Raw genomic sequence first — 63,063 nt, 5'->3', positions numbered from 1 at the left:
CAAATTGAGAACATATTGAAACATTCCAAATTACATGCTTAAATTTATACACACCTTAAATAATTAGTTAATTTTTCTTTTCTTTTCTTTTCTTCTTGGATCTTGATATAACAAACCACATGTGTTTTCCCAACTTGACAATGAAATTGAAAAAAAAAACTGTGGAAAGGTAGTCACCTATTAATTTGCATCTTTGGTCTTAGAAGGTAACACTCCATCTCTAATCATGTTTTTCCAACCTACACATGAGGGATTGAAACACCCTAAAAAGTTTTCCATCATGCTCGATGAGTTGGAATTTGGCTTTGGAATCATTCCATGATCTAATACAAGGATTAAACACATCAAACAAAAAAAAAAAACTCTCTGGCCCAATATAATCCAGTTTGTTGTACCTCTATTATTCTTTCCAAAACAAGAGTTTGTCCCATACCTCATAATCCAAAATAAGATATTTTTTAAGTGCGAAAAATCTACCCCATTAATCCATAATTTTCCCAATCCTATTCAAGTTGTTTGAACAAGCACCCCATTTTATTATTATTATTATTTTTTTTAGTGGCATCCAACATGTGTTGCAAACACATTTGAGGGAAATAATAATTAATTAATAAAAACGAGTGGGTTACTGAAAACCACTTGGTTGCCATTTTCTAAGATCCCGGAAACAGAGAAGGATGAGATGGGGCAGCGTTGTCAGCAATGAAGTAATCATGGATGAATGTACATTCTTCGACACGTCCTTTCTGGCGGGGGGGAGGCAAGGGCAGGGCTGGGTCGGGCCGGGCCGGGTGGGTTGCTGACCCGTTATTACCTCGCCCCCTCGGAGTGCGTGATTGAGGTCCCCAAAGGGGGGCAGGCAAGGCCCGGGAGTCCTTCCCTCCTCCGTCCGATCTGTCCCCATGATTGGGCGCTTCAGTGCCGTTCGATGAAGGGCTGGGTCCGGGCCGGGCCCGGGCTCGGCCATGAGCCAGCCAGCCAGCCCCCTCCTTTTCTTCATGGGCTACAAATTCTTCGCCCTTCATGGCCAACGTGGAAAATATGCTTCCTGTTCTTGTGCTCCACTACCTCTATTTATCTTTCCATGTATGGGTCCTACATTTTCTAAAAATAAAAATAAAAATAGAAAATAAAAATACCCGTTTTAGCAAAACATTCTAAAGAAAAATATGGTTTTATGCATTGTAACAAAACTATGGTTTTCCTCTTTCTATTGACAATTTCTTGAAGCTATTTGAATATTGAATCACTTTGAACCAAAACATGTACTACAGTGTATATTTTATGTATATTTTTTTATTATTATTATTATATTTGTGCCTATGTATACACCACCAAATGAGATGCATTTATTTCTATGACTGTAACCATTTCATTCTGTTAATATTGTATCCCTTTTTGGCTTTTGTTTGTTTACAGAAACATACTCTCCTGCACATTACAATTGACTTATATATTTTTTGATTATACATAATATTTATTAACATATTAGAAGCTTAAATTTGATTGATAATAGTTATGTTTAACAAATTGTGTTGGAAATATAAGAATACAAGTAGTTGAATTATATATATAGTTGACATGTTTTGCATGGAAGACACACAACAACAATATAACAAAAGGGTGCAAGAATTTTTGTTCATTATTATTATTTTTGTATCTGGATTCATATTTACATTTTTACACCTATCAAGTATATTGATAACTTAGATTCACAATTAATGTGGAAGTAAATTGAGAATGAATTATCAAATATTCCATGAATTCCATGTGAAATGTCTTCATAGTAAAAAAATAAAAAAAAAAAAAAAAAAAAAAGAGAGAAAGAAAGAAAAAGAATATGGCAAATGGCTTCTCCATGGCAAAATAATTTAAAAGAATTGTGCATGAAGAATACAAATACAACTGTCAGTGCAAGTATTCTTTCAACAGGTACTCATACAAACAAATAAACCAAGCCACATCCACACACACACACATGAGGCAATGACATGGCTGCATATCTTGAAAACAATTTATTTATTTCTTTCTTTATCTTGTGATGAGAATAATATCTTTGCCACAAGGCACTGTCACCATTGGGTTTGTTCAGCCAAAAAGCAAGGTCTAGAAAACCATAAGGACTTGATCAATATCAGGATCAAGGACCAGATATTTGAATCCTAAACCCTAATATACTATGGAAACAGAGAGTTGGGGTGATACTGCAACATCAAGTTAAGGTCTTTCTAAATGAGTATTGAATGAGATCTTGTGTCCATACCCTTTTTTTTTCCCATTATTTACGAGTTAGTTACAGCCCAGCTTCTCATGTGGGTGGTATCCTTAGGAAAGGACACACAGCCCAAGCTTCCTCAAAACAAACAGGCCTGGAATTAGTTAAGAAACTGGCAATGCCAGGATTAACCCACAACCCTAATGGGGGCAACACATGCAGAGGCATGTAACAGTAGGAGCCATGGAGACAAGAGGCTAAAAACAGCAGATAAAATGGCAAGTGAAACAAAGCAGGAATGCTAAAACAAGGGGAGAGAGAAATTGAAGGGGAATTGTGTTATAACCAGCAGCAGCGTGGGTGGAAACAAGGCTATTTGTAGGCCTAGATATGCCCTCCTTAGGGAAAGCCTATTTTGGGGACCAAATGCAACGACATTCCTCTATCCAGTGAGTGTGGGAACGTGAGCGGAACGAATGGAACAGAGAGGTAACGAACCGGGAACGAGACATGGGGTGATGGTGCAAGACGGGCAGCGGAGAAGAAATCGCCCCGCGGGCTGCCCGGAGGATGGGGCAGTAGGGGGGTTTCGGACGGGCAGATGGGGGAGGCACCAGCGGGCAGAAAAACAGCAGCCCCGGCCACAGTGTCTCGACATTCGACACCATCGCCGCCTCTTCTGCATCTGCATCATCTTCATCATCCCCCGCTCTTCGTGTTTTTGTTTAATTTCCCACTCGCCCCCGCCCTTTCTCTCTATCTCCAATAGAGCCTCGCTCTCTGTGTTTTATAGCTGTGGTGAAATTGCGTTGTTGCGCAATACAAGGATGCGGTGGTAGTTCAATTGGTCTCAGTTTCTGTTTTGGTGAATTGGCTCGCTCGCGCTTGCAGGGAGGGAGCTAGAGTTGCTGGAGAGAGTTGCAGTGCTGTTTTCGTCGCCTTTCGTCTTATCTCTACTTAGTTTCTTTCTCCTTTTTTCTTTTTTTTCTATTTTCTTTTTTTGGTGTGTGTTTGTGTCTGTGTGTTTGTTTGTGCTTTTGATCGGCTTTGCAGTGAGCGTGCTGTGTCGTGATCATGTCTTGTGGATGTGGGTGCTGCCCCAAGTGCGGCTGCCAGGCTACCTGCACGTAAGTTGAGGATGGTGATTTGGTCGATAACAGGTTTTAGGCTTCGGTTCTCCGAGTTTTTGGTGCTGTTGAGGAAGTATCTTTAATTTTTTTTTCCCGTGTGTTTTTGGGTTTGAGGTTGTGAATTTTGGGTTGGATCGGTGCTGAAGGAAAGAGATAGTTTAGGGTAATTGGGGCAGATCGAAAGGTCTAAGGGAAGGAGATATTAGAGAGTGGAGCTAAGTGATGTGAGTGATCTGGGTTTTGAATGGAATTCTCATGATATTTTTGTGTTGTTGTTTTGTCTTTTTGGTTGCTGGTAACAGTTGCAATCACAGTATGACGTGGTGCGACCATACCATGAGTGACTTCAGGTGCACTACCAACTCAACTGTCATGAATATGATTGATGGGTGCGATGGATGTCGATGTTCTGTGTCGAAAGGACAGGTGACCTTCAGTTGGTTGTTTGTGTTGGTGATTTTGGCGCTTTGGCAAGACAACTCACGTACCACGCATGTTACAAGCTATGCAGTTATATCGGCATGGAGATCGTACCCCAGGAGAACGCAAAGTGCGGTGCCAGCTGGGACTGCCCAGCCGAAATCCGTGCCAATGGAAACTCTAGCGAGTGTCTCTTCTTCGAGGTTGCCGAGAGCGGCAACGATACCTGCCTGGATGGTACACCATTTCCCACAAACGCTTACAATGCTCTTTGCAATAACGTTGTTGGTTGGTTTGTTCGAACGGATGCAGTCGTCAACGACGCATGATGGAAGGCCTGTTTTAGAACAACTGAACAGGAATCTATGAGTTCCCTCGTTGTTTGGAAGTTTGGTTTTTATCTGCTACCCGAATTTGCAGTCCGATTGGGTTTGTTTGTTTGTAGTTCCTCAAAATCGATACGAGTACCTTAATGTCAAAAGGTGTGCAAAATGATTGGCCCCTAGCTAGTTTGTGGATTGAGATCTTGGCTACTGCCCGAGCAAAGTTGACCAGTGCCCAGTTGCCGACAAACTTGCGGAGAAAGCAGCTTTGCAATGCTTTGTCCCGCTGGTAGTCAGCAGTGAGCCTAATTGTCCCAGAGAGTATAACCAGGGTGTTTGAATTGGGTTGATGCAGGGACTTGCGCCAAGAAAGGAGGGATATATTTCGAGTAGATTGGCATGCCAGTCAAATGCGACTGGTGACTGGCACCTGCATCTGTCCAGCGGGCTCCTGTACCATGTTACAGTGTCAATATGAGGAATGTGCGGGAGGGGTGTAAAAGAATAGGTAGAGTTGTTTCTTTTGGAAAATAATCACATCAGTAGTCAGCGGAACACACCACCACTGCTTGGATCACCAGGACTAGCAGGAGCCAGTCATTAGATCCTCAGTTTCTGGACTTTTAGTATTACGGGCCAGCCGGTCTGCCGACGGCATGGGTTGATCGACTATATTACTGTGTGCTTAGTCACATTAAAGGATTACATCTTCGCCTATTTGGAACGTTTGTGTGGTTGGTTTTTGTGCTACCGGGAATGACATACAATGCACTCTGCGCCGCGTCCAAGCCCTTGATTGCTACCACGCTTGCTTAGGATGCTATAATCAATGGTGATAGATTCTGGGCCTTTGTGTAAAGGACATGGCCTTGCAGCTGTATGCTTTTTTGTTGCAGCGTTCAATGCAGTCAACATGAGAATATACTGATTTCCAATGGTCTATGAACGAGGCAATGTGATGGTTGTACTTCGTATCTGTCTGAAATATCTGATGATCTGTCCATCGGTTGGCATTTCTGATCACGTGAACAAAGCCATTAATTTTTAGCTAGATACTCATTGTGCAACTGTGTTCATTCCTTGCACATTAATAGAATCAACGACGGCGTTGCTTGGGTTGAATGGCCCCTTCTTTCATCAACTTCGATGCTTCATGGCACTGTATTCCTGACGTGGGAACGATCTGAAGTCCCTTACTAAACATAAGCTTTCAGACGACCCACTTCATGATCCCAATGCTGAATGTTCACTCGTTTTTGTTGAGATGGTAGGGGGTAGGGTCACCACCGTGGGAGTCGTGGGTGCCAGTATCGAACCTTCTCTACTTCCTAGATGCTCTCTGGATCCACAGAAGCAGGTCCCAAGTGACCCAGTGGCCTCTATATCCAGTTTTGCGACAGATCCACGGCCAGCTTCTGAAAATATGCCACCCGCACACGCTTCTCGGGTCGAATCTCTAACTAATTTCAATCAATCTCGCTGACTCCTTGTTTGTAATTTTGTGCTCTGCCCCGGCTTTTGTCTTGTCACCTGGCCCGGTTCTCTCCATGCCTCACATCAAGTTTCCAGTCTCACTTCTTATAACTAGTGTGCATTCAAACCCTTTGCAAAACAACAGACTCAGTTCTCTTGCGTCGGAATCCCTCCTTTTCCTTCATTCTTTGCGTTTCTCATGTATTTCATGCTAATGGTTCTCTTTGTTTGTTTGTTTGTTTGTTTGTTTGTTTTTTTAACTTACTGCTTCATTCAGATGTTTTTCTGAAGTGTGATGAATTATATTGTGTGTGTTTTTGTGTCTATATATCTGTTTACATATACTCTATATACACTTGTTCAAGGTTTTGGAATACTTCAAAATCGTTCAAATCTATCTCAAAGCAGCAGTAGCGTCAGCCTAAAATGGTTGAAAGGATTGTTGAAAGTGTTGTTGTTGTTGTTGTTGTTGTTTTGTTTGTTTTGTTTTGTTTTGTTTTTGTTTTGTTTTGTTTTGTTTTTTTTGTTTTTGTTTTTTTTTTGTCTTAATTTATGCAATATACTGTGTAATTCAATGATAGAGTCTTTGCTATTAAAGAGCATTTCATTACAAAATGTATTAGTAAGTAGGTTCATAGTGTATTAACACAGTTTCAATATTATTTATTTATTTATTTATTTTGAAAATAGCTAAAGCCAATTATACACATGCGTGTATTTATGTATGTCTATCAATGTGTATATACACACATAAAAAATCTAAACATCATATTCTATAGTGCACTTAATTACATTCAAAATAATATAAATATTTAATTTTCTTACAGCTAAAAAATCATGCAAATAATTACTCTTTTTGGTGAAATAAAAAGAATATTTAATTATATCTGATGTTCTCAGTATTTCAGTTTGATTTTACACTTTAAAAAAATCATACAAGTGTAACTTCAAAATTATGATGACAATGCATCAAGAAATTAAACTAAAAAATAAGTATTTTATTTAACAATAGAGGATTTGTCTTAATTTTGTAATTGTATATAAGATATCATGATAGAACATAAATTTTATTAAATTTTATATCTATAAAGATTCATAAAAAACCAATTAATTAAATTTTAATTTATAAAAAATATTTAAGAATAATTTATTGAATAATTAAAAAAATTGGTACCTATAGTCCAATAACTTGTGTGAACAAAAAATATATACTTATAAAACCACCACACATATATGAGTATATATAAATATACACATATATGTGTGGTGGTTTCTTTTATTTATATTTATATTCTTTTATATATATATATATATATATATATATATATATAAGCAAGCTCATTATAAGAATATAAATAAAAGAAACAAATAAGACCTTTCATTAGTTGCTTGAAATATTACTAAAAAAAATATCACAAAAATAAATAAAAGAATATTAAGATAAGCTAAACAACTTAAAGGATTCTTTATAGATTTTGATTTTAGTCGATACTACTCTCAAAAATCAATAGTATCTTTAAAAACCATAGTTAATAGAAGATCTCAATATTATAATCTAAGTTCTAGCATTAATCACTAAAAGCAACCAAATTACAAAATAATTGATCATAGAGAGTGAAGAAAACATGAATAACTTGAGCAAAGAAGATTTCAAAGAAGAATTGGACGTACTATAGATTAAAAGATATGTAAAAAAGATTTATAATAAGCTAATTTAGAAAATTGTCCAACAACAATGATAGATACAAGAATCAAAGGTAGCTAAAATGATAGAACAATTTACTATTGATTGTAGAATAATTTTTCAACAAGAGTATTAGACAAGAGAGATAATAGCTTTAAAGAAGTGGAAAAGAAATATGATTAAGCACTAGAATTTAAATTATTTAGCTTAATTATAGAACAATTGTTCAATAATAATAATAAGCACAAAAAGCACTAGGGATTAGACATTAGATACAACAAATAAATATTAGTCAAATATATATATATATATATATATATATATATATATATCAAAGAGTGGCATAAATAATTCGTGGAATATAAAATATCTTAATCTAATTGTAGAGCAATTGACGACTAATTACAATGAGCACAAGAAGAAGCAACAATTCAATAACAAATGTGACACATAAATATTAGTAAAGATGATGAAAAGGAATGTATAAAAGATCAAGATTGTCTTAGAAATTCTAGTGTGTCCATTGTGGTGTACTCTATTAGATTGAAGATTAATTTGTACGATTATTATAGAATATGATAACATTTGATATATGTTGTTTGTATAAAAAGATTGAGTTTCTAATTTTTTAACCTCCACTATTAGTAATTAAAGAACCTCTTGATGAAAAATTTGAATAAAAAAAAGAGTTTTTAAAAATTATTTTTGTTAGTATAATTCTATATATGCATTTTTCTTGGTCAAAGTCAAAATCAATGACATTTTTTTTGCAAGATTATGGTTTATATATTTCTTAAATAATTATTAAGCTTTTTTTTTTATTAAATTAATATATTTTTACCAAAATAAAGAATGCATACAAGTTATATACAATTTTATGTACATGATTCTAAAGTTGCATATGAAACAAAAATAGAATATAACAATAATTTATTATATTAAATAATATTATTGGAAAAAGTAAGAAATTTTAGAGACTTAATTGATGATATTTGTGTATACTTTTATTTCAGCAATAAGGTTGATAAGAGAAGTAACAATCTTTAAGCATTTAAAGAAGTTGTAGTTATTTTATTTGCAATGAAATAAAATCACAAGAAATGCAAGATATAGATATTAGATTGTGTGGTGGACCTTTGCAAAGAGCCTACAAATGCCATCATGCTTATTTGGTATTGCATTATGTTTTATTTTTATGTTTTATTTATTTATTTATTTATTTATTTTTGTGTATAGTGAACTTAATTAATATGAACAATCATATTAATGGAATGCTAATATTAAATATGATGGTGAAGAATAAGATAAACTATATGCTTAAATTGATCAAATAATTTTTATATTTTTATTAGAATTACAAAATAAAACAATATTTTAACATTTTTCACAGTAGAAAGTTGTTATAAGAATTTAGTTGATGATTGGGCCTAAAAAAACAGAATTTACTAAAATATCTGAAAATAAACCAAGATATGCTGCATGCTAATATCTATCAAGGAATAATTAATGTTGTTGAGGATATGAAAAAAATCAAGGAATAGAAATATAGAACTCGGAAAGATAGAAAATTATTTCATTGACATATATTGGAAGTACACAAAGTATGTTTGAAATATTTTAATATTCAATGGCAATCTCCTGATGTGTTTGAGACAATGACTATAAATTTTAGATACTCTAAAATTATTAGTACATTGCTTTTAAAGCAGAGAGCTAAGAATAAGCGTAATTTGGTTACAAGGGTTTGTGAACTCAAATGTGATGCATTAGTAGAAGATGTATAAAAGCACAAAATATTAAAAAATATTATTTTAAGTCTTCATACCCTCAAGTTCTAAAAACATGGTCTTTTGCATATGCTCTTTTTTCTATTTTTTGATCAAGAAAAGAAGAAAAAATAACCGATTGACATTAATAGGATTATTTGTGTATAGATTTGACTTGAAGAAGAATATCAACTATTATTTGAGTCCATTACCACTTGCATAATTTAAGGCCCATATGAACCTTAGAATCTACATATTCTATGCATGGTAGATGAAAAAAGTCAAACAAGATGTTTAAAGCAATATTAAGATGTAACATTGATAGATCAAGATGGATATCTTTTATAACACAAAAAAATCAACAAAATATCTTTCAATGTTAATGGTAGTAACCTTGTTGATAATCAAGATGTGATTCAATACAATCCTATATTAAAAAACATATAATTGCCATATTAATGTTAAAATTTGTGCTTCAATTTGCATAGTGAAATATGTTTAAAAATATATTTATTAAGGACATAATTATAATAAAATAAAAATAGAAAGTAAAGAAGATGAAATTAAGTGCTACATTGATTTACAATAAATTGGAGCTTCCAAAGTTTCATTATATTGTAATATGACTATTGAGGGTATGAAGCCTTATAATAACATTTCTTAGTACTTTGTGATTTTATTTAATAGACCTTTAAGACTATAAAATGAAAGAAAAAAATAAATAGTATATTATAGGGGAGTTTATTTGAAAAACATAGTATTAAATTACTTAAAAAAAATATGAGTAAAAGAACAGGAGGTAATAAAAACTTTAGTGTTAATATTGGACTTTTATAAAATGGATTCTACTTATTTTTAGGGCCATAAAATAGATAAATAAATATTGATTATCAAAAATAATATTATAGGTATCTTTAAATAAAAATAAATAATAAATTTTAGCAAAAATAACATAAAAATTCTTATGATAATAATAAACAAAGACTTGTTGTGAACCATGGTCAAAATCAAATTCCAAGGTATTAAATTGAGTATCCAAAGTAATTTTAGATTCTTTTTATTAATCAAAAAGTGAAAATGATATAGAAAAATTAATGAGGTTTTTTTGAGTATTGATTCAAAAGAATTTAAGTAGATAATAACTTTGTGAAAGCATTGCAAAGTTAAGATTGTTTTGAATGACTTTGAATTTTATAAAATAAAAAAGATATAAATTTTGGAGAGTTATATAAAATTTGTTGCAAATCAAAAAATTAAAATTTTTAGATTTATAAAATGTCTTCACTAAATTTTTATTATAAAATTTAACTTAATTAAATATTTTATTTAAATAATATTAAAATCCAAGTAGATTTGAAAGTTAAATGACAATTTCTATGATTTCAAGTAATCTTGCTATTGGATTAAAATTAATTTTTGTGAACTAATAGTTAATTTATTTCTTAGTATTTATACGAACATTAAATTAAAAAAATATCCAATAATTGGCTACAAATTTCATTTACCACAAGGAGCTACAAATTTTGTGGTACATATGATGAATGGAATGCATAAGGTATTAAGAGATTTTATTTTAAGAATAAAAATTCTTTTTTAAGATATTTTTCTAATTAAAGAATGTGAAGAAAAAAAAAGATGAAACATTGGATTCAAAGGGATGTAAGAAATTTGTAGTGGATTATATTGATGATTGTCATAAGATTTTGATAAGGTTAAAAAAAGTTTATTTAGCCTTATTGGAGACAAAATTGATGTTTGGAATAAAGAAAGTTTTGGTAGTAAGACATATGTGTGGATTATATAGATGCAAACCAACTATATAAAAGATTAATAGTATTAAAAAAATAAAAGAATGTGAAAATACAAGAAAAGTTAGAAGGTTTTTAAGAGCATGTATTTTCTATCATATATGGATGCCTCATTTTGCACATGTAAAAAATCCATTATATGAGCTATTAAGAAAGAATCAAAAATTTCAATAGAAAGAAGAATAAAAAAAACTATAGAAAAATTGAAAGTACTTCTTTCTTTACCTCCAACTTTGAAGAAAGTAAATTATAAATGTGGAAGGCTAGTGATATTAACAGTTGATGCAAATCCAATTGAAATAGATTGAAAAATTGGATAAGATGATGAATAAAAGAATAAATATGTAATAAGGTTTGGATCAAAGGTTTTGAATGTTAAATAAAGGATATATGTACAAATCAAAAGAAAATTATGAGGTGTAGTAATAGCTATGAAAATTAAAAAAGAATACTTAATTGGAACATTGATAGTTATAGAAATAGATTGTCTACCTTTATTGGACATGATTACAAGTTGTTCAACTCATGATATTACTATATTAAGCTAGATAGTATATATCAAATCTATAAATCCATAATTTAAAAATATTGCATAGAAAAATAATTCAGTGATATGTATATTATCAAGAATAAGGTATTACAATGAAGAAGATATGATTGATTTGGAAGATGATGTGGATACAAATTTTTATTCTAATATATTATGAAAGGAAAAGATATATGTTTGAATACACCATTGGAAATATTTTTAAGAGATTTATATGAAAGAAAATGAAAAGATGTTAGAAAGTATTTAAGCATATTAAAAAAATAAGAGAATTTAAGGAAATTTATAAGAAATCTTATGGATATTTTTTATGTAGTAGATATTTATAGAAACATCCAAAAAAGAGAAGAAAAGGACCATAAAAAGTTACATGTGGCTTAAAAGCTCAACAAAAGATTATTAAGAAATTTTATGAAAGTTTATGAGGAAGGCATTGGAATATTTGGGCAACATTTATTAAGTTAAAAAAAAAAACATTGGTAGAAAGGCATGTACAAAGATTTGGCAGATTTTATAGGATCATGTGAAATTTTTCAATTTTATTTTAGCATTTGACATAGAGATGGATTACATCCAACACATCATTTAGCTTTATATTATAAGTTTATAGTGGATTTAATAGCAATGTCTATAGAACTTAAACAAATGAAGTATTTGATACTTATACAAGAAGATTTATCAAATATAGTTGAAGGACGCACATTAAAAATAAATGGTATTGAAGATGTATGCCAATTTTTATTGGAAGATGTTATTTGTTGCTATAATTGTATTGGAAAGATTATAGAAAATAGAAGTGAATTGGATATTAAAAAAGTACAAGAATTCTTTAGTAGAATAGGAATTAAATTTTCTTTAATAACAGTGCATAATCCAAAAAGTAATGGTAAGAGTGAGTGTAGACATTCATTTATTGTTAAGGCATTAATAAAAGCATGCAATGGCCTAGATTACTACAATTTGTACTATGCACAAATCATATGATTCATTATTCAATAACAAGTTATATGCCTTTTGAATTAATACATGGACAAAAAATCAATAATGCCAATAGAAAAAGTAGTGTTTACATGGAGTATATTATCCTCGAAGGATGATCTTAATAGAGAAGAAATTTTAGCATTATAGATTTAAAAATTAGAAAAAAAATCTTAATAATATTGAAGCGCCAATAGAAAGGTTGAAAAAAGCAAGGAAATAGAATAAAGAAAGATTTGATAAAAAAAACATTGATTATGACCTAAGGCAATTGAAGATAATAATTGGATATTATTTTATGATAGTAGCTTAGACAATCAACAAAGCTCAATAAAGAAGTTTGAAAAGAGACGGTTTGGACCTTATATTATCAAATAAGTGTATGAAAATAGAACATATTTGTTATGAAAACTTGATGGCATAGGATTGAAGATACTTATAGTAGGCAAGTAAATTAAGTTATTTAAAAAAAGAGGTGAAGAAATTTGTTTTAATGAAGAAAAAAATCCATTATAAGACATTGAGATGGGAGTAGATGATCAAATTAAAAATCAAGAATTTAACAAAGATAAAAAAAATTCTATATCAATGTGATAAATAAAATAAAAAATAGATTAGAAAATTAAATAATATAAGAATATGAAGAAGATAATTAAGAATAGATTTTAGCAAAATTTACCTCAAAAAATCAAGAATTGATATCTAGAGAGGATTCATTATCAACTTAGATCTAAATCAGACCTTAAGGCACAAAACCATGCTTCTATGGTGACTTTGAGGTTCTTTTGTAAATTGGAGTAAAGGATTTGACAACAAACTTGTAGAAAAGATTTTTAGGCATAAATTTCATATCATTTGAATTAATATTGAGATTTTTAGGGATTTTCAAAGTTAATAATATTCTTGGTGAGATTAGGATTTGAAAAATAAAAATATATTTATAAATTTGAAGGTTTCTTGAGTTTTGTAGTGTGTGTATAAGTGAAATTTGGATAGTATATTGGTGTGCTAGTTGCAAATATGCATGCAAATTTTGAGGTCAATCAAATGATTAGATTGAAGTATATGAAGATTTTGTAGATTGAGATCTCACAGATTGGAGTTTGAGGGTGAGTGATTATTTCTAAGATCTTCAACAATGTGTCAATTGGATTGAAGTGATTTTTTTTTTTTTTTTTTTTTTTTTATGGATACTAAAATCAATTTTTAATGTTTGGATGAAATTTGAGAGAAATTCAATGATTTAAAAAAGAGATATTGGTACTAGAAGTTCAACATTTACGTTGGAATAGAAGGCTATCCAACACTTAATTGGATTAACTTGTATTTCTTTCAACTGATTAAAATTTGATTGCATTTATCAATAACTACTTGAAGTTTATTTTAGGCTCTATTAAACTTGGTAGAATTTTTTTGCAACTTTTCTTACCTTCCATAAGTAGGTGCTTGGTGTATTTTCAAGCAAGAATACATATAATATGACAATGTGACCCTTTTGAATACCTCTTAGCTATGCAACTAATACCTCCACAACCACCTGATTAAAAATATATGATGCTCAATGTTGCTCACAAGCCACTAATAATGTTGACAATGATAGAAGAAGAAAACAGAAGTAGCTAACAACAATTGAGATACCAACCGCTGCTTATGCTTCGCACTGTGCAAAACCAAAAAAAACATAGTTGTTCTTGATGCTTGCATTTAAGCCCAAAATACAAGGTATCATTGTCTATTGTAAAAATCAAAAGAAGAAGATTTCCACATGTCTTTTTATTCCACTTTCATAGCACAACAACCTTCACCACATACATTATCTACAATGATTGCTTCAGTATTTTGACAGAATAAATAAACAAATGCAGCCACACATCCACATGGAGAAAAATATGGCATGAAGATTAGAGCTTCTAAAATACATCATATAAACCAAAAAAAAAAAAAACAAACAAACAAACAAACAAACAAATAAATAAACAAACAAAAGAAGGAAGAATCCAAGCAGCTAGATCCCTATCAACAAAGAAGTTGCCACCATACAGGAGCAACTTCTTGTCCCACCTTGATCGCTTTTTATTTTTATTTTTTCTCTTTTTTTCCATCTTTTTTTTCTTTCTTTCTTTATTTTTTTATAAATATATATATATATATTTTATTATATATATATATATATATATGGATATTTTATAAATTATAAATAAAATAAAATATTCTTTTTTCTTTTGACAATGAGGGATACTCCCATTGGCCATCATCTAATGTTAATTACAAAAAACCTATTAATCATGAAAATTTATTTCAATAAATTTTTAACTTAGGCTGCATATCTACTATTGGTAATTTATTTTCTATTTTTTCCTAAAAATTCTACTATTCACTCACAAAATTTGTGATTTTAAGCACAAGAAGTGTATTTTTTACATTAAATATTCAAGTGAATAAATTTAGTCAAAGCTATATGCAATAATGAAAGAACAATTAAAAGAAGTTCAATAACAAAAATAAAAGATTCTATTATAAGGAATAATTTTAATTCCATATTGGTGACAAGATATGAATATTTCATTATAATATCAAGATTATTTATCATTGTAACAAGTTAAATTACTATAGAATATGACAATTTTTTATTTGTGAACAAATCAATCTAGTTGCTTATTGTATACACATATTGGAGTCAATGAAGATCTATCACATATTCCATATATTTCTTCTTAAGCTTTAGAAGATAGTGGATATATTGGAAAGAAGACAAATGCCATGTCTTTCTATAGAAGTAGATAATAATCAAGATTTTGTAGTCAAAGAAATCTTAAATTTAAGGTAGCACCAAAATAGGTTGGAATATCTTGTACATTGGTGTGGATATGATATTAGTAAATGTATATGGAAGCTACTTAAGAATCTTGCAAATGCAATAAAAAGAATTGATTTTTTTTTTTTATTGAAGACATGAATTGAAATGAAGATAAAGAATTAAGAAATTTCTTATTATAATAGAAACAATGATTAATAAAAATTACATTCTATCCTTTATCTTTTTGATTTCTATGTACTTGTGGTGCTAAAGAGATAGATAATTAACAACCAATAAATTAAACTCAAGAGCAATTGTTTATTGAATTATCTCATAATATTGAGATTATTATAGCCTTAAAGATATTGTAGTCAAAATAAAGGTTGTCAAGAATAATATGTTTTTTTTAAAATAAATAGCAAGTTACAATAAAAGTAATATCACAACCTTATATGAGACTCTTAATGTTTCGTAAAATTTATTAGAGGAAAGAATCATCCTTCATGGTGTTTCATATGTTTTATTTGAAAGAAGCTATAAAAGACTCAATAATGATGAATTATTAGATTGGTCTTCCTATCTTAATATGAAATATTATTGATAGTTAAGATAACATATCAACTATCTTTAGAGAGAACAAAGAACAAAATATGTAGCAAATATAATTTAATGCATCTTGTACTTCTTCAACATTTGATTATCGATTTTCATGGGACTTGTCTCTAAAAGCAAGGATAATATAATGGATATGCATATTTACCAAGATTTAGAAGAATTAGGTAGAATAAGAAGAAGTAAGTAAATTTAATAATATCTTAAAGAGAAGCTTTTTAGAAGCTTTATAGACATGGATTTGACTTTATATATATCTATAAGTGATTAATAGGTTGAAAATTTAGCCAATGAATTGGCCATATATAGTACATATTAGCCACTTGTGGTAGAAATTTGTTATATGGTACACATGTGAAATTTGTCTTGAAAATTAGACACGTGTCTAGCAAGTTTGACAAGTATTATAGTTCTTATAAAACATTATTATGCAGCTTTTAGTTAGATACAATATATAGAGACAAGAGTGAAGCCTTTTCAATAACTTTTAACAAATTTTGTCAACAACTTTCTTATTCTTAGTCTTGTTTGAAGAGTCTCTAGTCTTCTTGTCTTTGGTCATAGTCATTTTAATTTTAATATTATACTATCTTTGAGTAAATATCACAAGACTATCTTTAATGAATGATTCAAGAATATAAGGACGTTTTTATTATTTGTGATTCATATCCTTAACAATTATACTTTATAAAAGATGTAAAATATATTACTTTATATTTAGATTAGAGCCCATGGTTTAAATTTTTAAATTAAAAATAAAATAGATTGTTCTAAGGTTAGTACTCCTCTTTCTTGTCTTAGCATGAGTCTCAATCTTAGCGTTGTTTCTAGCTACCATCTTTGTCCCTAATCTCAATATTATTTTTAGTTCTTGACTTTAGTTCCTACACAAGTCTTAGTTCTTGTCTTCAATCGTAGCACCATTTCCAATTCTTGTCCTTAGTCTTAATGCAAGTCTTAGTCCCACCATCCTAACTCTTTACAATTGTTAATTACTTTAATAAACAAACCAATTAGATATCTCTATTTTTTTTGATGTGTATATAGTAATTTGAGATGTACATATAGCAATTTGAGGTGTGTTTGTAACGAGCCTAATAAATTAAGATGCATAAAGAAATTTTATAAAGATATTTAAAAAAATATGTTTATAATATCATGAATTTTAAATTTTAGTTTTTTTTCTATAATTAATAGTCTCTACAAGTCAAGAAATTCTTATCTTCTAAGAATTAATAATTAAATATAAATAACTTTATTAAATACTTTAGTATTTTTAAAATTCTTATCATAAAAAATATATTATGCTACCATATTTTTGATAAAATATTAATAATTAAAATAATAATCATTTTAAAATTTACTTAAATTTTATATTTAATACTTATTAACCTTTATTATTCTAATAATCTTTAAAATACTTATATTAATTTTTTTATAAGACTAGATAAAATTTATTAATACAAATTTTCATATATAATTTTTTATAAATATATATATATATATATATATATATATATATATAATAAATATACATATTAAATTTTGTTAATAGGATTTAGGAGATAAAGTAATAAGAAAATATTATTGTATCAAAATATTATTAGTTTTAAGAAAGATAATATGCAACTTCTTAACTTCTTTGATTTTTTTTTTAAAAAAAAGTGGTCTAATATCTATTAAGATAGATCAAAGTCTAATGTTATTCAAAAGGTGAATCTTAAAATATATTTAAAATAAGAATATATTCATGTAAAATCAAGAATAATATGAAATTAAATAAATCAAGAAAATATATAATTATAAAGTAAGAAGATACTAAAAATATAGTGTCAACTACAATGAAGTGAATAGTCTCAAAATATGACTAAAATTTAAGAAAAGATTTAGCAAAACTAAATATGGTCTTCATCTTGCTTCTATATAGTTAGTTAGCAAGAAGGATATGCAGAAGATTCTTAAGGATCTCAAGGCTCACAAACCATAAATCCAACTTGTAAGACACTTTCATAATAGTTTTTAGAAAAAAGAAATATATATATATATACCTTTAAAAAAATTAAAAATTAGAATAAAATCTTTTTATATAAACTATGTTTTTTATATTTTATGTTATATTTTTTGAGGCATTATGATCATTCATGAATTAAATACTATTGAAAATATTAAAACAAAGATAATTTTTTCAAGTACTTTTTTAAAGCTAGGACACTGGGATTTAAAATAAAAAATAGGTATGATAATTAAATTAGTTTTGAAGTGAGTGCATGTATATATATATATAATTAAAAATTAATAAAAGAAAAGAGATTTTAGAATAGTTGAAAGGATGGATTTAAGTTAGTGAGTTGGTTGTTAATGAAAGTTGAAGCAAAAGTTTTACTTTATTGCACTTAAGGCAGTTTTGGCTCTTCCACAATGCAACATGCGAAAGAAAAATAATGTAAACAAATATAGATATGTTTAGGGGATTCCAAGAATGTGATAGAGAAGAGTAAGTCAGTCTGAAAAAAATATTAATCACAGATTTAATGAACTTTTACTTTACACCTTTTTTTTCTTTTTTCTTTTTTCTTTTTTTTTGTAATTACAGATTTGTGTCTATAATTCATTTGAAAAGTTAAAAATTCATAAACATTCCAAAAAGCATATTTTTCTTGTTGGTGTGGCTTAAATATCCATCAATACACAAAATCTCAAACACTTACACTTTATTATTTAATCTCTTCAACCTTTTTATTTTTCATTCAAATATTTGTTATCAAAATAATGATAATACTAATAATTTTTACACCACTAGAACCAATTTTAACGTTCTTTATCATATCAATTTTCTTCCAAATAAATTAGACATTTTATTTGTGCTAAAATCTAACTGACCAATTAAAACTCATTACTGCAAAAGCACAACAAAATCCATGGATAACCAAGAAAATTTCTCCATGACAGTGGTGTTTCACTATCACCAAAAACCAATGCATGGACACCATTACCAATAACAAATGGAAGCACTGCTTCATGGATACAATTGTCAATCTAAATCATAACAATAACAATAACAAGTAGGACCTTTGAGCTTGTGCTATCAAGTCAAGCAATGTCAATGTGGTCCATGTGACCCAATCATTTGAAAAGTAATGTCAAACCAACCTTCTATACATGACAAATAAAGCACAAACTTGATCAACAATGAATTCATATGAAAGACATCTACAAAATGAATCAAAGATTTACTGATGTAGTAGAATGGCAGCTCTTTATCAGAGAATCAACATGGTGTTGAAGCAAGACCTTTTCAGAAATGCAACAAATTACAACAACACAACCAAAACAATAATAGTAATTTAAAACAAAAAACAAAACAAAACAAAACAAACAGTAATGCTCAATGTAATGTCAATGTGATCATCTCCAGTGCAGAAAATCTTCCAAAATAAAAATAACAAAAAATCAAACAGAACGAAATCAAAAAGTCAGACCCAGTCAGATTCAGTTTAAAGGTTCTGAAAAGCCATAGGTGTAAAGACACTTTTTTTCTGTCCCCCCCCCCCCCCCCCCCCCAAAAGCCGTGTATTTGTTTATATATATATATATATATATATGTATGAAAATCCAGAATCCATGAACGAAAAGAAGTGCAGATTTGTGAGCAAACGATTGACTAAATTCAGCCACCAGGTTGGTTGACTCAGAGTCAGCATGAGTCAAAAAGCTGGAGGCAAAGCGAGCAATCTGGCTCAGAGATGAGCCAACACACAGTGGGGGATGTAAATGCCCTTGAAATCCACACAACACAACACTGTGTGTCTCTCTGTGTGTGTAAGTGGGAGTGTAACTATGTGTGAAATTGTGAGACTGTGTGTGTGTGTGTGTCTGGGACTTTGGGTCACTGGCACTTGTCTGCAGCTCTTGCTAGCCGCATGAAAGCTTCCCGCTTTGCCTTGTGCCATCCATTATGAGTCTTAGCTCTCCCCCTTTCTCCTTCCTTCACTACCCACAACCTGTTTCGGAAGAGTTGCATGCATCTGGAGCAGCAGCTGATGAGCAACATTGGTGGACTCTCTTGTGAGTTACAGTGGGTGGATTTTTGAGTTGGAGCTGTATTGTTGTTGTTTGGTGCAGTTTGGTTGGCATTCAAGCAGATAGAGCCAGATGCTAGCTTAAGGTTACGAGTTCATTTGTTCGCAATTTCTTGCAATCTTTAGTTAGTTGGAGCTCGAAGAGCGTAATGGTTTGTGTTTAAGGCGCAAAGAGAGGGTGTAATCTTCTCTTTGGCTGCCTGTGGAGCTTCGGTGAGGAGTTGGAGTGTTGTCCGCTGCTTCCTCACTGTTCTGGTCCTTCTTTGTTGTCAATTTGTATTAGTAATGGTTGGTTTGCGGGTTCACGATGATCATGAGTTACACGAGGTCATCGAAAGCCGCCCAAGTTTAGATGGACTGCGTTGGAGCCTCTGAAGGTGGAAGAGCATGTGGTCTAGTTCAATGGGAGTCTGAAACCATGGTTTGGAATCATAATCCCGTGTGTTGCTCCCAATTTGACATCGGCGGATTGTTCTTGTATGGTTTCTAAGCAACGAAGTCCAAGGAAGTCATTGACCGCACCTTGTTTGATTTTGAAACGGGTGCTTACTGGTTTTATTTTAAAAACATTTAAAGAAGTAAACAAGTGGTTTTTCTAGATTGTTTCTGGAGGTTGTTTCCACTTGCATTGTTTCTTCACCAATAGCATATGAGCGGCAATCCATGGGTTGGCTACGAACCTTCCAATAATGACAACAAGCGATTCAAATTTTGCCGGTGAGGCGTGACAACCAGGACTTGGGTTTGATTGATGGAATGAGGGTGGACGGTACCGATGAGGAGGTACAGGATAGTTTACATGGGTATTGACAGAAGCAACTCAGAAGTAGGAGAATTGAAGGAGAAAAAGCTTTAATCGTGGGAGAAAAATGGGGTGTTGTGCCTCAGCTCCGTTGATGTAGAGTGAACTGCAGAATAGGAAACAAATCAGGAAGGAAGTGCTTGAGCGCTGAGGGGAAATCCGATGCTCTTTTGGTTATGGTTCTTGGCCGCATGTTTTCTAATTGCGCCAGTAACAATGCTTGTCTCTTCCCTCAGCAAGGCCGCAAAGGGACCAACCAAGATGCCATGATTGTGTGGGAGGTATATGCAAATCTCTTGCTTCTCTTTCCCATTGTGTGTTAAATTTTTTCTGTCGCAAACGGCTTCTGAGTGTTTAGGGATTCTTATGTTAATACTGCGATTCGGGAGAACGTCACCTGACTGTTGGCTATTCAAACTGCTTCCACTGTTCATAAGCATACTCTTATCATCTTTGTCTTTTCACCATTGACTCAATGGCTGAAAACTTTCATTTATGTAGTTGACCGCCAATCTGGTCGTATCTTCTGTCATCAATTGTGGAGTAATTCATGGAATGAATAGTGAGAGATGGTACTCAATTACATTAAGTAGTACGTTAAGTTTCTTCTGTGCCGTTCCGTTAAGAGTATATGGAAAACTGCCCGGCAATGCATTGCTAAGTTCTTCTTCATCTGATTTAGCGCACCTAACTTACTTGGTTTGGAGAGTCGAGTGACGCATTTCCTTCCAGAGCGACAACTACGAGCTGTAAAGAGAGACATTGAACAACTTGAACTGATTCAAATGCAGAGGCTAAATTTAGATGGATGTCTATTGAGTTTCTCTTGTTGTTTATGGACAATTTTGCGCAGAATTACGCATCATGGAGGATACAGTCTTCTTTGGGGTCTTTGATGGTCATGGCCCACATGGGCACCTTGTAGCACGGAGGGTGCGAGACTCAGTCCCTCAAAGATTCTCCACTTCTGGCAAGAGCAGCAAGCTCACCAGGTGCAATTCTATCAGAAAGCTGTAGAGCAGCCAGGAATTACAGGCAATGGTGTGAGTAATGAAACTGTGCACCAAAATGGGAGCTCTGTATATAAAGAGAACGGATCAGAAGGCAAATTGATATCAGCTGAGACTGCGGAAGAAGTGGAGGAGCCCTTAATGTTCAACACTCGGAAAGAGTCTCAATTGACAGCCATAAAGTCATGGACAAGGAGCTGAGATCTCACCCTGGGATAGACTGTTTTTGAAGCAGTACCACTGCCGTTACTGTGCTAAAACAAGTAAACATTCTCTCCATGTTTGCAGTTGATCTCCAGTTAAACATTGTGTTGTTGTTTCCCTTGTTTGGAAGCTTAAGATCTGAGAGTTCTTTGGCAACTACTATATGTGCAGGGCAAACATCTAGTGATAGGGAATGTTGGAGACTCTCGCGCTATTCTTGGGACTAGAGATGAGAATGGGATTTGGAAAGCTGTTCAACTGACAGTAGATTTGAAGCCTAACTTGCCAGGTAAGTAATATAACCTTGTGGTGGCCAAAAATCTCTTGGATTTTGGGTTATCGTGGAGACACAATTGAGTAGCATACTGTGCAATTCTTTTGTTAGTATTTTACCTTCGAGCCTTTGAATTTTCTGTAGCACTCACTGAAACGAAATTGCAGGAGAAGCAGACAGTATTCGTCAGTGTCGTGGACGTCTCTTTGCATTGCAGGATGAGCCAGAGGTTCCACGTGTCTGGTTGCCTTTCGATGACTCGCCTGGGCTTGCAATGGCCCGTGCATTTGGTGACTTCTATTTGAAAGACTATGGTGTCATCGCAGTCCCAGAAATGTCCTACCGACATCTGACAAATCAAGACCAGTTCATTCTTCTGGCAACTGATGGGGTATGTCGTGCGCATCATCACAACAAAGTTTCACATGAAAAACATTCTTCAAATGGATTTCCTTATTCTGATGCAAACTCATTACAGTTTATCTGGAGGTGATGGAATATGCCTTTGCTTGTGTGGTGCAGATCTGGGATGTATTAAGCATCGACGAAGTAGTGCAAGTGATAACACAAGCGCCAACACGTGCAACGGCTGCACGTGCCCTTGCAGAATCCGCCGTCTGTGTCTGGAGGTTGAAATATCCGACCTCCAAAGTAGACGATTGTGCTGTGGTGTGTCTCTACGTAAGCCAAACATACTCGGCTCCATCCGATGGTTTGACACCAAATGAGGGATCCAAACCTAATGACATCTATAACTATTCCTTGTGCTCCAATGGCTCTCATAGGGAGTCCGGAACTCCTATGGCTGGCCTATCATCAGGACATCAAAATCCACAAGCGTCGCAGTCTTTGGAAACGGAGGAGATTGCACCTGGGGAGCCATCTGGAAATCCCAAGACCACGAAGCAGCCGCGGAAGTTAGTTGATTGGCTGGGTGCAGATGGACAGGAAGAGGAAGAGTGGTCAGTTTTAGAAGGGGAGACGCAGGTCAACTCTCTCCTCAACCTGCCTAGGAGGCTGCAACAGCAAAACCTTGCACGACAGCAGCACAATTCTTCATGAGAAGCTTTAATGAACAACTCCTTATTCACCTTACTTGTTGCTTTTGAGAAGGTTGCTTTGTACCCTATTTTCCATCCCTCCGAGTGCAGCTTATGTCTTTCGAGCGTTGAGTTTCGTCGCTGAAGCAGAGAAAAAGTGAGTCTTGTTTATGGAGGCTGCAGCAAAAGTATTTGGAATTTGAGTTTTGAGTAGAAAAGTCTCGTGCTTGCAGCAGGCAATTGCCTTGCGTTAAGAGAATGATCACATTTTGTCCCATCAGCGCCGCTGGTGATGTGTACACAATCTGCACCAGAGTAGGACATGAATCACGGCTGGCACAAGATGCAGATTTAGCGATCCCAGATGTTGCATCCCTTTGTATCTATTTGAGAGGGAGTTGTATGATACTAACTTCACCCTCGTTTATTATCACTGTATTATATCTTCAGGCTAGTGTTGGTCTCTGAGGACTCTCCTAGTAAATTCAGTCTGAGAAACAAAGTTTTAGATCTGTCGTTGCCAGACACGACGTTTGGATGCAAACAATGATGTGACGACCAGATTCCATCAGAATGAGGGGTTCACTCTTTCAGACAGAATCTATTACCTTCGATGTCAGTGGTGGATTTGTCGAGAGTCAGCGGCCAGCGTCAATTGACTTCATTTCTTTTTTCAGTTACTTCGCCAAGTAAATGAATTCCTAGTTTGCATCACAAACAACTGTAAGTATTGATGTAATTGAGGAGCAGAAGGCAAAGGAGGCTTAAGTTCCACTGAAGGATAGGGACCATCAAATTAACAACAAAGAAAGTTCTGGGGCATTGCTAGCATGTAAAGACTTATATTAGTGGCGTTTGTTAGTTTAAAAACTAAAGAGATAGTGTCAAGTAAGTGAAGATTCTAAAAGAATGTTGAATGATGGTAATAGTAGTTTATAATCATTTCTTAAGTGCAATAAAAATTGAAAAAAGAATTTGAATTTTATTTTCTGTCATGTACAACAAAAATTAGTAATTTAGGTAGAAGGTTTTGATATTATTGTGTACACAACGTGCTTAGAGGTTTAAAAATTAAAATAAGCAGATATGCCAATAAGGTGGAATTCTTTTTCACAATGATACAACTTTGACTATCTTGAAGATATCTATAACATTGGAAGTACGATGCATCAGATACCACGTGCAACGATTAGTTCTACTGTTGGGTCACCCTTTTCTCCAAACAAATTTGTCAAACACAATATGAGGAGCACAGGGCAAAATCAACACTGATTTAGAGATATTTTATGTAATGGTTATTGTCACATATAATGCTGAGAGTGTGAGAATTTGACAGTGGTAGTTTGATGTCAACTGAATAATTACTTCGATATCAATTTGTTGTCGCTTTACTTCTGCATGATATTTTCGTACTGTGACTACGGATATTTGCAAATGATTAGTCACATTATTTGATGTAGATAGAAAAATTTACTGCACGAATCAAATCATGAATTTGACAATCCGCTTTCAGACAATTGAATGGTGTGTGACAGAATAAACTTTAGAGTGCTCAGGAAAAAAAATATGCGCAAAAGCTGGTTTGAGATTTTAAGCAAAAATCCGTCCTATTGACGGAAAAAGAGATATTAAAGTTCCTTACGTGTATGAATTGATCATGATTTGGCACAACAACAACAACAGATTTTTAAGCAAGAATTGTTGGACTGACAGGGCGTGTGGTGTCACTTCATACACTGATGCTACACACATTGTCACAATAATGATCATTCTGGATAAATCATGTCACGTGTCCCCATTAGCTGTGCACAAATCAGGTTTGAAGATATAAAATATTGTACAGCAACAATATTCTGCGTTCCAAACAAACGCGAAAATTGTCACTGCAATCATTCTAAATCCGTTGAATAATAATACATGGAGAGAAAGAACAAGGTTTAATCTATAAATCTATGAATAGAACCATTGATGAATGCCGCTCATTGAAGCAAATCAGCCCTACGATGGGATACATCGTTCAATAAGTTTCCACCGACTTCTGTTGATAGTTGCGCACGTCTACGCGCATCTGCAAGAATGAGACTTCAGTCCATTCGCTTCAATTCCATCAGTTTCTCACCCTACCCACCGGTTTCAACTTTACCCACCGCGAAGATGCTTTGTGTGGAAATAACTTCTCCAAAAACTACAACGAGGAAATAACCTCGAGGCGTAGCCTGTCGACTCCCAAAAAGTTTCCAGATCCACGCCCAAATAATTTCAGGATGGCCCGAGATTAACCTTCAGTACATGACCAATACGTGTAACCATACACGTCGAGACCATCCCGGCACTGAGCACCATCAAGTGTAAATACTCTTCCACTGAAGAGATCCATTTCTGCACAACTGCAGAGAAGTAAATATATCACTAAGTCCTATAAATTAGTAGAAAAAAAATTGCATATGATCACTAGTTCTTCAGGACCGCAACGGAAGTTGAGATTGTCCTAAGGCCACTTCGCAGCGTAGGACAGCCAGAACTCACTGCTATGGCACTCAGAAGGTAGGATCTGTCTGGTAGTGAACGATGTCGCCCGTATCAGCCACGTAGTGGTCTTCCTTCAGACTGGTCATAAGAGGATCCAACAGATGTGTCGGAATGGGCCCTGACTTCTTTGGGTCTCTGTAGTAATCTCCCAACACAGGCTTGACCGCTTCAGTCTGCACACAAACACCTTTCCACCTCAGCCTTCATTTCATCCTCCATTGCAAAGCAAACACCTCCGTTTACTCCATGTTTACCATCTCAAAACAGAACACACCCAACACTCGCTCGATCAGCACAACTTACCGCTTCAATCAGGTGGTAGTGAGGAATCTGAGGAAACAAGTGGTGCACCACATGGGTACCAATGTCGTGATGAATGTTGTTGAAAATCCCATAATCCCTGTCGATTGTGGACAGCCCGCCGCGCATGTAGTTCCACTCCTGCAACCACAAACATCCAAATCCCATCAGATACTAGCCATAGCCAAATCCACCATCGCTTCCTACATAAGCAGCCTTCACATACGTCTTGCCTTATCGACCAACTCTGCAATTCAACGTACTCACCGTTCCACGGTACCACGGAACCTTCTTGTCGTAGCCGTGGTGGTGCAAGTAAGTCACAGCATCTAGCCACACCACGTTCACCCAGTAGGGCACCACGTACAGCTTGAACACCCACATGGGTCCGACGGCGAAGCTCAGGGCCACAAGACCTGCAAGCATTGCTGTCCAGCAAGTGGTGGACGTGATCACATCTTTCGCCTCGCTCGGTACAAACAGGTCGCTCTTCGGATCATAGTGGGATCCACTCTTTCCGGGACTCCTCGTCCACTGCAACCATGATCATAACCGTCAAATAATGTCACCTTAGGACAATTTAGTAGTCCCCTAAATCCTACCAAAACACATGGTTCCTCTTCACCTCCACTTCCTGTTTTCAAAACCACCCAAATTCTCGTGTTCACGTGTTCACAGCCATGGTGTAGACACCTACCAAGTAGAATGGATACGCGAACATAGCCCACGGAAATTTCAGACGCCCAACCTTCGCCCAGAAGTCCATGCCGTCGTATTGGCTCTTCGTCAACTACAAAAACCACCGACAATAATAAGAGAAGCACGTAACAAAAACTATTAGAATGCTACCAAATCAGACGCCCACTTTCTCCAAGAATTATGCTCCCAGCGGTCAAATGTACTTACCGGATGCCACGACTCGTCGTTCTCCACATGCCCATGGTTCTGGTGGTGAGTTCTGTGGCTAATCCGCCTGCACCCACCCCATCACACAATTCAGTCACAACTCTACCAATGGCATGTGTGAAACAGCATCTACTCCAAGACGAAGGAGGACATTATGAGAAAGATTCTCACCACCCGTGGTATGGAACAAGTATGGATGAGTGAGTTAGGTGACCGATCAAACTGTTCAGCGTCTTGTTGTTGGAAAAGCTGCCATGACCACTGCACACACACAGCCACGCCCATGTCTGTAAGGTTTAGATTCAAGCTTTGTGAGCGAAAAAACAGCTCCACACACGCAACCGGAAGGTTTCGGCCATTATTCATCCCAAATTCACACCTCTAGCATCCGACCTACAAGCTCGCAAAGCAAGAGACCATGCAAGTTGCAACAAACTGTGGAGTGAAGCCTAAAGACCGCAACACAACTTAACATACAAAACCTGTGGCATGTCTGGCTACTCTCAGAATTCCACATCTAACATTCCCGCATTCTCACGAAAATTGCGTGTCCTCTCAATCTCGAACAAGTTATAGTACAATTACCAGTCATGGCCCAGCACGAAGAGAGCCCAAAACATGGTTCCTTGCGCCAGCCAGTACAACGGCCACACAAACCAGCTGTTCACAGCTGCAGCGCCGGCGGCCAACCCGAACACAATCGCCACATCGCGCAACACATAGCTCAATGATTTCCATGTGTTCTTCTCCCAACAATGCTTCGGAATTGCAGCCCGGATGTCGCTCAACGTGAAGGGTGGTTTCCTCGACGCGTCGAATTCTTGAACCTCCTCAGCTACCTCGGGCGTCTCCGGCTCTGGCACCAACGTCAGCGGCGCCGCTACATTCAGCACAACTCCGCTTCTCCTCCTCTCCACACGCCGCGCTAGGCTCAACCCATCCAACCCAAGTCCTTTCACCTTCGTCACCTCATTGAAAGACGACCCCAACGACACCGCATTGCACGTTCTCGCAGCCACAAACCTCTTAGCGACGACGCGCGCCTCCGTTCCCACGCACACGCTCGTTCTGGACAACAGAGAGGCCGCCATCGCCACACGAGGTAGCGACAACCTGCACCTAACAAACGAAGCTCCGGCCTTCACTGCTCACAAATGAACCAACGAAGAGCTAGAATAAGACTTCCAAACGCTGGGCCTCTACCCAAATACTGATTCCGACGCAGGATTACAGAGCAGGGAAGATTGGGTGGCTTGGAGGATTCGATTGATCAGAGCTCCGACCACAGCAAAGGATTTAACGGACGCAAGGAAGCCACAGGGGCGTGAAAGCAGAGGGATTTCGAAGATCAGTAGCGGTGCCACTGCCGCGCGGTTGCGGTATTAAGGGTGGTGGTGCCGTGCAACGATTGTGACCTAACTGTCCACGATGACTGCCGGCCAGATGAGACTGTCCACGTGGACTATGTCCATCGTGGCAGCGGTCTTGCGGTTGTGCTTGGCGGTTCATGACCTTCCCAGCGGCCCGACACTGTCTGTTAGTCCACCTCGCGGGGCCAGCGCGGGTGCGGGCGGGCGGGCGGGGGGTGTAGTGAGGACTTGGTTATATGGTCAAATGTGTGGCTGCACGTTTATTAGCAGCTGCCGTTGCTTAACATATGCACGGCACCACCACCCTTGCTTACCACATGCTACCAAGGGTGATGGTGCCGTACATATTTTATATAATAGGTTGTTATTTTTTAGCAATAACAGTATATTTATACATACTAGTTTTAAAATAAGAAGGCATTATGTTGTATATTTCTGAAGAATAATTTTAACATTCAAAAATGTTAAATTTGATCAATGTGTATATATATATATATATATTAATAAAGAAGTTGAAATCAATTTTATTAATACTAATTTATTCTATAAATAAATCATAGATTGAATGTGTTGTTTTAACTATATGTTGAAGTATTTATTTAAGGTAAGTGTCTACAATAACATATAAAACACAAAAAATATGACAAAAGAATAAATGATATAAAAGAGAGATTTGATATGTATAAATATATATTGTTTATATTTTTTTGTTTAATTTAAACTAGTAACCTTTGCATTTAAAAACATATTTATATAAACTCCGAAAACAAATTTAACTGTGTGGAAACACATTTGTATAGTTTGAGCAACTTATTCCCCATTGCTTAAAAATATCCAATGTATACAATAATAGAAACTTGTAATTACTCTCCTATTTTATTTGAGAAATTTCCACCCTATAATCTTTATTTACGAAGCCCCCAAAGAACCAAAGAAATTAAGTAAACATCGACTGCGTTGAAAGCGCTGAGAAGCCGAAATGAAAAAAAAAAAAAAAAAAAAAAAAAAAAACTTCCATTCACACAACAGAAACAAAAGCACATTTCCACATTCTGCGTTGCGAAAGCACCAACATCAAAAGCGTCGCTGAGGCATCTCCGCTGAGGCACCGACGACGGTGTCATCGCTCACCACTAGAAGCACAACCAGCTATCTCCGCCCGAGGGAGGGGGCAGGAGGAGGAGTATCAGTGCTCTCTCTCCTGGTGGAAACGCAGAAGGCTCCTTCCTTCCTTCCCTCCCTACCGAGCTTTTGCCTTTCAGCCACGTATGGCGGCTGCGTAGGAGGGAGAGTCGAGGCTGATTGATTACAGCCCTGAATGCACGCACGCACACTGTGGACGGACGGTCTGAGCTCGAACTGCTCCACCAGTGTTGGCTGATGGGCGTCGGAGCAGCCCCCACCACCTTGCCGTCTTGACCCCTCCACAGTAACACCTCCTTTTTGCTATCAAAATTCTCCGCCGCGGAATCGGAAATTCTAACTCGACCCAACTCCGCAGTTCAAATTTGGTGGACAGATCTAATTTGGTGGGGGACAGATCCGCCAACTTGGAATTGGCGGGAATCAATGAGGGGCCAGATATGATTCGGAAGGGTTGAGGCCAATGAGAGAGCTCCGCGCTACTTCGGGGGTGGCACTACTGGCCACATGGTTGTGGATAGGTTAGGTTAGATCGATCACCCACAAAGTGGTCACCTCCATTTCGTATCGCCCACAATACTATTTGGAGTGGGGGCTCTAAAATATAAAATAAAATGGGTTTTCACAGTTCTTTTCAAGAATCTCAATATAATAATAATAATAATAATAATAATAAAATCTGGTTACTTCTTTCCAACCTCCATCTCGTCTTCATACTTGTTTTTTTTTTTTTTTTTTTTTTTTTTTCCTTCTGTTTGTTTGTTTTCCTTCATAAGTTTGTTGACCCTTCTCTATGAAGAATGGAATACACACTTACAAAGAAGACCTAAAATCATCCCATTCTAAGTATGGTGTGAAATACGTGTTATGTCTACTGTTTGCTTGCAATCTCAACAATGAATATATTTCGTGAGTGTGTGTATTAAAAAAATATGATTTTTTAAGAACTTTGTTATAAAAACTTCAAATTGGTATTTTAAATATAGAAATATATATATATATATATATATTATTTTTTAAAAATTAAGAAGAAAAATCAGAAATTTCTAAAGTAAATTATATATACATATATATATATATATATATATATATTATAGTTGTTATAATCAAGACATAACATAACATATTTAGGTTTGTAATAAAAAAAAAAAATCACTCTATTTTATTATCTCTATTTTCTTAATACCATATTTAAATAGCAAAGTATTTTAAAAGAGAAATTTTCTTCATTAAGCATAAGATGGGGACATGGTGGTGGGATCAAGGGTGGAGGCAGAGACAGTAGCTAGGAGCGTGATGCAAAAACAATGGATGGGAATGAGATGCAAAAAGAGAATAAGGCACATGAGATGAGAACGGGGTACATGAATGGGGAATGAGGCATATAGGATGGGAACAAGGTCAAGGACATATAACTGGTACAAAATGAATCATTTAATGGAAAGAAGGGGTGTGGTTTCAACAAGAATATATATATATATATATATATATATGTGTATATAAAAGATATTGCTACTATCGCCACAATCCTCAATCTACCATATACCACCTTTATTCAATACCTTTCAAACAATTTGATTGAATTAAAAAAACAAACACTAAAGAAATTTGTCAAATAGAAAAAATGTTGTGACATTAGTAATATCTATTATACATAATTTTTATATAAAGTACTTTATTATAAAGTAAAAAGGATTTAAAGTAATCTTAATATCATTATTTTATTTTATTTTAAATTATAATACAATTATATTTAAATGTTTAATTTTATATATTTTAAAAAGATATGATATCTCTAAAAAAAGATAAATCATTACATTAATATACAAAAATTATATTTTTTTAGGACGATTTCATTTAGATATTTCATATCTGTTGATAAATATAATATGATGAATTTTGTCAAAAACATAGCAGCACACCACTATATAAATAATATTTAAAAAATATCTTATATAATAGTTAAAATTGAAGTATAATACTTAAATAAGGTTATTAAACTATTACTAGATTCATGTTTAAAATGTTCCTAGTTATGAAAAGCTAATCTATTTTTTCATATAAAAAATAAAATTCTAATATTAATAATTACATCATTTCTTTTGACATTTTTATAATATTTTATTTTATTTTTTAAAATTTATTGTAAAAAATATCTTGTGTATACTTTAAATTTAGTTAAAGTAAAAAACCTTGTAGGTTTAAAAAAATTAATGTATAAAGGAATTAGAATATTTAGTTTATCTTTAATAATTCCATGGTAAGTTTTGAAAAAAATATTACTTTTCTTTAATATTATAAGTACTTTTATAGTCCAATAGTGTTCTAAACTAATAAAAAGACATATTTGTAAGTAAAAATATCTATTTAAAATGAAGTACATTATTTTTTTCTTGTTGGTAAAGTGTTGCAAACAATTTGATCAAAATATAGATTTTATATATATGCTTTGCTTTTATATTCTATAACTAGAGAACATTCATGCATTGACAATATTTTTCCAATATAATTGTATAATATGCAACACACAAAATAATATTTTCTTTTTGTAAATTCTTTTTAAATTGAAATAATTATATTTGTAATACTCTATATATTACAACCACAATATCCACTATCTATAGAGAACTATTCACATTTCTAGTATTTAAAAGAAATGTAAATTACTTTGCAATAGAAGTCTAATTTTTTAATAAATTTTCTTATTTTTATATGAAACAAATTTATGTAATTTGGATTCTAGTCTTTTGTAGAGTCTAAGAAGTTTGACATGATAATAAAATATATGATATTAATATCATTATAGATGATTTAAAAAGAATAATTTGTAACGTGAATGTCACTTTATAGAACATAAAAATATCTAATTTAAATGCATCTACTAAGATTTGAGTAGCTTATATAATTTTTTACTAATAAAATATAAGATCTCTTGCTTGCAATTTAGGTATGATGTATAATAAAAAATAATTTCCTAATAATAAGATGAATATATCAAAAATTAAATTATTAAAACCAATTGTTTTTGATAAATTTGAATTCTAATTACATGATATGGTAAAATAAATGTTGTTTAAAAATAATTTCAAATTTAAATAAATTAAAAATCAGTTAATTAATTAATTAATACACAATATACAAAAATATTTAATTTAACTATAACAATTATATATATATATATATATAATACTAAGCATATTTGTTTGTTTTTTTGTATAATGTACATAAAGAATAGTAAGATGGTAAAAATAAGTGATTGTCTCCGTGTGATGGTTTGGCCAAGCGATCTCAACAATTTTAGATATAATTTAAGATGATGTAGATTTTAATTCTTGAGTTTTTACAAAATTATTATATTACTTAGTTATTGCATTGGTGTACATTAAGTAATATTTTGTTTCCTTCAAATGCTTCTTTTAGGTTTCTATTTTTTGTTGCAAAGTAAGAGCTCTTAAGGACTTACTAATAAGAAGCAATAACAAATGAACAAAGATGAGGGAAAATATATTTATATAATTTAAAAATCAATTCATAGAAATATTTATTTAACACTAAGTACATTAAAAATACAATAGACCATATTACTTTTAAAACTTGTAAAAATATATCATTATTAAAAACCATAATTACAAAAATATAAATATTTATTTAAAAAAATTAAATCCAAATCCAAATCCAAAGGAAGTGTATTATAATCTATATGAACTATATAAATATTTTAAAATTCTAAACCGATATAAGAGTATCACAATTAAAATATTCGAGAGTTTAACTATGAATATAATGTCACCAGTTACATTGACAATAAAACACATCAGAAACTAAAAATTTACCATATTGGAGTTTTGATCAACACAAATTACAATATGATACTGAAAATTTTGTATTATTACAATTTAAAATTATTCCATATTTCAAGATATTAAATATTTACTATAATTTTCACATGTAAATTGATAGCAATCTTCTTGTTTATATAGGTTAAAATAAAAATAAAAAACTCTTCAAACTTTTAAAATGATGTTTAATACTATTTTGTTAGTGACAAACTATAAAACAAGCATAAGTCATGATCTAGTTATTGTTATGTGTAAATTACATTTATCATGTGTTAAACTTGTTATTTCAAACAATTAGTAAAACTTCAATTCAACTGAATACAATCAACATAATAAATGAATATAATTTTTGCATTTGATTAATTATTTTTTATTGGTTTATGCCCGTGATCACTCACAAGTGTTGGCAAAACGTACAGTGATCCATCTTCACACAAGATTTATTTGCACTACAATGGGAGTTTTTTGTTACTAAAACACTACCAAAAAAAAAAAAAAAAAAAAAAAAACTAGTAATATCAATGACCATGTGCAGCTTAAGTAACAAAAATTCAAAGATAACGTAGGAGTGTCTACAACTCGATACAAATGAGGTATACAACAGGGGCCATCACCGGAGGTAATGAAGAGGATTATGGAAGTGGGAAAACACATCTCCTTGTAGGAGATTAGTGGACCACTGACGACCCCAAACACAAGGGTTAAAAGGTTAGGACAGAGGATGTGCAGTCTACAATGACATACAACTCAAGGGATAATTATATAGTTACCTCGGCACCACGGGGACAAGGAGCTGGAAAAAGGGCAAAAAATAATCGGGGGTGCCAAGACTTGTTTTCAAGATAGCCAAGTTTTTTTTTAAAAAAAAAATTTAAAGATTTTCCCAGATGACCATGAGTTCAATGTATCAATCTGACAAAATGGAGTACTAGTTTGCAAAACAGAGGCAACAAAAGCCTACTGCCGTAATCCAATTCAACAGATAATTTTTTACTAGTGCTTTAAAAGCCAAGTCGATATGCTACATAAGATGTCCTTGCTGCATCCATACGCTCGTACCTGTACCACTATGGTAACCACACAACATATTCTAATATCCTCCAACTCTCACTCTAGAAAGTCGTGCATCCACATTTCATGTTCAAACTCGTAGCCAGACAGAGGAGGACCGCGACAGCTTTACAGCAGAGTCAGCGTTGTAGGCTTTCCTACAACCTGGACAGCGCCCGTCATCTGAAGAAATTCTGTGGTAACAGAACAGGCAAAGTTGAAAGCCGCAAGTGCAGGGCATATACGACGAGTCTGTCATATCAAGCTCCTCTGTGCAGATCGGGCAGTATGATGGTGTCGCAGGTTGATTGCCCCACAAGTTTCCGTGCATGTTACCCCAACCTTGGTGGTTACTGCTCGAATGGTTTGGATATGTATGCTGTTTCGTAAGTCTCGGCAATGTCGGAGGCCGAGACACATCGTCAGGCCGCCAAGCCCTTCCGCCGTGTCCTCTCCTACCTCCGAATCCAGAATTCTTGTATTTATACTCGGGTTTCAGCTGGCCACTCTGCATATCAGAATGATGCTGATTGTACTGATGAGCACCATTTTGCTTCTTATCATGCAGCTCTTTTCCTTCATTATGCTGCGCTCTATCAGAACTAGGACCCTTATGTGAACCCTCAGATCGATGTGGCGAGCTCTGCACATGCAACGCATCAAAAGCAGATTCCCAATCATCTTCTGCTTCATGTGACTCATCGTTGTCTTCGGAACCGCTTCCTGTATAGCTACTACTTGCACAAGAGCTATTTGACCTCGACTTGCTCGCATTACTACTTGCACGCCCGTTATTAGCCAAGTCCTGCTTATGGTCACTTCCTCCATGCAATTCTTCGTCCCCAAAATACTTAGATGCCCTAGAGGAACCATCCTGACGTCTTGGTGGAGCCTCTATTTTAGAGTTCTTAGCTTCGTTACCCGAAACACTGCCAGACGACCGAGAATGAGTAGCAGGTGAACCTACAGGTGTCCGCTCACCAGCAGATCCACTGGATCCTGAGGCCTGACTGCGAGGATGCCCTGACGGACCAGCCCTTTCCTGCGCCATGCACTCACCATCTCCTGCCTTATGATGATGTTTACAACTCTGATGCTGCTGCGCATTACTTTGTTGCTGTTGTTCCGCCCTATCTTGTTTTCCTGGAAACGATGATACGGGACACAAAAATTTGAATCAATGAAGTCAAGGGATTACTAACAGGTTAAAATCCTGTTTTTATATAGAAAACATGAGAACAGAAGAGGCTGCTAACGGAGACTCTCTCCCTGACCCCACTTTAAAGACCCTATTCGCTTGCAGTACTCGAAAGAACACCTTCTGTCAGAGATGAAAGAAACATCAAGGTATCGAGTCCCACCACTAGGAACTGAACGACTCCAATCCGAACTAACATATCTTTAAGCTCACATAGATATGTAAGAGATAATTGAGGATGCAAGGCTCTAGTCTGCTCAATCATTCAAACCTAAATCCAAACATCTCCAACCTCCACACGTTTAATATAAGCAAGATGAACTATGTAAAAGACAACAAAATTTCCCGACTGGTTCCACAGAAGCCAGAATTTAAACATGACGAGCATGTCCCATGTGGAGCCTAGCCTGAGTTACAATCAATGACCCGAGAATGACTCACCCAATCAGAACACGTGAAGTGGAACCAAAGAAAAACCCTTCATTATAAATCAAGGCAGAACACCCGGAAAATAAAAACAAAACAAAACAAAACAATGCTAGATCACTCCTAAGCTTCTACTGATCTAAGGTTTTGATCTTATCAATAGACCTACATGACAGAAATTATACCTTGAGAACCTTGTGATAACCACTGTTCCCTTCGAGCGTCCAGCTTACACTGCTTCAGTTTGGCAGTCCGGTTCACCTGAACACACAAACATCTCAGGTTGTTTCAACACTTGAACTCTCCCGTCACATCACTGTACTAAGGGTTGGGAAAACCCTTATGGAAACTAGTAAATTAGAATCTGCGCTAAAGAGAGGTTTAAAACAGCAACTCTGCAAAGATCTCATTGTTTAACTTCCAAAAAATCGATCTCTTCATCAATTCCCATATAAATAGCTTTGATCCGGAAACACCACATCAAAGTAAGACGTGTAAAATACAATCAAGAAGAAGACATACAAACCAATCAATATAAAAAAAATGGAGAAAGGAGAATCCAATTCGGCACATAAACAAGTCACGGGACATAAAGTGCAAGAAATTAAAGCAAGAATGCGGAGGTATATGAAACGAAAAATGCACAACGCAGAAAAGAAAGCCCCCAGTAACAATTACCCCAACACTTATCCACTTTTGCATTGCCATGGTTTCGGCAGCAGAGCGGGAGTGAGGGACACCAAGAGCAAGAATAGAAGGAACCCCGAACTGAAAGGGAGACGTTCTGGAACAGAGCATAGAACCTCTTTCCAGGACTCAATAGAACACGAAAACTCACATTGTTAAACACCCGTGGAAACGATAACTGCACGGTACAAGTAAGTTCCCTTCCATCTGTTGCTTTGTTCAACTACAATCTTCAAATGCTTGGGTACTCGAGCAGCACACCCTACTATTGACAAAGTATCTTCCTCAAGACGACTGGATAATATATTTATCAAATTGCAATTCAAAGCTTCCGAGATATACAAACGCCAAACAGTTGGATTATGTATGAAAGACTCTAGATTAGATAACCTGCAGTAACTGCTGCCAAGAAACTCCACTCAATAAATGCTTTGTAAAAGTTCAGCAAGACCGTCGGATCTCCCGTCTTTAAAATTGGGAAGGACGATTGCGTTAAATTGTAACAGGAAAAAGAACAAAATGATATCACAAATATGAGCATGTTGGCAATATGATTCAGACCGTAACCTTTCACCGGCACTTCTCAAATACTATCTTCTACCTGGTGTAATATTTGAATATTTCTTAATCGATACAGTTATCAAACGCTACGGAATTAAACGAATAATAAGTTACCTAGAAAGCAAAAAATACAATAAAATAAAATAAACGTAGTAGAAATCGTGAATCCCAAGACGTGCCATGCCCTTGTACTTCATCTCCGCAAACCACGAAAAAACACCTAACGAGTACACCCATCTTACTCGTGTTATCCAAGGACAGGTAAATCACACATCGTTATCGCCGCCTCTAAGGCCCAAACAGGTCGCCACCCCGGGTATCCTCACAATTCATCACATGTGCATGCAAAGGACTGTCACACCACATCACCAAAAATGGATCAAATGAACCAGAGCAACATACCCTCTTCCGACGACTAGCATCTTTGGCACTCAAAAATTCACCCCTGCACTGCTTGTTGTCCCCGCAGTTGCCGTTGGTGTGCAACCTCGCAGAGTCCGAGTGACCCCCCGGGTTCTGCACCGGCTGGCACTGAAAAGACAACCCTGTGTTGCTCTGCCCAACACTACCAGCACTACCAACACTGCGGCGTTGCACAGTGTGCCCATTCACAGCCGAAAGCGTATTGGAAGCTGCCATGTTAAAACCACATTCCACCACCATACCCTAACTGCCTTTATTCGATAATCTCCACCTCGACTCCTCTCTGCTCACCTCCTCTACACCAACACAAGTCTCGCTCCTCAACACCCTCCTCACCCAAACCTCGATAAAATCTTTCAAACCCCTCGTCTTCTCTCCTTTTGTCTACAACTCTCACCCTTACCCGCCCCTCTCTTCGCTCTCACACAGCACAAAATATAAAAAGAAAATACGACACTTCCACAAACACGAGCAAAACCCTCTCAATTGCAAAATCGCGCTCACACTTCCCTCAATACCTCGCTCTCTCTTTCTCTCTAGTTCGCTCGCTCTCGTTCGCTCTCTCTCAATATCACCGAGTGACGCTCACCACATCATCAAAAGGATCAACACACGGAAACGAAACCCGCAACCTGGAGCATTGTATGGTTTTCAACCAAACCCCGGGAACCGAGCTACCCCTCCCTCCCCGTCTTCCTCGAGATTCCAACACCACCTCGAATCATCTCCAGGGACCGAGCCTACCCCAAGCCGAACACCGAGCCTGTGCTCGTCTGGTGAATTCAGTCACGAACCCCGTCTCGAGCCGATACCCACCAAACATGTGCCGCAGGGTCTTCCGACTCCGACCTGGAACCAAAGCGGAGAAAGAAGACCTGGAAGCCGAGGCAAGCTTGGGCTCGTATGGTCCACACTCACCCTCCCCATACCAAGCTCCACCAGTCCCGGCTCCAGACCGACCAACCGAGCGAGCGAGCGTCGGGTTGGTTGGGGTGCCGTCCGTCTATTCGTTCGTTCCATCCGTCCGCCCGTCCGTCGCGATGAGGCAAGGAGGGCCCTTCCTACCTTCACAGATGCGGCATCGAGGCATCAATGCGGAACTTATTTCCCCACTTGCTCACTCACTCACTCACTCGCACTGTGAGTTCTCACTCCCAATTGCTCGTCCAGTTACTTACTCCTCCCCGCCCTCCGTTCTACCCCGACATTCCCTTCCGCGCGGCCTTTTTTTTATCCATGTTCCGCTTTCTGTCCATTCCTTCTTCTTTTTTTTTGTTTTTTTTTTTGTTTTTTTTCTTCGTGTGGCTTCGGTTTGTTGCCTGGCATTTCGGAGCGCTCTTTTCCTGGTCGTTTCTCCCCGTCTCCCCCTCGTTTCCTGCGACACCGTCTCTGTTTGGGCTATTCCTGCGCGTTTTGTGTGAGCCGCGTTTGACCGTATTGGCATGCTTCTTCTTCGGGGACCGTCCAACAGCCAGACCACTTCGGCACTGCGAGCTAGTAGTCTGGTAAAACGGCGTGCCTGGTCGAGACTCTCGCTTTTCCGCAACTTACACCTCCATATCCATCATATTTTTTGCGCAGTGAATTGATCTGCTTCTTTCTATCTTTTTGTTTTTTGTTTTTTTCTCTCTTTTTTCTTTTATCTCTCTCTCGATGTTAGAATTTTGTCTTGTTTGGCATTGTAATGTTGTTTGGCCATAGTTTGGTGTCGTTTTCATTATGTTCCTTTGCTTCATGCCGAAGATTTGGATTTCGTTTAATCCTTCATCCAAATAATGATTATTATCTTAGACTAATCTAAAATCAAGTGTTCAAGTCCTCTACAACCTCAATTTGTGGAAGTGTCAATCATTTATTGAATACCGTTGTTTTCTTTTTCTTTTTCTTTTTTCCTTTCTTTTCTTCTGCGTAAGACTAAAATGTGAACTCTGAGATTTGAAGATTTAGAATGCTTAAATTTATGTGAGTTGCCAACTCTTCCCATTCATGAATGAATACAATTTATTCATATATCTGTCATTGTCTGTATGTTTTTTATGCTTTTTATGATGACATGTATTATTTTACATGGAGAGGCATGTGCTGTACCTGTAAAATAATAGACAATTTCATAGACAAATCGATTCGTTTTCATTTTAAAAAGTTCCTAACAGTTGAAATTGAGAATGCTTTTGTGCCACAGAACTGACGTTCAATTGAATAATTCTGCATTATGAAATAAAACAAATATAAATACAAATATAAATGATACTTTTTTGTAAACATCCTTTTATTAAGTTAAAAAATAGCTTTATCGTAAATATTTTAAGAATCATGCTATTACTTGTTTTTAGATACTGTGTAAATGTGCACTTTAAATGAAATTTTATCATGTTTGCAATTCGTATTATTATCAAACAGGTTTAAAATTAACAGACAAGGTGCTTCCTTCTTATTTCAAATTAATATATATATATATATATATATATATATAGAGAGAGAGAGAGAGAGAGAGAGAGAGAGAAATAGTCCAGCTAAATCAATTGGATAATAAATATTATTGGCCCTCTTAATAGAAAGTATAATACCATATTATTATCATGTAACATCACCTTGGTTATTCCGCATTTATAATCTCAACATCAATCATAAAACCAAACTGTTACCAATTTTAAATCCAAATTAAAAAAATTCAAATTGCAGAATACAAACATCTATTCATCTGCCTATACATGCATTGTGAGAGCAATCACCTCATGTGATTTACAACCAAGATGGGCTGCACACTGACACCCAAATATTTCCGCACAAAACATCCAATTCAGGTGCCCATTTCCATCGTGTGGAAAGTGAGTTTGTTGAAATGGTAGGATTGAGAGCATGAATCTCATGTTTGTCATACGAAGAGATGAGAACTTTATATACAGTTGAGCATTTACATAAGGAGACGTTGAATGCTTCATCCCCAGAAAATTCCTGATTCAGGGGTGAGAATCAAGCATGCTAAAAACTGAGCGTCTCGACATCAAATTCTTCATAAGTTGATGAGGGGTCAGATTGCTGACAGCTGCAGGAAGGATGGTAAATCCATGAGCTGGTGACAACAAGCGCCTCCAACACATCCTTCCCTGTTCACCATACTTGCCATCTGATCCTGGGGTTGTGGAACTACGGTTCATCTTTTATATGACCACAATGAGGCAGAGACCATAGAAGCACCATTCTACAAAATTGGTAGGTCTCAACCTCCGCACTGGTCACTTGGGCTTGCGAGTTTGTCTTTTGGGGCTTTGTTTGAACGCAGACGGACATAATTGGCTTACTTTACAACCCTCACACTTAGGAGCCAATGGTTTGCACACCTGCAGCCAACGGTTATGCGGTGTTCTCTAGTCAGATCCAGGAGAATCAGACGATTGTTCCATTAAAGCAACAGTGAAATTCATCAGCAATAGGTTTGTTGAGACCCTTCCTGCAATTAATGCAACACTCCTTCTAACACATAATACGGGACATCTGGAAGTGGAATATTCACCTGCTGTCCAAATCCAACAAACAGGAAGCTTGTGTCCGCCCACATGGAGCGTGGCATCCATGACTCCAGTGTTCTTCGCGTCAATTCTGGAGTAGCATCCGCAGGTACCCACCCAAGCCGAGAGCATACTCTTCTGACATTCGTATCGACGATTAAACCCTCTTCACCCCTGCACCACAATCGCCAAGGACACAGAAGGAACTCAGCAAGGGGTCACAAGTCATCATGACATTGAAATCCTCCACATCGTCCGAAGGATTATTCAGTATGTATACGAATGCTACAGACGAAGGGTATCCTCTGATGAGAAACTTGTGTTCATAGAATGGACATGATTATAATACTCACATGCCAAAGGCTACCCACAGAACCAATAGAGCAACTTTGGGTCCCACACCAGGCAGCTTCATCTGCAAGTCTAACATGGAAGAGTTACTTCTCATGGGAACAGTGAAACTACTTGACGTTGCTAGATCCTATCCTGGTGCTGATCGAGTGCTTAAATTTCTACGCAAAAAGTATTTGTGCTACGATCGAAGCTAGCATGTTAAACACAGCATAATCACGGCTAGATTATCTTATTAATATGGAGTAGGTATAATGGCGCAACAGTGTCTCGGCACGTTTGAATTACATTCGTGGCGTTGGAAGATATGTTTACAGGATTTAATCTACAGCGAACACAAAACGGTAAGAGAAGCAAGCCTTTGGAATACTATTAGGAAACGAACAATCTTACAAGTTCCTCAAGTGAGTTTGGAACTGCTCCATTATGCGGCGGAGCTGCAAGTGATTGTGCTATGGACTTCATGAACTTCGCTTTCTGCCTAAATTTACATCAAAATCCAAGTCAGATAGTTGTGTATTACTGTACAAACAGAACATGCAAACAAAGACTTATATCTTAAGTACGACAATTACAAAGAGAAAACCAAAGCCTTAGAACTTGTAATCGAAATAATAATCCAGGTAAGTCGATTTGTTTCAAGTTCAAAAGTAGGACTACACATGCAAAAGGTGAGAAGCACCTGTAAAACCCAACAGGCTTCAAAATTTCCGCCAATGCATCAATCTCAACATCATCACTTGCAATGTGAGCAACGTTGAGGCCTCCAGGCATGGCGCGCAGTCGTTGCATGGCAGCTCCAGTAACAGCATCTCGGGTTTGCGAACTGATCATGGCTGCCACAAGGGCCTGGAACTGTTGCGTTCCTTTGTCGGCTTCAATGTCGAATAACTACGAAGAAAATCACCATCTTTATTTCAAAACAATGTGACGCCTGTAATGATAGAAGCGCTAAAACAGGTTCACAATGCAAAATATGTTTCTAATTTGTATCAGAGTATATGGGTATTGATCGCAAAAGCACAAAATGAAGGCAAAAAGCACTACTTGATGAGTTCCAAAAAGATCCACTGGTGCATCTTTGCCCATCCGCATGGATCTGAAAGTAGCACACATAACAAAACCATTAGGAATTCATAAAATGATAACGTAAGACAAATCTTGTAAGGTGTTTGAACCAGAAGAACGAAAATAAGCTTCACAAATCCTTTGCTATTGCATCCAAACCAGCTCCGATGGAGCATTCAGAGACTTCGCTATACTAAAGCATTTACGTGAAACACCAACATGCATACTATTAACCCCATGCACATCAATCGAAGACATACCTAATCCCCTGAACAATTTGTTCCCAATTCTCAGGGGCACATTCTTTTGTTGAGTTATCCGCTTTACTTCTTGATTGCCTCGCTTTCACCGCTTTTGATGAAGATTCAACTTTTACAATGTTCCCAGAAATCGCCTGATCTGAAAATTGCACAACTTAACATGGAAAATTTTCCCAAAGAATACTACAGCTAAAAAATGCGTTACTAACGATTCATAAGCGAGAAAATTTTCGGCGAGGACCTGTGAAGACGAAGGAACTGCTTTTTTCAGTGAAAGATGAAGACACACGCTTACAAACCATGCCATAGTTAACAGCCGCAACATCAAAAATTATCTTCAACATACAGATTTTCAGTACCCCTCTACGACCCCAGAGACTCCTGTGTTGACAGAGGATTAAGACATGGTTCTGTTTTAAATATCAGCTCCAATGAACTCTAACGCCAATTAGCACAAGTCTCAGAACTAGCGAAAACAGAAATTGGGGAAAAAATTAAATGTCTCTTAGACGCTCACCCGAGTCTTCAATCTCCAATTTGGGTTCTGTCTTGACAAGGCATGGCAATCTTCCCACAGTTGCCGCAGCGTCAAAGCGTTCCACTTTAGCTGTTAATTTTCTCCGCTGCACAAATCATCAGATTGACCATAAAAAACAGAAACATCAAGTGAATAAAGGTCCAACTACATTCAACCAAATCAACTACGCCACATAGCTAACGACAGTGAACAACTCAAAAGTCCACTGACGCATTTTCACTACCTCAGGCTAAGTGACTAAAAGATCAAAGTTCACCAAGCATCCACGTCCTGCATGCTACATGAAAAAAAATACGGAGTGACGGATGTAAACTACTTGAATCATGAAGAGATGACCAGTACCATACACAAACCAACCATCCTACCTTGTCTGTCTGTGACACAGAGCGATCACGATTAATTCCCAAAGGAGACAGTCTGCCACTCTGTTTAACACCCGCATCTACCTCCACCTAAAAAAAAAAAAGGAGAAGTTGCGTAAGGTTTATTACAGCGACACCATTCCTTACAGCAAGTGTTTCACATGCACAAACCACGTAAGCATTCAGAGACATAGCTCCTAATATACAAGCACAAAGCTTTCTCCTCCAAGTACAGACAACCAACTCCCTGAATTCGGCAACCCAGTGTGTAATCCCAGAGATCTAAACCCCTCGAGACCATTGTAATCGGGCATTCGGAAATTAACAGACTTCTTCGCAGCTTTTAGGGTTTTGGTAAGGTCCAACACCTGTATGAGACGCAAGCGGAGATTACTTCCGGGAGCGAGCGCACACACCTTGACGGTCTTCTCAGTTCGATTCCAGCTCGTTGGCGGCGCCGGGGCCGAGAATGAGAATGCGGCGAAGGCGTTGTCCTCCATGGCGGAGGTACTACGGGATCAATACCGACATCACCGACACCGCACCGGAGGCGCCTGCAGATATATGCCGCCACGGCATTGCACGCCCTGCCATGAGGAAGGGCATGCGTTGAAGATCCACAGTCATGGGTAGGTGGTTGGCTAATTGGCCCCATCGCCGCGCCGCCTTTGCCGAATTATCCACCAATTTTGGATTATCGTCGTCACAAATAGTATCATCCATTGTGCTATAGTGGATGGCAAACTTCTGATGTTTTTTGAAATTTTCTCTTTAAATATCACTTCACTTTACTCAACTAAAATATTACTTTTGTGTATCCTTATATTTAGAGGACATATAATGTCAAAGACTAATAGTTTCCTTCAATTATATATTGAAAGTAATCAAAGTAATATATCCATATTCTAAACTTTATTACAAATATATTTCCTATAAATTAAATAAAAATAAAATAGTAATTTTTATACATTTTTATTTTTTTCATAGAATACAAAAAAATGTAACCATAAAAAATAAATTTTTATTATTGCAACTATTACAATTAAGAATTAATTTATTATTATGATTTTAAATTAATAAAAAATTTTGATACAAAAAATAATAATCTTATTTTTAAAAACTTATGTATAAATATATATTATTAATTTTTACTAATATAAAATTTTATTATATTTACTTAATGAACTTAAATTTTTATAAGTTTTTTTTGTTAGAATAGTAAATTATGAAGAAAATAAAACCATCTCAACAAAATCAAATCTTGATTTTACTTACAAATAAATAATATATTTTTTGTCTTTTATTATAATATATTTATAACATGTTAAATAAAATAAATTTTAAAATAATAGATTTGTCAATCTATTAAAATAAAATTCCTAAATTTTAAAACATTGAATTCTAAATCTAAATTCTAAACCATCCTAAAAAAGTCATATGATTAAAAAAAATCATAACAATCTTACAAAGATCAATTTGGACCATACTATAGCTTATTATAAAATGATTTGCTTTTATTGAAGGAGTATATCAATGAGAATTTGGCCAAAAACTTCATACTAATTATCATCAAATCTTTATTGAGAACTTTTGTTCAAGTTGTAATTCAATTTACACATTTGATTTGTAAAGGCAAAAGTAAAGTAAAATAAAGAAGTCAAAGTAGCATTTCAAGCTTTGAAGATAGCTTTTACTATAATACTAATGTTCTATTGTATTAACTTTTTAAAGATATTTTTTTATGAAAATAGACAAATTTGATTTTACTTGGATGTAGTATTGTCACAAATAATATCAAAGTAAGAGATATAATTTCTCCTTAACAACAAACAATTCTTTTATAGCTAGAACAATTACATCTTTGAGCAATAAAATCAATATTGATTCTTAATTTAATATTTTTTAATTAAGTTCAATCAAATATGTCTTTGGATCTTCTTATGCATGATATTAAGAATACTTCTTCTAAAACTTTTGATACTTCTAAGTTTGAATTTAACAACAATCTTTTTTATTTTAAAAGATGCTTATATGTTCCAAAAGGCAAAACATAATTACATGCTCTTGAAGCTTGTTACAATTTTTTAGTTGTAAGACAATGTGAATATTGCAAGACATTATGCTTAATTTCAAGAAATTTTTAGTGATTTTAAATGTGAAAAGAAGTTGAAGGATTTATAAAATCATGCGATATTTGTTCAAGATCAAAATTCCTTGTAATTGATCTTATGGACTGCACCAACTACTACTTACACCAAAACAACTATGGTCATTCATTTCTATGAATTTCATCATGGATCTTATTATCTTAAACTCTTATAATTTTATATTTATGATAATAGATTATTTTACTAAAATAATATATTTTATATCAGATATAAAAATTATTAAACTTGAAGAAATAATTAGATTTGTTTAAAATAATATTTATTGTTGTTATATATTATCAAAAGATATTATATCAAATAAAGGGATTCAATTTGTATTAAGGTTTTGATAAAATCTTTTTAAGATATTAAAGGTTGACATAAAACTATCTTTGGCCTTATATCTTCAAGCTCATTAATAAATATAATGGATAAATTAAGTATTGAAGATGTACCACCAATCACCATCAAAATAATTGAACAAATTTTTTACCTTTAGCAAAACATTTCTATAATAACATGATAAATTTTTCTACTCAATGATCATATTTTTATGCTAAATATGATTATCATCTACAACTTGATATTTTTGACTTTTCACACATTGATAGTTTTGCAATAGAAGATTTGAAAAATAAATTATTTGAGCTATATGCAATAATAAAGATACAATTAAGTAAAGCTCAAAAATAGCAAAATATAAATATAAAAATATAATTAAGTAAAATTCAATATAGATGTTTATTTTAAAGAAAAATATCAATTCTTCATTAAAAATAATATATAATTATTTAATTATAATTTTAAGACTATTTGTTTTTATAATAAATTAGATTATTATAGAATTGAATATTTTTTTATTTATAAATAAATCAATCTAACTAAATATTAATTACATTTATTACAGGCAATAAAATCCATTATGTATTCCATAAGTCTTTTTTTGAGCCATACAAGACAATGGATATATTAGAAAGAAGAAAAATGTCATATCCTTCTATAAAAGTATACAATAATCAAGAGTTTTAGGTAAAAGAGAACTTAGACTCAAGGAGACATCAAAATAAGTTGGAATATCTTATACATTGATGCAAATATGATATTAGTGAATACAAATAGAAGCCATACAAAAAACTTGCAAATAGAACAAAGCATGTTGATATTTTTTTTTATTAACAATATCCATCAAAATCAAGATGAAGAGTCAAAATAGTCAAGGACATGAATGTTGACAAACTAAAAAATCAAGATACTCTTGTGACACTCAAATAGATTAGATAATCACTCAAAGATGCTAATATATGATATTAGAATGGCTATTGCCAAAGACAAGTCTTGAAACAAGACTAAAAATTAAAAAAGCATTGACAAGCCTCCACATATAGTATTTAATTAGGAACTATGTGACAATATTCTATAGGACCTCCAGCACATGTTTACTTTGGAAGATATATATTTTAACTCACAAAGTAAGTTTTCTATATGGATGCTACATAATTAGCTTGTTCTATAAGCTATCAATATTAGAAAACTAAATTATTTGTTTAAAAGTTGGTAGTCTATAATTTTCAAAATACAACAATCGAAGTGGAATAATCTACTCACTTCTTAAAATAAGACAAGAATAATAAATTAGTCTTCTTGTCAAACTATCAAAGACATGAATTTTGATGAATTGAAAGACCAAGACACTCTATTATCACTGAAAAAGATTAAATCACTCAAAGTTGATAATATATTAATCTAAAATACTATTGCTAAAAACAAGGAGACTAAAAAGTCTTGAAACAAGACTAAGGACTAGAAATGCATTGACAAAAGTGAAGAAGGCTTTACTCATGTCTTTATATATACTATTGGAGTAAAAGTTATATGATAATATTTTGTAGGACCTCTAATATGTTGTCATATAATAACACAATTATATAGTGAAAATAAAATATAGATGTTATTATGAAAGAACCTAAAAAAAAGATATAATAAAAAAATAATAAAAGATTTAGTCTTAATATTAAATTTCATAGAAGAAACTTCTATTTACTTTGTAGAAGCATAAATGAGCCAAATCAAAGTAAATAAAATAGAAAATTAAAATAGACATATTTAAAAAATAATTAACAATAGGTTTAAGGAAAAATTGTCTCAAATTACTAAAAATTGATAACCAAAGAAGACCGGTTATCAACATAGATCAAAATCAAATCCCAAGACATGTAACCACATCCATATGATGACTTTAGGGTTCTTTTGATGATCAAAAGAAGAGATTTGAGAGCATAATTGAAGAGAGACTTTTAAGCATTGGTTTTATATCATTTGAATCAATATTAATATTTTGAGGGATTTTCAAAATTAGTAATATTCTTGGTAGATTTAGGTTTTGAAAAATAAAAATATGTTTACAAATTTGAAGGTTTCTTGATTTTTGAAGTTTATATACAAATAAAATTTGGACAATTTTTTGGTGTACTTATTATGAATATATATGAAAAATTTTAAATTAATCAAATAGTTAGATTGAAGCATATAAGGATTTTTGTGAATTGAGGTGTCAAAAATTGGAGTTTGAGGGTGAATAAATGTTTCTAAGATCTTTGGCAATTTGCCAATTGGATTGGAGTGGAAATTATTTATATGGATAATAGACTTGATTTTTGAAATTTGTGTGAGTTTTGAGAGAAATTCAATAGTTTAAGAAGGAGATATTAATTTTAAAAGTTTAGCATTAAGGTTGGAGTAGGAGGCCACTTAACATCTAATTGGATTATCTTGTATTTCTTTCAATTAGTAAGTACAACTGATTTCATCTTTCTTATAAATGTTTCTAACTAACTTATTAAAAAGTTTGCAAAATTTATATTGATATCAATGATTTGATCATTAGTTGTTGAAGTTTAAATCTACTATAGGGTTTCTTAAGAATTTGTTTAAGATTTAGAATTTGATTAGGATTTGCTTAGGATTTGGTTTAAAATTTGTCTAGGATTTAGGATTTTATTAGGGTTTCAATTGAAGTTTGACTTTGAATTTGGTTAAGATTCATTAAGATTTTAGTTAGGATTAAATTAAAATTTGATTAAAATTTATTTAAAGTTTTTATTTTTAGTATTTTTTAGGATTTTTCATTACTTCTTTAAAAGTTTTTATTTATAATATTTCTTTAAGATTATTATTATTTCTTTAAAGGTTTATTTTTATATTTCTTAAAGATTTATTTTTATTTTACTTTGAGATTAGTTTTGAACTTTTTTGTATTTCTTTTATAACTTCTTATAAATTTATTTTAAATTTCTTGTAGTTTGATTAGAATTATTAAGGTTTATTTAAATTTTATTTAAGATTCTATTAGATTTAATAGGATTATTGTTGCATTTCTACTTACCTTCAACAATTAGGTGCCTATTGCATTCTTCAGCAAGAATACACATAACATGAGAATGTGTTGACTTTGTTAGATACAAGTTTTAACTTATAAGGCAAGTTTTAAATATGTGTACCACATAGTTAGCTTGTTCCACAAGCTATCGATACATATGATAGACAATTAACTTATTAACCAAATTTCTATCCTACCAATCAATTACAAACATGTGTAAAGTCAAAACCACATCTATGAAGCTACTAAGAAGCTTTTCTAGAAGATATTATTAAATAAATCTATTTTTATCTACATCTATTTAATTATATAGGTAATTATTGGAATAAATACATATGTTGATGACAAAAACATTCTTTGCTATAAATTTAAATATGTTCAATGAAGATTGCATTCTATCTTTAATTTTTTTTTTAAGTAGATTCTTTGTATTTGTAGCTTAAAGAAGATAGAGAATCAACAATCAAGTAATGCAACTCAAGAACCATTATTTTTTGAACTATCAAATAAGATATTAAGTTTTTTACAACCTTTAAGATAATTCAATAGAGATGAAGACCTTTAAGAATAACCTTTTTATTTTTTCAAATATATGGCAAAATGCAATGCATTTGATATTACAACATTTGAAGAGAGTTTTGATGTTTGATGATACTATTGGAAGAAATAACCATTTTTAATAGTATTTTAAATATTTTATTTGAATAAAATTATGAAGACTTTAACAATGATTAAATTAAAAAATAATCTTTACATCATAATATGAGATATTATTAATAGTTAAAAAGACCTATTAACTATATAAAAATAAATAAAATTAAGAATATATGGTAGATTTAACTTAACGCATCTTATAATTTTTTAAAATTTGTTCAATGCTCTTTATCGAACTTCTCTTTAAAAAGAGAGATAATATTATGAATATATTGACATTGATGAAGATAAGAAGAATTAGATGAAAATAAGTAGAAATAAGTAAATTTGAAGATAATTTATTAAAAGACTTTTTAGAGGCTTTATAGATACAGATTTGATTTATCAAGTATTTGTAGATGATTGGTAGATTGAAAACTTGGGCAATAATTTGCCATATGTTATTGTAGAATGGATATGATACATAGTATGTAGGGTTATGAGAAGCTAGTAAACTAATGAATGGATAGTTTAGAAGGCATGAGAGATGATGTAATCAGAAAAAGTAGTTATCATCGATTGTGTAGTGGTTGACATTTTCAGGAAAGCATAAGTAGTTGGAAGAAGAAGTAGACGGGGTCAGATTGTGATAATTGTGAGTTAGGGTAAGTTTAGTGCTACATCTTTGTTTCTTTTTTTTCTTTGTAGAAAAAGAGTAATAGATAGAATTTGAATAATGTGAAGTGAAATTTTAGAATGAAAGAAAGATTTGATTTAAATGATGTCAAATGAAAAATTGAATTTATTATGTGTTGAATTATAAGTGGAGGATTGGAAAGTTGATAATGGGAGATGTTTATGAAGTATGGTTGTAAATGGAAGAATTATAATGCATTGATTTTTGAAAGTTGAGAGTATGCCAAAAAAAAAACTGCGGAGTCTAGAATTGTGTGAAGTATATTACTAAGAATAACAGTTAGTTTTGGAAAATTTCATTGATTAGGTAGGAAATATTTTATATAGTCTTTTAAGATAGTGTAGTATTGCCTATTGTTGTCATAAGTTAGAAGAGGAGAAGATACAATGAATGTATAATATAGAATTATATATTGCAATATTTTATTTGATAGAATGTGAAAGGCATTGTAGCTTTCTTAGTTATTTTAATTGATTAGGAGATAATTAATTGTATAACTCTAATGTGATAATTCATGCAAATAGTCTTTTTTTGTATTCAAATCCCCTTATACAAGTTTATTTTTATTAGATTAGTCTAGAGTAAGTAAAATGATAATTACAGTTATATATATTGACCACTTGTTTTACCAATTTGCCACATATTGTTTATATTAGAAAGTTATTGTATAAGTTGGCTATATAGTCCATAAGTAAAAAAAACTTGTCTTGCAAATTAGATATGTATCTCTTAATTTGAATATATATATTCGATGACTTATAGAGTATCATAATGTAGCTTTTTATTTAAATATTATATCTATAGATAAGAATAAGGCCTTTTTTATTTTTTATTAATATCTTTCTTGTCTTCTTTCTTAATTCAAGAATCTCTCATTTCTTTGTATTTGGTAATAATCATTCTAATTCCTATCTTAGATCTATCTTTATTTTATCTATTTATTTTCGTTTTTGTTTTTGTTTTAGTGTCACAAGAATATAGTTTTTTTTAGAATTCTTTTAGAATTTATTTCCTTAAAACTTATAATATTGAGATATATTTCTATCTATTCTATTTTTATCAATTACTTTTAATTATCTTTCTAAATCAACAAATATTTCTAATTAAATAAAATTATTTGTATACCATCTATTTTAGAATGTAATAACTAATTAAAACCTAAAATAAAGTTACTATATAATTAATTTGAAACCTCAATTCTCTTTTTTTTTATATTTATCATTATTTCACTTAAATTTTTAATTATTTTATTTTATTTAAAAAAATTATCTTTCAAATTTAATGTAACCAAATTATTTGATTTATTTTAAACCGTAACTAATAATTTATTCTTAGATATAAGACCAACCTCAATTCCTATCAAAATTATATACATCTTATGTGTGATTATTTGTTGATTTTTAACTTTTTAAATACTTCAAATTCTTTTTTATTTAAAACTTCTGAAATTATTTCTAAAATATGCCTAAAGATATAAAAAATAACTAATTTTTTTTAAGCATTGCCTTTTTAATTATATATAATTTAAATTAATTATAATTTTTTATTTTATTTTATTCCTATGCATCTTAATTTTTTAAAAATCTCATTGAGATTGTATGACGACTTTAAAAATTGAGTACTCAAATTTATTACAAATGAAAAAAATTCAACTTTCAAATTTATATATCAATATATTTAGTCTATAAATTAACATTTTTTATGTCTTTTTTAGGTTTTTTATAAAATCATACTATAGAAGAATAAATGTTATCTTACATTGACTTAATCTTTTATTAGATTAACTAAAAATATGAAATTAGTTTTACTAATTAATTATATTGACCTTTCGATGTGCTAAAATTTCTAAAATAATACTCAGTATATATATACACTTATGGTGGTTAAAAATATTCTTGATTATTTAGAAAATACAATTTTAATTATATAAGCAAATTGAAGGAATAAAATTATTTGAATAATTTTTAATTTCTCATTTAATTAAATTTTTGTGAAAAGTTTTTAAAATTTACATTAGTTTTTATGAATAAATAATTAAAAATTATATTATACAAGTAAAAAAATAAAAAGAATTTTTTAAAAATTCTAAATTTTTTTAAAAATTTAAAAGAGTTGCAACCAATATAAATTTAATTTAAAAGATTTTCATTTGCAAAAAAATTAAGAAAACCAATGTCATTAATAAAGAAAGTAGTCTACATATGTTAAAAAGATTAAGTTTAGATATTGTGTACATAAAAACTATAAAATCGTAAACTATGGTTAGAATACAAATAGATGTGTATTAAGCTAATATTTTTATAAATCTTAACTCTTCATATATTATTAAAAATAAAATCTATATACAAGTTTTCTAAAGACCAAAAGGCTTATAAACAAAGTGTCTAATTTTTATAAACCTTCTTTTATCGCTTTAAAAATAGGTTTTTTTTTTTTTTTTTTTTTTTTTTTTAATAATTATATGATACCTTAACAACATATGTTAAAAACATATAAGTTTTTACAATCATACTTAGTAATTTTTACTATTTTCTATTATCAATTTTTATGAAATTAATTAATTATCATATATATATATATCAAGAAAAAATATACTGAATAGTAATATTATGACATTAGAATTCTATAACAATAATTTGTATTATATTCATCTTTAAATATTTTAGAATAAAAAAAATCTCAAACATAAACTATCATACACTAAATCAATTTTTTAGGTTAACTTAACTAAAATAAATGCCTTCAAATCAAAACTAAATTTTATTTTATTTCTTCTTAAGATAAAATACTGAAAATATTATATATATTATTTTCAAGTAATTATTATAATAAATATTGATTTTTCTTGTTAAAAAAATTTATATATATTATATATAAATAATATAAAATAATAAAATATATAAAATAGTTACAATAATTTATAATATAATATTTTTTAATTTTGTTACTTCAACTTTTGAGGTTACTAGCAAGCACAAGACAAGACCCTGCAAGACCATATTTGGTACAGACAATGATAAAAAAAAAAAAAAAAAAAAAAAAAAAAAAAACGTCGACCAATTTATTAAGTTAGAATTATATAGCCTCCAGTCCAATACTAGCTTAACTCATGGTGCTACTACTTAAAGAGCTACTAATTAAAAATTAGAAAATTTATTTTTATGATTGTTGTAAATGTATCAGAAATTTGAGGTTAATTGAGCAATTAGATTAATGCATACAAGGATTTTTGTGGATTATGGTCTAGAAAATTTGAAATTTAGAGTCAATGAGTTATTCTAAGTTCTAACAATATCTGCTAATTGGATTGAAGCAAAATTTGGCAAAAGCAATTAAGACTTGAATATCTGCATTCAATCCAATTTTTGAGCAATTGAATAGTTAAGCAAGGAGAAATCAGTGTTGAAAGATTAATATTTAAGTTGGAGAAGAATAGTGGCTAATGATCGAGAGATTTTGGGAGCTTTGCTTGCTATTGGTATGAGTGATCTTCAAATTTTTTGTGCTTGTTGCTTACTTAGTTGTTACAAGGTGTGCAAATTTTGAGTCAAAATCAATAATTTAATCATTAGTTATTAAATTTTTAATATGCTATAGGATTATTAAGATTTATTTAAGATTTAGGAGTTGATTAAGGATTGATTAGAGTTAATTTAAGATCTAAGATTTGGTTAGGATTTAGGATTTTGTTTGGATTTTATTAGGATTTTATTAGGATTTGACAAGGATTTGTCTAAGATTTCGGATTTCATTAGGATTTGACCTAGGATTTGGTTTAAATTCATTAGAATTTTAATTAAGATTAAATAAGGATTTATTTAGTATTTCTTTAGGATTCTTTATTATTTATTTTAAATAAAACATCTCTAATTTAAAGATTGTTGTTGTATTTTTACTTATCTTCCACAATTAGGTGCGTGTCAAGTACAAGAACTCGATGAAAAAATAATTCAGACAAGTGAGCCTTCACTCAAAGAGAGGTAACAAAATATATATATATATATATATATATATATATATACAAGTATATATATTGAAAGAAAAACTGGAATGGCTATTGTCAAAAGACAAGAAAACTAGAGACCCTTGAAACTAGACTAGAAGCAAGAAAGGAGTTGACAAGAGTGAAGAAGCCTTCAGTCTTGTCTCTATATATACTATCTAACTAGGGGCTACGTGGCGACGTTCTATAGGACCTCCAATATGTGTTGACTTTGTAGGACACATGTCTTGACTTACAAGGCAAGTTTTTCTACGTGTGGGCCACATAATTAGCTTGATCTTCAAGCTAACAATATGTGTGGCACATGGCCAACTTGTTGACTACGTTTCTAATCCAAAAAGTCAATTAAAGACACCTATGAAGTCAAAACAGCGTCTAGGAAGCTTCTAAGAAGCTTTCATATTAAATATTATAGAATTAGCTTACTTTTATCTATTTTTACTTACTTCTACCTACTTCTATATGTAATTATTAGCTTACATGATTATAGCCATGACATTACCCCCCCTTTTAGGGACGAGTTCCACGAGGAGCGGTCATCATATGTTGAGGAAATCTATGATGCAACAAATTCTATTCGCCACATACTCTGATCTCTGTTCTCTTCGAAGATGATTGATAGGGCCTCTCAACCATCGATAGTGTCCCATACCAAGGCGGGAAGACCACCCAGTTATGTGATCATTGTTGAGGCCTTCGTAACTTCCTTCGAATAGCATATTTGGAACACCATCAGGAGTTGTTCCTACCTCTAGCAAAATCACCAAACATCGGGAGTCCCTTCCCAAATCGTGATATCAAACGCCTTGTATCTCACCATCTATTTGAGGAAGAACATGTCGTTCTTGAAGATCTTCATCTCGATTACGTCGTCTTGAAGGTTGTGACAATCGTTATGTCTCATCCGGTGTCGTATTACGTGCTGTCTTGTTCGGGAATACACTAGGTATCTGGTTGTGGAAGGTATAGTTGTTTTTACAAATAACAAAGAAATCCTAATAGATTTTATCCATGTATGAAGAATATAATTGAAATATCAATTTCCAAGTATTTAAAAACACTCCTCATAGTCATTTTAACCATACAATATTCCAATTGCTTTATTTCTTTTATAATTAAGTTGTTTTTGTTTTTCTTGACAAGCCCTAATCCTAGCCAGTGAGCTTTGACAAGCTGTAACTTTTGATCCAACCGTCCACTTAGTGTGAAATTTTGCACCCAAATACCAGTATAAGCCTTCTATATGCTCAAAAAATTTCAGTCCAACCCAACTTACAGATTGCAAGAAAACGCCCAAAAACCGCACTGATGACACTCGGCCGCAACCTTGAAATTTAATGTAGAAACTCCAGAAGTGATTTCTCTTTTGTCAACTGTTAACTCCAGCCAAAAATTGAATAGCCGCTTGATCTCCAAATCTTCTATTACCAAGCCAAAAATTACGTCGATCCAACTAGTAGATCTTCAGATATCATAGAACCCTATCCAACCCTAAACTACCAACTTCCGACAATCCTTTGTACTAAAACCCAGATATCTCTTGATTGCATTGTTAGATTAACACAAATTTTTGTATACACTTAGCACACCCAACTATCCAGACAATACCAAATTTTGATCCATAGATGCTACACGACTTGCACAAACCGATTGAGAATGCAAACCATCAATGTTTTATATAAAATCCAAAACACCAAAATAAACACTGAGTTTGAGCAGCGATTTCTCTCCCCTCACAAATCCTAATGAAACCAAACTAGTGACCTTGAAAAGAACTTGAAGCTAGCTCTTCGATCCAAAAACCTCGATCTAGAAAAACCCCACTGAAAAAACCCTCCTGAAAAAACCCCACTGAAAAAAACCCTCCTGAAAAAACCCCACTGAAAAAAACCCTCCTGAAAAAAACCCACTGAAAAAAACCCTCCTAAAAAAAACCCATTGAAAAAAATCCCCCTCATTTCTTAACCTTCCTCCCCTTTAACCCTAATTCTTCCCTCTTTCAAACCCTAGCCTCTGAATTTCTTCAATCTTCCATCTTGGATCCGGAATTGGCTCCTTCCGTCTTAGATCCGGAATTGGCTCTCACCATCAGAGCTTTCTCCTCCGTTTTTACCTTTAAGAGATCCTTTTACCGAAAACAACGTTCCCTGAAATGACACAGAGAATAGGACAGCCTGAAACAGAATCGAAACCCCGTAATCGGGACCACATTGAGTCGCCCGACCAATTCAGGTCTCATATTGGCTAAGAGTCTAGTAGTAAGACCTGGATGTTCCCGTAATTGTATCAAATTGATCCTTCACGTTAGATTAGCTGAGGCCCATAGTAAGACCTGGATTTTTCCATAATTAGACTGCATTGGATTGCCCGACCAATTCAGGTCTCATATTAGGTAAGAAGACCCAGATTGGATTCTTGAAATTGGATCCAATTGGCTCTTCGAACCAAGCTCACCCGTCGTGTGAATTGATCCTTTCCCTTCCTGCTGACTCCTGTTATTGGAATCGAATGGAGCATTTCAATATGCCTCGACTGACTGTAACGGGGTGATTGAACCTAGCCTCTCAGTATTTGCACTGGAATTGGTCGTTGCTCCCAATATTCGAGGTAACTGAACATTAATAAAAGTCCTCTTTCTTTATATTTTCATAGTATACTCGTGTTACAACACGACATCCACCCCCTTTGAACCTACACATCCTCCGGTATGTGCCAAATTCTGTATACCATTATTCTTTATCCAATACCAAAAATCCATGTATCCTTCTTGTACAAGTAAATTGGAAACATCCAACTTTGTACATGACCAAACCATTGGCGAGGTACAAATTTTGAAATGGAAAGATTTAATTGAAACTTCTTCCATATGGCCACATACATCATGCTTGCATCTTTTTTCTTGTTCCTTTGATTCTATGCTTGATTTAAGACGTCCATATAATCCTTAAATCCATTGCCCATGTCTTTATATTTGAAGTTTTTTAGATTTTCAACCTTTGAATTCCACACTTCATGATGAATCTTTTTCTTATCAAAATCCAATTGTGCCCTCAATACATGTGCATTATCCATGTAACCTTGATCTTGGTCCAAAAGATTAGTACTTACAATTAACTTGATTAAAGCCATTGATTTAGTACCTTTACCTTTGATTCCATAATCTTCTTTCGCCACATTATCTTGTGAAATATCTATCATTTCTTCTTGAATGTATCTTTGTAAAATATCTTTCATTTCTTCTTGAATGCATCCTTGTGAAACATCATAATCTTGTGTTATCTCAATATGTTGTATTACTTCATAATATTGAAAAATTTCATAGCCTTGTGAAACCTCATGTTCTTGAAAAATCTTGCAACTTTCACCATAATCTCTTTTACCACCATGAGATGTTCCATCCAAATTGCCATCATCCACTTGCATAAACATATTCAATGTAGAATAGCCATAATTTTCATCCTTATTGTCATTAATTTCTAAATCCTTGAGTTCCATATTGCCTTCAATTTTTTTGATATTTTGACCTTCCATAGTAATAATTTGATCAAAGTCTTTGTTCTTTCCTTCACCATCCTTGATAAAAGATCCACTTTCTTTCATTTGCAAAAAATTGGCTCCTCCTTCGAAGTCCTCCAGTTGATGTTCCATTTCTCTTTTTTCAAGATTAATCCCTTGTATTGATAAAGATGATATAGAAGCCAAAGTAGAAGATTTCTTAGACCATACTCCAACTCCTTTAGCTTGTGCTCTTTGTTGCTTTGCTAAAAGAATTGTTGCTTCTTTCAACTCTTCCCAATTATTAGTACATCCACTCTCTGTAGACTCATCTGCAAGAAGTATAAAAAGTTTGTCTCCCATGGCATCATCAAGACCATTTAAAAATAATTCTATTTTTATAGCATCCAATGACTGTCTCTCTGAGGATGACAGTTGATAAAACCTCTTTTCAAATTCTTTCAGGAATTCATAAAGATCCATATGCGTACCTGGTTGTAATTCTATCCAATCCAAAAACTGTCTCTTGGTAATCTTATCCTCATTTGTATCAATAAATTCTTTCTTCAAAAGTTCTTGAAATTTTGACCATGTCTCTATACCCCTTTCAAGTAATCTCTTCACCTTTTTATGAATCCCAGGTTCAATAGCCAAATAAAAGCTTGAAATCATCTTTTCCTCAGGGATTTGGCATGTCTCCATCTCACATGTATAAACTTATAAAAACTTAGTGATTTTGCATCCGTTAAACCTTCCAAATTTGTTGAAAATTCCTTGTAATGCCTTTGTGATATCCCTTTCAATTGCTTGTATCTTTTATTGTTCTTCCATAAATATACAAAAAGCCTCAAAAAACTCTTTAACATTTGGTCCATCCAAAGTATTCAACCTATCCAAAGAGTACATTGAAATATCTTCCATTTTTTTCCACAATGTTAAAAAAATATCCCTTGAAATGCTCCAATAAATAACTTATGATACCTCAAAATGCCCCAAGATGTCTATAAAGCCATAATATACTCCATAATAATTCAAATATCACCATTGCTTTTCAAAATATCCTCCAAAGCTCCAAGTCTTCCAAAAACTCTAAAATCAACCTTGTCATCTTGCACCATCAATCCAAATAACCACATACAAAATCCAATACCTTTCACCCCAAACTTTCACGTCGGGTTCACCACTTATGTCGTATTACATGCTGTCTTGTTCGGGAATACACTAGGTATCTGGCTGTGGAAGGTATAGTTGTTTTTACAAATAACAAAGAAATCCTAATAGATTTTATCCATGTATGAAGAATATAATTGAAATATCAATTTCCAAGTATTTAAAAACACTCCTCATAGTCATTTTAACCATACAATATTCCAATTGCTTTATTTCTTTTATAATTAAGTTGTTTTTGTTTTTCTTGACAAGCCCTAATCCTAGCCAGTGAGCTTTGACAAGCTGTAACTTTTGATCCAACCGTCCACTTAGTGTGAAATTTTGCACCCAAATACCAGTATAAGCCTTCTATATGCTCAAAAAATTTCAGTCCAACCCAACTTACAGATTGCAAGAAAACGCCCAAAAACCGCACTGATGACACTCGGCCGCAACCTTGAAATTTAATGTAGAAACTCCAGAAGTGATTTCTCTTTTGTCAACTGTTAACTCCAGCCAAAAATTGAATAGCCGCTTGATCTCCAAATCTTCTATTACCAAGCCAAAAATTACGTCGATCCAACTAGTAGATCTTCAGATATCATAGAACCCTATCCAACCCTAAACTACCAACTTCCGACAATCCTTTGTACTAAAACCCAGATATCTCTTGATTGCATTGTTAGATTAACACAAATTTTTGTATACACTTAGCACACCCAACTATCCAAACAATACCAAATTTTGATCCATAGATGCTACACGACTTGCACAAACCGATTGAGAATGCAAACCATCAATGTTTTATATAAAATCCAAAACACCAAAATAAACACTGAGTTTGAGCAGCGATTTCTCTCCCCTCACAAATCCTAATGAAACCAAACTAGTGACCTTGAAAAGAACTTGAAGCTAGCTCTTCGATCCAAAAACCTCGATCTAGAAAAACCCCACTGAAAAAACCCCACTGAAAAAAACCCTCCTGAAAAAAACCCACTGAAAAAAACCCTCCTAAAAAAAACCCATTGAAAAAAATCCCCCTCGTTTCTTAACCTTCCTCCCCTTTAACCCTAATTCTTCCCTCTTTCAAACCCTAGCCTCTGAATTTCTTCAATCTTCCATCTTGGATCCGGAATTGGCTCCTTCCGTCTTGGATCCGGAATTGGCTCTCGCCATCAGAGCTTTCTCCTTCGTTTTTACCTTTAAGAGATCCTTTTACCGAAAACAACGTTCCCTGAAATGACACAGAGAACAGGACAGCCTGAAATAGAATCGAAACCCCGTAATCGGGACCACATTGAGTCGCCCGACCAATTCAGGTCTCATATTGGCTAAGAGTCTAGTAGTAAGACCTGGATGTTCCCGTAATTGTATCAAATTGATCCTTCGCGTTAGATTAGCTGAGGCCCATAGTAAGACCTGGATTTTTCCATAATTAGACTACATTGGATTGCCCGACCAATTCAGGTCTCATATTAGGTAAGAAGACCCAGATTGGATTCTTGAAATTGGATCCAATTGGCTCTTCGAACCAGGCTCACCCGTCGTGTGAATTGTTCCTTTCCCTTCCTGCTGACTCCCGTTATTGGAATCGAATGGAGCATTTCAATATGCCTCGGCTGACTGTAACGGGGTGACTGAACCTAGCCTCTCAGTATTTGCACTGGAATTGGTCGTTGCTCCCAATATTCGAGGTAACTGAACATTAATAAAAGTCATCTTTCTTTATATTTTCACAGTATATTCGTGTTACAACACGACATCGGTAGGTCAGAAAATGAAGGTTTTTGAGTTGAATCCGTTGGTTGTTGATTCTCCATCTCTTGAGCGCCACTACTACAATGAAGCTATGAACAAGAATTGAAAGTAGGATGTTATCTTGCCTAGATAATGTTTCTTTTATAAAGAAAGTTTTCATCTTGATTTTGATGGATGTCATCGATGAAAAGCCTCCATCGCCTTTGCTGCATTTGCAAGATTCTTTATTGGCTCCCATGTGCGTTTACTAATACCATATCCGCGCCAATGGACAAGATATTCTAATTTATTTCGGCGCCGCCTCGAATCTAAGACTTCTTCTACTTCAAACTCTTCATTATTGTCCACTTCTATAGAATGAGGTGGAGCTTGTCGTCTTCTTGGTATGTCCACTATCTTGTATGGTTCAAGAAGAGACACGTGGAATACTGGATGGATTTTCATTGACTCCGGTAGATGTAAACGATATGCAACTGGATTGATTTGTGCAGAAATAGAAAATGGTCCGAGCCTTCGATAGTCCAACTTGTCACAAAGAATAGTGGTCTTGATATTGCGACGAAGTAGCCATATCTTATCACCCAAGACGAATGATGGTTGTTCCTTTCAATAGACATCTGCATTGGCCTTTTGTTGTTGTTGAGCCTCTTTTAACTGCACCTTCATCGTTGCATGTAGCTCTGATAAATGAATTGCCAAATCTTTTGCAGCAAGATTATCAACTTTTGAAAAGTCAAAAGTATCAAGTCGTGGATGATAACCATAATTAGCAAAGAAAGGTGTTTGTTTTGTAGAAGAGTGTACCATGTTATTGTAAGCAAACTCTACCAATGGCAAAAGGGTTGTCCAATTATCTTGTTGGTAATTAATGGTACATCTTAAATATTGCTCCAAAACTTGATTAACACACTCCGTTTGTCCATCAGTTTGAGGATGGAATGCCGAAGATAGTTTTATATCTACTTTAAGAATCTTGAAAAGAGTTCGACAAAATCTTAATACAAATTGAGTTCTCCTATCAGATATAATATCCTTGGGTAATCCATGATAGCGATAGATATTGTCAAGAAAGAGCTTAGCTATTTCTTCACCTGTGATAAATTTTGTACATGGTACAAAATGTGCCATCTTGGTAAAACAATCTACTATCACGAATATAGAGTCATAAGAACCTGAGATTGGAAGATCCATGATGAAGTCCATAGAAACAGAAGACCATGGTTGTTCTGGAATGGATAATGGCTGAAGAAGTCCAAAAGGTCGATGACGAGGAGTTTTCGATCTTGAGCAAACTTCACATGATTGTACAAAATCTTTAACTGCCTTCCACATTTGAGGCCACCAGAAATCCCTAGATATCAGCTTCAAAGTCTTATTATATCCAAAATGTCTTGCTGCTGGGAAGTCGTGACGAGCTTGAAGAACACGTAAACGAGCTTCTCCTTCTGGAACATATAGGCGTCCTTCGAAATAGAGTAGGTTGTTCTTGAATTCAAATTTAGATGGATCATGAGATTTAGAAGAATTGTTCTTGATATCATGAACAAGAGGATCTGAAGACATACTTAATTTGACTTGCTTAAGGAAAGTTAAATCAATAGTCAATGTTGATTTTATTGCTCAAAGATGAAATTGTTTCGACTTCAAGAGAACCGTTCTTTGTTGCTCAAAAGCTGCATCTCCTTCTTTTGGTGCAAGATAAGAACGTCTAGACAAGGCATCGAATAAACCTTGTTGTTTTCCTGGCCGATAAGTGATGATGAACTCGAATCTTGATAAAGACATGCTCCAACGAGCTTGGCGACGATTTAATACTCGTGTTGACATAAAATATTCGAGGTTCTTGTGATCCGTATACATGATGACTGGACTAGAAGCGCCTTCTAGATAATGACGCCATTCTTGAAAAGAATCCATAATTACAAGAAGTTCTTTGTCGTGGATCTCATAATTGATTTCTGCTGCTGAGAATTTTCTTGAATGAAAGGCTACTGGATGAAGTTTGTCATCTGTTCCCATTTGTGATAAAACCGCACCCAGAGCAAAGTCCGATGCATCTGCTTCCATAAAGAATGCTTTGGAAAAATCAACACGATACAAGATTGGTGCAGAAACAAACGTTG

At 33.7% G+C, this 63,063-nt stretch overlaps 4 protein-coding genes and 1 pseudogene across 10 annotated transcripts; 2 read left to right on the top strand and 3 right to left on the bottom strand.

Annotated features, from left to right (window-relative positions):
- The first annotated feature begins 2,954 nt into the window (after window positions 1-2,954).
- LOC112294020 (uncharacterized) lies at window positions 2,955-4,805 on the top strand. Of its 2 annotated transcripts, none has more exons than XM_024544104.3 (4): window positions 2,955-3,342; window positions 3,648-3,695; window positions 3,857-4,002; window positions 4,444-4,805. In XM_024544104.3, the coding sequence occupies exons 1-4, from the start codon at window positions 3,290-3,292 to the stop codon at window positions 4,479-4,481; spliced, it is 285 nt and encodes a 94-aa protein (XP_024399872.1). In that variant the 5' UTR covers window positions 2,955-3,289; the 3' UTR covers window positions 4,482-4,805. The 2 variants fall into 2 exon arrangements, with proteins under 2 accessions (XP_024399872.1, XP_024399871.1); XM_024544103.3 differs by having other exon boundaries at window positions 3,849-4,002.
- Window positions 4,806-19,845: 15,040 nt separating this feature from the next.
- Window positions 19,846-23,762, top strand: LOC112294507 (putative protein phosphatase 2C 66; annotated as a pseudogene). The gene is made up of 5 exons (XR_016497982.1): window positions 19,846-20,915; window positions 21,505-21,907; window positions 22,020-22,137; window positions 22,290-22,513; window positions 22,645-23,762. The product of XR_016497982.1 is annotated as a putative protein phosphatase 2C 66 (transcript).
- Window positions 23,763-24,980: 1,218 nt separating this feature from the next.
- On the bottom strand, window positions 24,981-28,159 carry LOC112294506 (omega-3 fatty acid desaturase, chloroplastic). Of its 2 annotated transcripts, XM_024545008.2 has the most exons (8): window positions 27,483-28,159; window positions 27,069-27,158; window positions 26,898-26,964; window positions 26,689-26,781; window positions 26,259-26,525; window positions 25,995-26,132; window positions 25,689-25,864; window positions 24,981-25,549 (listed from the first exon to the last, which is right to left on the bottom strand). In XM_024545008.2, the coding sequence occupies exons 1-7, from the start codon at window positions 27,986-27,988 to the stop codon at window positions 25,700-25,702; spliced, it is 1,326 nt and encodes a 441-aa protein (XP_024400776.1). In that variant the 5' UTR covers window positions 27,989-28,159; the 3' UTR covers window positions 24,981-25,549; window positions 25,689-25,699. The 2 variants fall into 2 exon arrangements, with proteins under 2 accessions (XP_024400776.1, XP_024400775.1); XM_024545007.2 differs by having other exon boundaries at window positions 24,981-25,864.
- Window positions 28,160-34,181: 6,022 nt separating this feature from the next.
- On the bottom strand, window positions 34,182-38,329 carry LOC112294668 (uncharacterized). The gene is made up of 3 exons (XM_024545384.3): window positions 37,574-38,329; window positions 36,109-36,184; window positions 34,182-35,442 (listed from the first exon to the last, which is right to left on the bottom strand). The coding sequence occupies exons 1-3, from the start codon at window positions 37,832-37,834 to the stop codon at window positions 34,391-34,393; spliced, it is 1,389 nt and encodes a 462-aa protein (XP_024401152.1). The 5' UTR covers window positions 37,835-38,329; the 3' UTR covers window positions 34,182-34,390.
- Window positions 38,330-40,465: 2,136 nt separating this feature from the next.
- Window positions 40,466-44,259, bottom strand: LOC112294121 (uncharacterized). 4 transcript variants are annotated; one of them, XM_024544312.3, is made up of 10 exons: window positions 44,051-44,259; window positions 43,686-43,772; window positions 43,300-43,405; window positions 42,783-42,921; window positions 42,502-42,553; window positions 42,137-42,345; window positions 41,848-41,935; window positions 41,457-41,518; window positions 41,109-41,277; window positions 40,466-40,935 (listed from the first exon to the last, which is right to left on the bottom strand). In XM_024544312.3, exons 1-10 carry the CDS (start codon window positions 44,180-44,182, stop codon window positions 40,831-40,833), a joined length of 1,149 nt encoding a protein of 382 aa, XP_024400080.1. In that variant the 5' UTR covers window positions 44,183-44,259; the 3' UTR covers window positions 40,466-40,830. The 4 variants fall into 4 exon arrangements, with proteins under 4 accessions (XP_024400080.1, XP_024400081.1, XP_024400082.1 ...); XM_024544313.3 differs by having other exon boundaries at window positions 44,099-44,258; XM_024544314.3 differs by lacking the exon at window positions 43,686-43,772.
- Window positions 44,260-63,063: the final 18,804 nt, after the last annotated feature.

This window comes from Physcomitrium patens, chromosome 17, assembly GCF_059467195.1.
Source record: "Physcomitrium patens ecotype Gransden chromosome 17, ASM5946719v1, whole genome shotgun sequence".
Lineage (NCBI taxonomy): Eukaryota > Viridiplantae > Streptophyta > Bryopsida > Funariales > Funariaceae > Physcomitrium > Physcomitrium patens.
Note: the sequence above shows the minus strand (reverse complement) of the source record. Positions and strands in the feature narration are given on the sequence as shown.

Excerpts from the sequence above, each read along its gene's own strand:
- LOC112294668 (XM_024545384.3), bottom strand. The coding sequence starts at position 37,834 with ATGGTGGTGGAATGTGGTTTTAACATGGCAGCTTCCAATACGCTTTCG. Across the intron at positions 36,185-37,573 it reads ATGCTAGTCGTCGGAAGAGG|GTGAACCGGACTGCCAAACT; the intron begins GTATGTTGCTCT and ends TTGTGTGTTCAG. Across the intron at positions 35,443-36,108 it reads GTTATCACAAGGTTCTCAAG|GAAAACAAGATAGGGCGGAA; the intron begins GTATAATTTCTG and ends CATCGTTTCCAG.
- LOC112294020 (XM_024544103.3), top strand. The coding sequence starts at position 3,290 with ATGTCTTGTGGATGTGGGTGCTGCCCCAAGTGCGGCTGCCAGGCTACC. Across the intron at positions 3,696-3,848 it reads CATACCATGAGTGACTTCAG|CTATGCAGTTATATCGGCAT; the intron begins GTGCACTACCAA and ends GCATGTTACAAG. Across the intron at positions 4,003-4,443 it reads CAACGATACCTGCCTGGATG|GGACTTGCGCCAAGAAAGGA; the intron begins GTACACCATTTC and ends GGGTTGATGCAG.
- LOC112294506 (XM_024545007.2), bottom strand. The coding sequence starts at position 27,988 with ATGGCGGCCTCTCTGTTGTCCAGAACGAGCGTGTGCGTGGGAACGGAG. Across the intron at positions 26,782-26,897 it reads ACGACGAGTCGTGGCATCCG|TTGACGAAGAGCCAATACGA; the intron begins GTAAGTACATTT and ends TGGTTTTTGTAG. Across the intron at positions 25,865-25,994 it reads ACTACCACCTGATTGAAGCG|ACTGAAGCGGTCAAGCCTGT; the intron begins GTAAGTTGTGCT and ends GTTTGTGTGCAG.
- LOC112294121 (XM_024544312.3), bottom strand. The coding sequence starts at position 44,182 with ATGGAGGACAACGCCTTCGCCGCATTCTCATTCTCGGCCCCGGCGCCG. Across the intron at positions 42,922-43,299 it reads ATTGGAGATTGAAGACTCGG|ATCAGGCGATTTCTGGGAAC; the intron begins GTGAGCGTCTAA and ends TGCAATTTTCAG. Across the intron at positions 41,936-42,136 it reads AAGCCTGTTGGGTTTTACAG|GCAGAAAGCGAAGTTCATGA; the intron begins GTGCTTCTCACC and ends ATGTAAATTTAG.